Below are 70097 nucleotides of genomic sequence, written 5' to 3' on the forward strand. Positions count from 1 at the left end.
CTCTGCCGGAGCAGAAAATGCATCCTCTCTCCTCTGAAGCACGGAGAGAATCACACTGTGAGAACAGTGAAAAACAGGAAACCAGTGTACGTCACATCCAGTTTCCCTTTCCCGTGGGAAAACACAACAGCAATGCTGTCTGTGGAATGTAAACATTGTCTTGTGACAAGCACTTCGCTGCACAGTGAAGAGAGCAGAAACCAACACAAATATCATTTGATATTTATTCAAGTGAATGAGGGAGAAATGAGGATATGATTCTTCCTCTTTTGTGGGAGGATATTTTTTCCTCATTGTAACAATCCTGAAGTAAAAAGAAAAACTCTGATCCAAAGTTTTACTCAGTCTAATTTATTAAAATCATTCATTTCTATAAACCTTTTAAGAACTGTATTACACTCTGCAAACATTTCTGTGTGCTCGGATATTCAAGGATCCGCCCATAACCAGCAATGCTCATTATTCCGTGGAATCCATCTTGAACATGATACCATGTCACTGGCACACCATTGTCCTCTAACCGCTTCTTGTACAACAGCCCATCATCCCGGAGAACATCATATTCACAGGTTAGAATGAAAGCCTCTGGGAGCTGGTGGATTATGTCATCCTCTGCTAAAAGGGGGGCAAACATTGTCTCACCAGCTCTTTTAACTTGTTCATAAAGTTCTTCTGAAAATGGAGCAGGTTCTACAGGAACATAGCCCCTAGCTTTAAATTCTTCTGGAATGTTATCAGCATTGATCCATTTTTGGTATTTCTCTCTCAAATCAGGAGGGACATGGGCGCCTTTCAGAACTCCATCTACATTCATTGTCTTCCCAGTGAGATATTTCAAACCAAGTACGACAGCTCTTTTCCGGAACAAGGGAGAAATTGAATGGTTTTGCTGATAGGATGGCAAATTGAAGTCAATTCCTTGGAGGAATGGGTAAATGAGGACCTGAGCTCGCACTCTTGGGAGGTCCTCTCTGGTCACCAGTTCTTGGCAAATGGCTGCAGTAAAAGTGCCTCCACTACTCTCCCCTGCAATGGCAATGCGGCTGGGGTCCACTCCGTATTCCTCTGCATTCTTCAGAAAGTGTATTGCAGCAGTACAGCAGTCCTGTACTGCGGTTGGAAATGGATACTCAGGACCTAAACAAAATCTAAAGAGAAAGCAAGATATCTTCAATATTCAGCAACACAAACAAGGAATATTTTCCTGCATGACATATTGCAAGGGTTGGGAATCTTTCTCACCCTGAGGGCCACTTTCCATTCTATGTAACCTTCCAGGGGGCAACATGCCAACTGTGGATGGGACAAGAGGCAAAAATGGAAAGCAAATGTGAACTTTCCCATTTGAGAAGTGGGCTGGTTCCCTATCCTCCACCCATTCCCGATCCTCCACCCAAGCAAGCAAGGCAGGCAGATGCCACTCAAGGATGGTGCAAAAGAGGGGCAATGGTGTGTGGCGGGGGGTTGGGGTGAGTTCACTGGGAGAAATGGAGAGGCCTGGAGTGCAGCATCCAGCCAATGTGCCTGAGGTTCTGAACCCAGATAAAATGCTAGTTGAGCATCCCGTTCTCAGTGGCCACTGGTCAATCATTGGAGAAACTCACAATCAGGACATGAGTACAGTGGTACTTTCCCCTCCCGCAGTTTACAGCAACTGTTCTTCAGAAGGACACTGCCTACAACTGCAGAGGCAGACTATCGCCATCATGGCTAGTAGCCACTCGTAGCCTTATACTGTGTGCATTTGTTTAACCCTCTTTTAAAGCCATACTTTCTTTTATCTGAATTTTCCAGCATTCAGCTTCATTGAATGTCCACATGTTCTAGAGTTAAGAGAGAGGGATAAAAACTTTCCCCTGGCCGCTTTCTCCGTGCCATTAAAACGCTTCTCTATTTTGGATGCTTCCTTGATTTCATTTTCCATCTCAGGATCTCCCTGAGCGTTTTGATCAGGAGTGTGGCGTTTGCCTCCTAGGTGGATCATAAGGAAAGGGTTAAATGTGTGTGAAGTGATTGGCCAGTGGGAACCCGAGGGGAGGAGTAAAAGTTAGAGTCGGAGGTGTGTGGAAGTCAGTTGGTTGTTGAGAGTTGGGAGTTGGAGAAGGAAGAGGGAGGATAAGTCTATGGGTTGGTCGAGTTGTGTTGTGAGAGAGTGAGAGGAACTGTTAGGTGGAGTCAGATAGTGGGATAATCAGTTTGAAGTTGTTAGTTGTTCATGCCTATAAAATAAACTCAATTATTTGTTAATGTTAACAACTGTCTGGACTCCGTGTGTACCCGAGAGAAACGGGTTGGTGGCAGCAAAGAGGCAATCACAGTGGTGGCACAAGGATCAATAGACCGTCAAACGTCCGGGGACCCTGTGTGATCACCATAAGGAGGATGGGAACACAACCCCAGTACGAAATCCCTCTTGGGACCCAGTATGACCACCCACAATGATTATGTGGAGAAGTCTGCCTCTTCTGGGATTTCTTGCTTCCTGGACTCAATGCCCTTTTTTCACATACAGGGTGACACCATCTCCAGAATGTCCCACCTTGCCTTCCTGAGATAACTATGTGCCGCTGGTTTTCTCCGTTCCACCAGGCTTCTCTTTCTGCCCACCGTATCCCTTATGGCCTCTAAAACCAATAAGTCGAGTTCGCCCATCTTGACCAGGAGGCTTCAGATCATGCACCAACGGTGCATTAAGGCAGCAAGGGCAGAGAGATGGTGGCCATTACTGTGGGGAAGGCTTGTGTTGTTAAGGGCTCTGAAGTTCTGGCAAATGACACTTCTCCCAATTTACCACTGCTGTCTTGGGAAGGTAAGTGTGTCTGATGTGCTGGTTTCTGCAAATGAAGTTTAATGTTTGTTGTGTGCTGCCTTGGAAGGAGTTGTGTCCTGAAAGGCAGGATATAGAGAATTGTGATAGATAAAATTGTGATGGATTTAGAAGCAATACCATCCTCTCATGGAGGATAAGGTTTTCCAAGGGTACTGCAACACTACAGAGCTGCCGGAACACACCAAAAAGGTGCCAGAACGCAACAAAGAAGTGAGTTCTGGTGAGTTCCGGCTGAAAACATCCCCCTGTTAGTCACAAGGGGGGGTGCTCCCTCCACTATCACAGGCAGTAATGCTTCTGAATACCAGTTGATGTAAATTGCAACTGGGGGTGGTGGTCTAGTGCTCGGGTCCTGTTTGTGGGCTTCTCATTGGCCACCTGGCTAGCCATCATGACAATCGCATGTTGAGCCCTTTGGGCCTGCTCCAGCAAAGATGCTCAAAGCCAGAGGGATTGGTATGAAAATCTAAATGCAAAGGTATTATAACTGTTGGTTTCTATTTCCCTCACTGAGCAGCAACTGCAGTCACAATACGTTGTTTTGCATTCCACAGTCCAAGTTACTGTTGGATTCCCACGGGAAATGGGAGACTGGATGTGACGTACACTGGTTTCCTGTTTTTCAGTGTTCTCTCGGTTTCTTTGTTAGAGAGACAGTTGCTTCTCTGCTCTCACAGAGGCAAGATGCATGTTTGTATTCTCTCAGCATAGAGTGGAAATAAAGTTAAGAATGTGGCACATACTGCTTATCCTTCTGCTGTGTGGACTACTCTGCTTGGGCTCAAGATAAGACGAGCCTGTATCAGCTTCAGATGGGCCGAAGCTGGTCAAAATCTCACAATAACGGTTGGCAAAATCACTATGTTAAAACTTTATCAGGCTTTCTCTGAGCTCAGGTGTTAGGAAGAGTTAGAAGCTGAGGAGAATTACTCTTTTTTTCTGCTACAACAAGAGTGAAGATACTTACTCAGGACACATAACCACTGAGTCAGTTTGGTGGGCGATGGCACGGCAGATCCTTTCAGTGGTTCCTGGGAAAAAGAACAAACACACACAGAGACACTATCAGAGATTATTTGATAGGCTCCATTACAAAACCTCTTAGCCATAGGTAGGCAAACTAAGGCCCAGGGGCTGGATCTGGCCCAATCACTTTCTAAATCCGGCCCGCAGATGGTTTGGGAATCAGCATGTTTTTACATGAGTAGAATGTGTGTTTTTATTTAAAATGCATCTCTGGGTTATTTGTGGGGCATAGGAATTCATTCATATTTTCCCCCAAAAATATAGTCTGGCCCCCCACAAGGTCTGAGGGACAGTGGACCGGTCCCCTGCTGAAAAGGTTTGCTGACCCATGCTCTTAGCAATTGACATTGAATTCACTATGAGTTGGATCCAGTGTTAGTCCTACTAAAAGTAAACTTGGTGAAATTAACAGCTATGATTAATTCTGGTCTGCTATTTTTTTATTAGAAAACAACAAGCACCTTTAATGGGTTTCCTCTGAGAAAAACTAAGTTAGACTGAACCATTGATAAATGGGGCATTGCCAGCTGAAAACCATTATGTGGATTTTGATCAGTAGCTCAGATCAAGCAGTGTCAATGGGTAAAAATTAGAACAGAACCAAACAGACCTCAACCCACATTCCTGAGCTTCTTTCTGCATTATTTCTGACCTTCTCTGGAAGACTTTTCATAGAAGTCCCTTGGCGCATGAAGCAAAAACGCCTTCTATGAAAATTTAAAGGTTTTTCATTGGCCACGATGCTAGGATTACCACAGAACTGGTCACCCATACAACGGGAAGCCTCAGCCTCATTTTTAATTTTTATTTTTTACAATCCCATCCTGCCAAGTTCATTGAACTTACACTACCTACTGTTCAGAAACTGCAGCTGATGCAGAATTCAGCAGCCAGCTTGCTCACGGCGGCAAGACAGCTTGAGCATATAATGAAAATGCCTGCCCAACTACATTGGCTGCCAATTTGTTTCTGGGCCCAATCCAAAGTACAGGTTTTGACCTATAAAGCCTGAAATGGCTCAGGACTACAATCGCCAACTGGCTTTGACTCCAGTGCTGCACTGTGGTGGAGAACAAGCCCTGCTGTAAGATCTGGACTCCCTCCATGTAGACTGAAGGTGTAAATATGTGAATAAGGCAGTTTCCTCCATATCTTCAGTTCTCAAAAGGAGCACTAACCCTGGGTGAGTGGACTAGGAGCCAACACCTAAGGGCTATGGTCCCTTCGGCCCCCCCAATAAAAATATTTTAGGGGAGCCAGTCCCCCCAAAATTGATGGGTATTGCCATTCCAATAGTGTGTGTGTATTGATCATGTGATCAATATGCAGGGCAGGACTTACTTGACCCCCCCGCCCGCAATATTTTATTCAAATGATACGAGGGCAGCACAAACCACCTCCACCCCTCCATAGCAAACATTTCAGGACCTTTACATTATAGTAGCGCCCCAAATTCTCCTCAAAGAACATAGTGAACCATTTCAAAAACAATTCACTGAACTTACGGATGCTTCCAAATAGTCCACAACCTCCATGAAAAAAGATGATTCCTCTCCTTTTCCCAGCAGGTGATGTTTTAGGCCAGTACACCCTCCCTGGCACTCCATCAAAATCCAGATCCTTTATGATCAGCTTTGGGTCCCTCATTACTGGAATGAACATGCACGCGGCCCTGAGTAAGGCAAATCTATGGCAGATGCCCAGTTTTTCCAGAATTCCTGCCTGATTGAACCAAAAAAATTACCATTGATAATTAGCATCAAATCTTTCTCATATATATAGAGGGGGGGAGGGGAGTATTTGATCCCCCTGCTAAATTTGCTCATTTGCCCTCTGATGAAGAAATGACCAGTCCATAATCTCTGACTTTTGTCGCCTGGGTTTCTGGGGGCTTTCCTGTTGTTATTCTGTCTCTCACAGCTACAATAAACCTACCATTAAAATTATGGACTGGTCATTTCTTCGTCAGAGGGCAAACGGGCAAATTTAGCAGGGGATCAAATACTTTCCCCCCTCACTCTCTGTGTGTGTGTGTGTGTGTGTGTGTGTGCACGCGTGCGTGTGTGTGTGTGTATGAAACATATGTCTATTACCTGTGGAATGGAATCCCCACATGTGAGGTGACTACCCTGCATACACTGCATACTGTTTTTTGTTGCATCAGTTAAGTGTTTTAAATTTGTTGTTAGCCGCCCTGAGCCCGGTTTTCTGAACAGGGAAGGGCGGGGTTTAAATAAAAATTATTATTATTATTATTATTATTATTATTATTATTATTATTATATCTTTTCCTTCCTCTTTGGATGGAGAGTGATTCTTCCTGAGCAGCACAGAAGTGAAGCCCCTGACCATTCCACTTCCTTGTATGCTTCTTCTTGATGGACACCATGAGAAACCACACTAAGTGGGTGGTGTTCGGTGCTAGTCCTCCTCAGAATAAATCCACCTAAGTGGATATGAATAGCGCCTGCTGGATTAGGGCAATGTCCTATCTAGTCCAGCATCTCACAGTGGCCAACCAGATGCCCCAATGGGAAACCCGCAAGCAGAAGCTGAACACGAGCCCTCTCCCTTTCTATGTTTTCCAGGTTCAGAGCCTAGCCATGGAGGCTAGTAGCCACCCAAAACCTTCTCTTCCATGAATTTATCTAATCCTTTTTGGAAGCTATTCAGTTTGGCAGCCATCACTGCCTCCTGTGTGAGAGAGCTCCATAGTTTGAATATGTCAGGTGTGAAGAGGTACTTCCTTCTATCTGTCCTGAATCTTCCAACATTCAACTCCAGTGGATTCTCCACAACTTCTAGTGCCAAGAGAGGGGGGGGGACTTTTCTCTATCCAATTTCTCCCTGTCTTGCATAATATTATCATGTCACCTCTTAATTGCCTATTACAATATTACAAACATTGCAGCCCTTTTTATAGGGGTGTAACTTCATCAGCGGTTGGCGCTGTGGTTTAAACCACCGTGCCTCTTGGACTTGTTAATAGGAAGGTCGGCGGTTCGAGGCCCCACGACGGGGTGAGCTCCTGTTGTTTGGTCCCAGCTCCTGCCTACCTAGCAGTTCTCAAAAGCATGTCAAAGTGCAAGTAGATAAATAGGTACCGCTCCGACGGGAAGGTAAATGGCATTTCTGTGCACTGCCCTGGCTTTGCCAGAAGCGGCTTAGTCATGCTGGCCACATGACCCAGAAAAACTGTCTGTGGACAAATGCTGGCTCCCTCGGCCTGTGAAGTGAGATGAGCGCCACAGCCCCAGAGTCCTGACAGTTAACTGACTTAACTGTTAGGGATCCCTTTACCTTTACCTAACTTCATCCCTGTGATATATGTAAAAAAAACCTTACCAGTATAAGTGCATATCCTAGAGAGAAATCGAAAAGTAGTAACTTTCCACGACAGCTGATTTCTCGAGGCAGCTGCATCCTGATAAGGCGATAATAAGCTCCCCATGCAAACAGCAAGAAATGAATGAAAATGGTCATGTATAATATCAGTGTCCACAGACTTCCACCAAATGCCATTTCTCTCAGAGGCACAGAGATCAGGACGTCGCCTTAGCTAATGCCGCTGGCTTTTATAGGACAACATTTGATGTTACGTGCAAGAGAGCATTGTCAGCCAACCCACTTAAATCCTAACTGAGAATAGTTAAGAACTGAATATCACTGGGTGTGGGTGTATATTAATTGGTGTGAATTTGCCCAACCCCTCCTTCCTGAGGGAGCTGCTTTGCTTCAAGGCAATACCTACCTGCTGTCATCCTGCATTCACAGCAGTCCAGCATCTTGTTTAAAAGATCAGAGTACAGTATTGTGCCACAGTGACTTATATAAACAAGACAAACATTTTATCATGCTTGGTGGACATGTAAAAAAGTTAATAAAAAAAATTGGATACAAATGCATGCATTGATGTGGAGTTCTGAAACCAGAACTCTTTCTGCTTGGACTTATGGATATACAATTAGAAAATAACTATTTTTTCAATATATGATTATGGCAGGAGACTATTGTATGCACAAAGATGGAATGACACATGACTGAGTCTTCTAATGGAAGAATGGTTGTTAAAATTAACAGACTTAGCCGAGATGGCAAGATTGACATGTTTAATCAGAGAGAGGTCATTGTTAACATTTACTAAAGATTGGAATACTCTCATAGAATTTTTGCACGAAAAAGAAAATGAAATAATGACATATGGATTTGGAGATTGAAGGTAATACTTGGTTATAGAACGTGGTTTTGTTGGGTGACATATTGCCATGAATGAAGTACCTATAGTTTATATACAGTATAGTGGACAGATGAAGACTTGGAAGTTTTTAAATTTCTGTATTTTATCTTTTCTGTTTTCTCTTTTAAGTTCTTTTCTATCTCTTTCTTCTTATCATTTTCTCTCATTCCCCCCCTCTTCCTTTCTTTTCTCCTCCTTTCCTTTTCCGTTTCCTATTTTTCTCTCTTTTTATTTTATTTAGGTTAATGTTGGATAAAAAAGATATTTGGTCTTAAGTTTTGTATCTCTTTTTATAAACTCTAATAAAATTTATTCTTAAAAAAGGGAGCTCTCTGCTGTCTGTGACAGAACCACTGACCAAGGGCTCAGAATGCTTGTTTCCCCTTCATCTCTCAACCACCTCCTGGTTAACATCTTGAGCATCTATGCTCCCACTATGTGCTCTGACATATGGACCAAGGACCAGTTCTGTGAGGTGCTAGACCATGCTATCAGGATGTTCCCAGCCTGCAAACACCTATTCCTGCTGGGAGATTTCAGTGCTGGAGTTTGGGGTGATCATCACACATGGGGCACTTGCATAGGTGACTTTGGTATAGGTAGCATGAATGAGAATGGACAAAAGCTGCTTGAGGTGTGCTTGCATCACAGCCCCTGCATCACAAACACCCCCCTGGACAGGACAGAATCCCAACAAAAATGTTGAAAATACGCCTCAACTCCTCTCTCATGACGCACCTCCATGGCCTTCTCTTGCAGTGTTGGGAAACAGGATCTGTGCCACAAGACATGCACAATTCCAGCATTGTGACCCTCTACAACAGTGATGGCCAAACTTGGCCCTCCAGCTGTTTTGGGACTACAGTTCCCATCACCCCTGACCACTGGTTCTGTTACCTAGGGATTATGAGAGTTGTAGTCCCCAAACTGCTGGAGGGCCAAGTTTGGCCATCACTGCTCTACAAGATCAAAGGTGACCACCTGTCAGGGACCGTGTTGAGGAGGGCTGCACGGAGGAAGAATGGTGGGAGCCACCCCCTCCCCCTGATCCTGAATCTTTCCAGGAGCAGGAGGACAGTATAGATTTGGAACAGTGGTTTGCAGAGGGACATAGTTCAGAAAGCAGAAGCTGGGAAATACTGAATGGGGAACAGCTAGGAGAAGAAACACTGGAAGATTAATAGAGATGGAGGCAGTTAACAGATTCACAGGCGTTGGACAGCATTCCTCCGCCCAGCCCAAGGTCAATAAAAGCTCAGAAAGTCTCAGAACAGAAAGCACAACAGATACAAGAGCAGATTATAAGATGTAGGAGTGACACAGAATATTACTTCCGGCTTGGTTCTATGGAAGACGGCTAGAAATTTCATCACAGCCGTACGCACAAGATATCAGGGGCTGAGATGGGAGTAATCAGCCTCCCTACTCCCCCAGGGTCGGGGGTGGCAGCCTCATCCACCGTTTGTCCAACACCCATAGTTGTCAACTTACAGATTTGAAAATAAGGGACCAGCAGCCTTGAAAATAAGGGACCAGCAGCCAAAATAAGGGACCTGCAGCCTCACCTGTTCCAGGCACTCCAGTCTTCCTGTCCTCCTGCACTCTGGTCAAACTCATGCTGGTAGCTTTGAGAACACTGCCCAACCAACTTTGTAACCAGAGGTTCAACTGAATAGAATCTGAATTACATGCACCACAAGGCCTATGCAGCCTCAACTTAAGATGGCTCCCCGGCCTGGCTTTGCACTGCAAAGTTTGCAGCAGCACGTGCAACAAAATGGTGTCCAGCATTCAAAAACCTCATCAGCTTGCATTAACTAGCCACACACAAGGCATGCAAGCTCCACCCCCCCAGTCATTCTTAGACTTCTTATTGGGTGAGCAACACAGCCAAGCAACACAGTTGGAGCCTCCCTCCTCCCTGGCCGGCAAGGAGGGAGGGAGAGGAGCTGCTTCCTTTGAAATGTAAGGGACATCATTTAAGGGACATTTAAGGGACATCCATCAATAAGGGACAGAAGCGGGACATGACGCTGGAAAAAGGGACTGTCCCTTCAAATAAGGGACACTTGACATCTATGAACACCTGGCCCCAAGTTTGGAACGAATGAGGGGGCATGGGGCACTGGATGGAAAGCACTGTGCATTTCTTGACAACTCTCCAAAGTCATCTCTTAAAATGAAAAATTGGATTTAAGTTTTGGACATGCTCTGAGTGAGGAGGGAGAAACAGTGATTCATGTGATGGTCACCTCCAGGCTTGACTACTGTAATTCGCTCTACGCGGGGCTGCCCTTCAAGCTGTCCCAGAAACTCCAGCGGGTGCAGAATGCTGCAGCAAGGCTCCTCATGGGGTCTCTGCCATGGGAGCATATTCACCCAGTGCTTTTCCAGCTGCATTGGCTCCCGGTGGAGTACAGGGTCAGATTTAAGGTGCTGCTTTTGACCTTTAAAGCCCTTCACGGCTTAGGACCCTCATACCTACGGGACCGCCTCTCCTGGTATGCCCCACAGACGACCTTAAGGTCCATAAATAGCAGCACCCTAGAGGTCCCAGGCCCTAAGGAAGTCAGATTAGCCTCAACCAGAGCCAGGGCCTTTTCAAAACTGGCTCCAGGCTGGTGGAATGCTCTGTCTCATGAGACCAGGGCCCTGCAGGATCTCATTTCTTTCCGCAGGGCCTGTAAGACAGAGTTGTTCTGCCTGGCCTTTGCCTTGGAATCAATTTGATTCCCTCCCCCTCTTTCTTTTTTCCTTTCTCCTCCTGTGATGAGGCTGCCTTTTAATCTCTTAATCTTTTAATGTTGTACTTTAATCTTGTTTTTGAAGTTGTATTTCAATCAACTTGTTTTTATTATAGGTTGTTAGTTCACTCAGGTCTGTAGATAGTTTTCACTCAGGTCCACGTCAGTTATTTTAGGCGGGAAACTCTGGGTTGTTGTTGCTACAATGTTGACAGCCGGCTGCCTATAAAAGCAGGCTGGCTGAGCTGTTTGCTGTTCAGTTCTGTCCAGCTTGCAAGTAAAGAGCTGCTCTGGAGAAATCGCTGTGTCGTCTGCTATGTTCGCCCACAACTTAACACTGGCGACGAAGGTGGGATTGATGGACATCAGAGTACAGCCAGATGCAGCCACCTCTGAGCAGAGCTGAATCACTGAGCTGAATCACTGAGCGAAATCACTGAACAGAACCAATTCAGAGCTGACTGTTCTGGCTAGTGCACGGTGTTCCATCCATCGCCCTTCACGCCAGCATCGGAATCATGGCTTCACTTGTGCCTCTACCGCCGTTTGCGCCAGCCTCTGAATCATGGGACTCCTACCTCGCTCGGTTCGACTGCTACCTCCAAGCCAACGAGCTGACACAAGTATCACAGGAGCGTTAGCGGGGCCTATTCCTCAGCCTCTGTGGGCCTGAGGTGTTCGAGACGGCCCGAGCATTGGTTGCGCCTGAAGCAGTCCAGGCAACACCGTGGGACACGATCCAAGAGAAGCTCCGCAACCACTACGCACCAAAGCCGTCCAAGATTGCTGCCCGCCATGTGTTCTACCACCGGAACCAGGCAGAGGGGGAGTCAATCAACAACTACACCACCGCCCTGCGACAGGCTGCAATGCACTGCGAGTTCCGAGACTTAGACGATGCCCTGATAGATCGAATCGTCTGCGGGGTCCGGGACATCCATCTGCAACGGTGTCTCCTCACCAAGCCAGACCTCACGCTACAGAAAGCCTTTGAGGAGGCTGTGGCCTCAGAAGCTGCTGAACGCTCCGCCCAGGAGATCCGCAAGTCCAGCAGCCCGCGTCTTGCTAGAAAGCCAGTTCCGGTGCATCATGAAGAGGCCAGCAGTGATGAGGCATCCTCCAGTGAAGACGATGACGTGCACCAGACAAAGCCGGAGCACAGGAAGTTCCAACAGAAGTTCAAGGGCCAACCGGAATGTGCTGGCTGCGGAGGCAACCATTCCCGTGCCAAGTGTCGATTCAGAGACGCCATCTGTAGGAAGTGTTCCAGAAGGGGCCACATCGCTAAGGTCTGCCGATCGGCTCCATCTGACACCCCCCTTCACCGTCTCGCAAGTCCAAGTCTTCATTCCAGTCTGCCAAGGAAAGTTGTTTCGCTCTCACCAACTGCCGCTGCCCGTCTGGAACCACGATTGGCCAAACCGACTCGCCTACGCGACACAAGCTGAACATCACAGTGCTCATTGAAGGAGCTCCATGTGACATGGAGATCGACACCGGGTCTGCCCTGTCCATCGTGTCTTGGAGCACCATCAAAGACTGGTACCCAGAGTGTCCAAAATGCAACTCGACTCTCACCGCGTACACCTGAGAGACTACCAGGGAAACGACATTCCCGTGGTAGGTGTTGGCCAGTTCCGGATCACCTTCAAGGATTTTTCGGGCCTGCTCCGGTTGGTGGTGGTCGAAGGTCAGCGGCAAAGCCTCCTAGGGCTAGACTGGTTTGATGCCCTCAGCCTGGAAGTCACCGGCATCAACTGCATCTCTAACGCAGAGACTGAGGGTCTGGTCAAAGACTTTGCCGAGGTTTTTGACGGCACCTTGGGGCAATATACAGGTACGGCCATCTCCTTTAGCCTTGATCCACAAGTCGCCCCCATCAAGCTAAAGCCACGCCGGGTTCCCTTTGCTCTCAAGGCTAAGGTGGACGAACAACTGGACAAACTGATCGCCCAAGGAGTTTTGGAGCCGGTTGACCACGCCAAGTGGGAAACCCCCATCGTCACGCCAGTCAAGCCAGACGGGTCGGTGAGAATCTGCGCTGACTACAAGTGCACGATCAACAAGGCACTTCAGCAGCACACTTATCCGGTTCCTGTTGTCCAACACCTGCTGCATTCCCTGGGTGAGGGTAAGGTCTTCGCTAAGCTGGACCTTGCCCAAGCCTATCAACAACTGCCCGTCGATGATGCCACTGCTGAAGCCCAGACGATCGTCACCCACCGAGGGGCATTCCGTTGCCACCGGTTGCAGTTCGGGGTGAGTGTGGCTCCTGGCATCTTCCAAAGCCTTATGGAGCGTCTCCTGCAAGGGCTTCCGGGCGTGGTACCATATTTTGATGATGTCTTGGTGTCCACAGACTCACACCAGCAGCTGTTTGAGCGCCTCCGTGTCATGCTGACCAGGTTCCAAGAGGCCGGGCTCAAGGTAAAGAGGGAGAAGTGCCAGATCGCCGTTCCACAGGTAGAGTTCCTGGGCTATCTTATCGACGCCTCCGGCCTTCATCCAACCACATCCAAGATCCGTGCTATCCAGCAGGCCCCCATCCCAAAGAACAAGAAAGGGTTGCAGGCGTTCCTGGGGCTGCTGAACTTTTATAACATGTTCCTGCCCCACAAAGCCACAGTGGCTGAGCCTCTTCACCGACTCCTTAGCACAAAGACGCCTTGGGTCTGGGGTCATCGGGAGACGGTGGCCTTCAACGCGGTCAAGGCTCTCCTTTCATCAGACCGTGTGCTGGTACAGTACAGTGAATCCAGGCTGCTGGTCCTTGCCTGCAACGCCTCACCTTTTGGCATCGGTGCTGTCCTTAGTCACCGTTTTCCAGACGGAAGAGAAGCACCGCTCGCCTACTTTTCCAGGACGCTATCTCCAACAGAACGGAATTACAGCCAGCTCGACAAGGAGGCACTGGCACTTGTGGCTGGAGTGAAGAGGTTCCATGAATACCTCTATGGCAGGACTTTTGACCTCATCACTGACCACAAGCCACTCCTGGGCCTCCTCGCCGGTGATCGTCCAACTCCACCGGTCCTCTCGCCACGCATGCTGCGATGGACTGTTTTCCTAGCTGCCTACCACTACCGGCTCGTCCATTGCCCGGGGAAATTGATGGGCCATGCCGATGCCCTCAGCCGTTGCCCTCTTCCAGCATTTGTGGAAGACCCGGCTCCAGCTTCATCGCTCCTCCTGATTGAGGATCTTCCGGCAGCGCCTGTATCGGCTGCCACTGTGGCCTCCGCGTCTGCCCAGGATCGCACCATCAGCCGGGTGCTCATTTGGGTGTGGAGGGGGTGGCCACAAGGGCCTTTTGCATCGGAGTTCCAGCCCTTCGCAACCAGACAACATGAACTCTCGGCTCATCGTGGCTGTCTGCTGTGGGGAGACCGCGTCGTGATTCCCCAGGGACTCCGTCAGCGCGTCCTGGAGGCTCTGCACGTTGGCCACCCGCGAATTGTCAAAATGAAGGCGTTGGCTCGGTGTTACGTCTGGTGGCTTAATATGGACGATGCCATCACTGCCTGGGTGTCCGCCTGTCAAGCGTGCCAAGAGTCGAGGCCTGCACCACCGGCAGCTAAGGGACACACCTGGGAGACACCAAAGACACCCTGGTCGAGGGTGCACATCGATCTGGCTGGCCCTTTTCACGGCCGGACCTTTATGGTAGTGGTGGACGCCTATTCCAAATGGCTGGAGGTGGCCCTGATGCCCTCCACCACTACCGAGGCCGTCATCCGGGTGCTGCGAGGCCTGTTTGCAACACATGGGTGTCCTAATGTCCTTGTCTCCGACAACGGACCGCAGTTCACGTCAGGCATGTTTGAGCGGTATCTTTTGGGACTGGGCATCCGCCATGCCCTAAGGGCACCCTTTCATCCATCCAGCAACGGGCAAGCGGAGAGAATGGTGCGTTCGGCAAAAGAGGCACTGGCGCGCCTGGACCAGGGAGATTGGCACGAGTGGGTTGCCGAATACTTGTTCGTGCAACACATCACCCCTCATGCGGCCACAGGGCGGAGTCCTGCTGAACTGCTTATGGGCCGCCGCCTCAGGTCACCGCTCGAACGGCTGCACCCGGACTTTGCCGTGGCTGAACCCCTAGGCTGTACCAATGCGCCACGGTCATCTGTCCCAGGAAACCAGGTCTTTGCCCGGAACTATGTGGGGGACATTCCTTGGGTGCCAGCCACAGTAGTGGGAGTCACTGGACCTCACTCGTACCAGGTGGCACTCGAAGACGGACGCTTGTGGCGCAGGCACATAGACCAGCTTAGGCGCAGGGTTGGGGACTTGGACACTACCGTGGTGCCCCCAACTGCGCTTGTGGCTCCAGAAGAGACACTTACAGATGGCGAGGCTCCACCTACACCTCCCTCACAAACTGCCAGCGTGGAGCCGAACCAAGCCGCTTCAGAGGGTCTGCCAGACTTACCACAGACTCAGACCACTCCACTTGCAGAGGCTCCACCCACAGCAGCGGATCCAGAGGATTTTGTTTCAACGCCACCTAGGGTCGCACCACAGCCTCAGCAAGAACTGTGTGGCCCCCCGGACTTGGCTACCAGTCCCCGGCGGTCTGGCAGAGTTTCCAAGCGCCCAACTTATTTAAAGGACTATGTTGTTGGACATGTATCACTGTTGGTCTAAGTATGGGAAATGTAACCGATATGCTTTTGTGCCTAATTGAACCATTACGCGTAGTGCTGTATATAAGGAAACCATTACGATTGTAACTAACGCCTTATCTTGGTGGGGAGGGGTGTTATGTAGTGAAGTTTTCACCCTGGGCCAGCAGGGGGATACTGTAGATAGTTTTCACTCAGGTCTGTAGATAGTTTTCACTCAGGTCCACATCAGTTATTTTAGGCGGGAAACTCTGGGTTGCTGTTGCTACAATGTTGACAGCCGGCTGCCTATAAAAGCAGGCCGGCTGAGCTGTTTGCTGTTCAGTTCTGTCCAGCTTGCAAGTAAAGAGCTGCTCTGGAGAAATCGCTGTGTCGTCTGCTATGTTCGCCCACAACTTAACAATTATTATTATTATTACTCTGCTAATTAATTCAGCCATTCGAGTGGAAGAAGGATTATCATCTGTGTGGAGCTGGTTTGTCAGAATGGAAAGGGGGGCGAGGCTTTTTTGTTTCACTTTCAAATTTTGCTTTCTATATTACTTGGTAAAATCCCCTCTGGAAAGACCAACTACCTGATTATTATGTGTTATGAAAATTACGGGGGGGGGGCACATCTTTAAAGTTAAATATTACAAATATTATGCCTGAATATATCCTTCCAACTTGACAGCTCAGGGAAGTCACCTAGCTTTAAAAAATAATATAAAATCATCTCCTTTCCCAGTTCCCCCCATTCCAAATCTATTTTCCCCTTGCAAAAGGACTCCAGGAAATTCTCAGAGGTGACAATTGCAGGGATCATTGTTAGCCAAAGGAAGCCAAATCTCATCACCTGACTCTCCTCAGGCTCCAGACATGCAAAGGAACTTCTATTGTACTTTTGGGTGGTGGGTACTTAAGACATATTTGTCTATGCTAATCTTATACCTGAGTCTTGCCCTGCCATGTCTGCTTATGCTAATCTTGTACCAAGGACTTCTCTGACATGTTTGACAAGGTTAACCCCTCCCCTTCGAACTGTATTCTGGGATGTGGTGGGAAAGTTTTAAAAGTCTTTGTCACCCCATCCTCGGGGTTCAAAATTTGCTCTTTGAACCTATTGCGCAATAAACTTTGGTCTACAGCTATTTGCTCCGGTTGGCTGGACTCCTTCCTTTATTCTGCAGGGACCCACGGGCTCTGCCCGACGAGCTGGGTGACTGAGCAGCCTCACACCCAGATTTTTCCTTAACATTATGTAAGCAAATGAGACTGGGAAAGTTTGGCATTTGTCGATATAATATGGTTCTAATAATTATTAACTGTGTGGAAATGGTTTTACAATGAAAATTAAGACTTCTGGCTTGCTTGGAAGAGGATGAAATATTCCTCGGTTTGATTTACTTATCACCACAGAAGCAACATCTCATTAACAACTAGAGAGACGCCAAAGAATGCTGGATGTTTGCCCAGGACTTATGGCTGAGAGATGCGACGCAGTTCTAAATCAGCAAGCGGCCACAAACAGAAGTTGGGTCTGACCAGCTTGTTAAATCAAATTATATAGCCATAGGGGAAGGTAAGACTTTAATATTCTATTTCTTGATATTTGTACTTCCAGGTTTACCTGGCGATACCTTCCCTGGAAAGGCTAAATGTTTGAATGACAGCTGGTCTGGGAAAAGTGCTGGGCAGAAGCCTTGATTTGATTTTATCTGGACTGAGTGGATTTGGCAGCTGCCTGTAGTGGGAAGATTTTAGGACTGACTTGGCAGAAACACCAGTTTGTGAAGAGATGCTCCTTATTGTCCTTAGGAAGACTTCCAGTACTGATATGAATAATAGTGGTGATAATGGACACCCCTGTCTTGTACCTTTTGTAATCTCAATATTTTCTGTTATTATATTATTTACTATAAGTTTTGCTCTTCAAAGTATATTGCTTTTATTCCTTTAAAAAAAAAATTGTCCAATGTCCATTAACTCCAAATTCTTTAACATAAATTCCCAAGATATATTATCAAAGGCCTTTTCTGTGTCCACAAAAATTAACATCGCCTGTTTTTCATTTCTGGCAGTCAGATACTAAATTATATTTACGAGAATCCATATATTGTCTTTCATCTGTCTGCCATGTAGAAAACCTGCTTGATCCTTATGAATTATTTCATTCAATATTTTATTCAATCTATTTGCCAATATACTTGCAAACAATTTGTAATCATTGTTTAATAGTGAAATCAGCCTATAATTCTTTACTTGTGTTAAGCCCAAATCCTGTTTTGGTATTAATGTAATATATGCTTCTTTCAATGTTTCTGGTAGTTCTCCTTTTCTTAATATATTATTCATCACTTTTTTCAACTGTACAAGTAGGGTGTACTTCATTTCTTTATAATATTGTGATGGCCTGGGAATCGGATTCAGAGGCTGAACATGAGGAATCCCAGCCTGCACAGGAGTCCCCGCCTCCAGGACCAGCTGATCCGGGGCTGGGGCTTGAACCTGAAGGGCCCTCACCTGTGCCGGATCCCCAGGAGCAGACACCAGCTGAATCTGATATGGCTCCGGAGGTGATCGAGGACCCATTGCCTACAGGTGCTCCACTCTCAGCCCTGTCAGGGGATGGTGAGGTTGCCTCTGGGTCCAGTAATCCTTCAGCCTCTCCTGAGCTGCAGAGGCTCAGGGCAGAGAGGCGGAGGGAACTAAGTTCTCGCAGGAGGAGTGCTCGCCACCAGGCCAGGAGAGGCGAGTCACCTGTGGACCGGGACTGCCCTATGCCTCGGGGCAGATAAAAGCTGGCCAGCCCCAGTCCCAGGTTGTGGGAGCAACGTTGTTGCTAGCCTGTTCCTGCCTGCACCCTGTCCTGCTTTTCTGCCAGAGTTCCTGACCACACCCGACTCCTTGCCTTGGACCCCGCTTCAGCCTTGACGGACAGCCTCCATACCACACCCTCGACCTCGGACTGGACTCGGACCACGCCGCATGGTAACCCCCTGGGACCAGCACAAATATTTTGCTGTAAATCCATCCGGTCCTGGTGCCTTTCAACTTTTCAATTCTTTTATTGCAGCTTTAATTTCTTCTGTTTCATTTAGGTCATTCAGTCGGTCTTTCTTTTCTGTCGGTATTTGTTGCACCCCTTTTCGTCTCAAGAAATCTTCTATCTTCTTTACACCATCTTTTCCAGCTTTCTTATATAATTGTCTATAAAAATTCACAAATCCTTTCCTAATTTATTCGGATTATCTATTTCTTTTCCTTCTACGATAATTTTGTTAATAGTGTTCTGTTCTAACAAATTAAACAGTAAAACTTTGGATTTTAACAAATTAGACAGTAAAACTTTGGAACTAAGTTTTTCTTTTCACTTTAGGATTGGCACAATGAGGAACAAAATATCCCTCCACAGAAGTGGAAGACTGCCATTGGAAGACAAAGAAGGTCATTCATTTCTATAAACATTTTAAGAACTCTACTACATGCTGCATACATTTCTGTGTGCTCGGGAATTCAAGTGGCCCCCAACCAACAAGGCCCAATATTCCATGTAATCCATCTGGAAGATGGTGATATGTCACTGGCACACCGTTGTCCTCTAGGCCAGTGTTTCCCAACCTTGTGCCTCCAGCTGTTTTTGGACTACAATTCCCATCATCCCTTGCCACTGGTCTTGCTAGTCAGGGATGATGGGAGTTGTAGTTCAAAAACAGCTGGAGGCACAAGGTTGGGAAACACTGCTCTAGGCGCTTCTTATACAACAGCCCATCATCCCAGAGAACATCATATTCACAGGTTAGAGTGAAAGCCTCTGGGAGCTGGCAGATTATGTCATCCTCTGCTACAAGGGGGCAAAACATTGTCTCAGTACCTCTTTTAACTTGTTCATAAAGTTCTTCTGAAAATGGAGCAGGTTCTACAGGAACATAGGCCCTAGCTTTAAATTCTTCTGGAATGTAATCAGCACTTATCCATTTTTGGTATTTCTCTCTCAAATCAGGAGGGACATGGGCGCCTTTCAGAATTCCATCTACATTCATTGTCTTCCCAGTGAGATATGTCAAACCAAGTATGACAGCTCTTTTCCGGAACAAGGGAGGAACTGAATGGTTTTGTTGATAGGATGGCAAATTGAAGTCCATTCCTTGGAGGAATGGGTAAATGAGGACCTGAGCTTGCACTCTTGGGAGGTCCTCTCTGGTCACCAGTTCTTGACAAATGGCTGCAGCATATGTGCCTCCACTACTCTCCCCAACAATGGCAATGCGGCTGGCGTCCATTCCATATTCCTTTGCATTCTTCAGAAAGTGTATTACAGCAGTTAAACAGTCCAGTCCAGTACAGGGACTGGATATGGATGCTCAGGAGCTAAACGAAACCTAAAGAGAAAATAAGATATCATCAACATTCGACATTTTCCTGGATCGCATTTGGCATTTCCCCTTGAATTGGAAATCCTTTTCACCTCTAGGGCCACATTCCTTTCTGTGAAACATTCTGGGGCCCAGAGACCAAAATGGAAAGCAAATGCAAACTTTCCCATTGGACAAGTAGGCTGGCTCCTGCACACAGCCACACATTCCAGCCAGGCAGATGCCACTCAAGGAGGGTGCAAAAGAGGGTCAATGGTGGGGGGGTCTGGGGTGAGTTCAGAGAAGGAAATGGAGAGGCCTGGAGTGCAGCATTCAGCCTCTGTGCCTGAAGTTTTCCACCTGAATATGCTAGTTCAGCATCCCATTCTCAGTGGCCAGGGGTCAATCATTGGAGAAACTCCCCAAGCAGGACATGAGTACAAGAGCCCTCTTCCCTCCTGCAATTTCCAGCAAGTCTTATTCTGACCATATGGACAGACTATAGCCATCATGGCTAGAAGCCACTGGTAGCCTTAAACTCTTAAATTTGCTTAAACCTTTCTGAAAGTCATCCAGGTGGGAGGTTATCCCTGCCTCCTGTAAGAGTGAGTTCTATAGCTTAACTTTGAACTCTCTGAAGAAGTACTTTCTTTTATCTGAAACTTCCAGCTTTCCAGCTTTCCACATGTTCCAGTGTTATGAGAGAGGAATAAAAAAACTTTGCCCTAGCCCAGCCATAGGCAAACTCGGCCCTCCAGATGTTTTGGGACTACAATTCCCATCATCCCTGACCACTGGTCCTGCTAGCTAGGGATCATGGGAGTTGTAGTCCCAAAACATCTGGAGGGCTGAGTTTCCCTATGCCTGCCCTAGCCACTTCTTCCATGCCATTATAAACTTCTATCTTCTGAATGCTTCCTTGATTTCATTTTTCATCTCAGGATCTCCCTGAGTGTCTTGGTCAGGGGGATGAGAAATCGGGTCCATTTCCTGGTGGGGACAGGTTGTGGTCTAGCTGCCTAGCCACTCACCTCAGCGTTGGGGCGGGACAACATCCCGCATCCCGCTGGGGGAGACCCCGGCCACGTCAGGTTGCCAGGCGGCCAATCAGGTCGCTTGGGGGCGTGGCCGGGGACGATTTAAGCCATGGCGTGATTCGGTGGCTTCCTCTTTCAGCCTCGCGCCTTTCTTCTAGGCTTCACATCAGGGCATCTGGTTGGCCACTGTGAGAACAGGATGCTGGGCCAGCAGCAGAGCACTCATGCTCAGAGAGAGTGGGCCCCAAGGCATAAAAATCTAAATACGAAAATGAACACCCATTCCACAGGTTGTCAAAAATCACTATGTTTAAAGCTTTGTCAGGTTTTCTCTGGGCTCATGTGTGAGGAAGGGTTGCAAACTATGGGGAATTGCTCTTTTTTCCTGATAGAACAAGCATGAAGATACTTACTCAACACTTACAACCACTGAAGCAGATTGTTTGGCAAAGGAACAGCAGGCCCTTTCAGAGACTTCTGGAAAAAAGCACACATCACACACGGCCTGCTGTGAGCAATTATTTGTTACACTGCATTACAAAATTCCTTGGTCATTGTAATGGGGTTTGGGGTTGCTTGTGCGTAAAGCGCAAACTGCTCCGAGCTGAGTAGTTTGGACAAAACTTTCCCCCCCAGGCTGGACAGTCAGTACACCATGACTGTCTCAATCACTGGAAGAATCCGTCAGTGGGCGTTTCCTGAATTTCTTCCAACATAAGAGTTCTTTCACACCCAATCGTCGTCTCCCTTCTCTGCGCGAAAGCTGTCTGCGCAGAGTGGGCGTCCCCAGAGGAGGTCCTGTGCTCTCCCCGCTGGTTCCACTGGAAGAGTCCTGGAGCCTTCTCTCCGCAGCTCCCTCGGACTCCCCTTTCTCCCTGGTGTCACCTCTATCTCCTTCCCCAGCGGAAGCGTCCTCTCTCCCTTTGCTGGTTCCCTCTCCAGCATCATCATTAGGGAGCCTCAGCGCCACCCTTGGCTCCGATGGCAGTTCCCTGACAGTCATTCACATTGAAATCACTGTGAGTTGAATCCAATATTATTTACTTATTAAAGTAAACCTGCTGAAATTAACAGATATGATTAATTCTGGCACGGTAATTAATTTTTTACGTCACAAAATGTATATAACACTTGGTTATGTACTGAAGTTCTCACTCTGGGCCAGCAGGGGGATACTGGAGATAGTTATGCAAATGAAGGATCGAAAGTGACGTTCAGTGATTGGATAGTTTGTATGCAAATGAAGGATTGAAAGTGATGTTCAGTGATTGGATAGTTTTAGAATGTTGCTACAGTTACGTTGTTCTGGAGCTCTATATAAGCAGGCTGACTGAGCTCTTCAGTTCAGTTCTGTTCTGGCCTCTGAATAAACAAGAGCTGTTTGAAGAATTGCTGTGTCGTCTGATATATTCGCCCACAACTTAACACACTTGATTGTGGATCTCCGCTGGAAAATCTACATTAGATTGAACCCTTTATAAATGGGGCGTCACTAGCTGAAAACAAGTATGTGGATTTTGTTCTCCCCTGTTATTTCTAATAATCTCTGGAAGTCCTTTCATAGAAGTCCCTTGGGGCATAGAGAAACCCCTTTGACATTTTAAGGATTTATCACTGACCGAGATGAGAAGAATTACAACAGAACTCAGTGTCATTTCCTGCAATCCTATCTTGCCATGTTAATTGAACTTAAATTGCCTACAGTTTGGAAACTGCAGCTGCTGGAGAATTCAGCAGCCCATTTGCTCAAGGCCACAAGACGGGTTGAGAATATAACGCCAATCCTGGCCCGACTGCATTGGCTGCCAATTGGTTTCCAGGCCCAATCCAAAGTGCTGCTTTTGACCTATAAAGATTTAAAGGGCTCAATACCTCAAGGACCACCTCACCCCATATGAACCAGTCTTGACCCTGCAATCATCATCTGAGGCCCTTCTTCATGTGCCTCCTCTGTGAGAGGCCCAGAGGGCAGCAACATGAGAAGGGGCTTTTTCTGTGGTGGCTCCCCATTTGTGGAATGTTGTCCCCAGGGAGACTCATTTGGCACTTTTATTACATATGTTTAGGTGCCAGGCAAAAGCATTCCTCTTCTCTCAAACCTTGGGCTAATTAAACAATCTACATCCTTTTAAACTGTCTGTTGGGAATGGTTTGTTATTGTTTCTTATTATGGCATGCAAGGCAGTATAGAAAAAGAAATATAATCAGTGCTTTTTTCTGGGGGTACACAGGGGTACCCATATCCCTAAACATTTTTGTGAATCTTTGTACTTTTATCCATTTGCTGTCTTTATTTTCCCCGCTTTGAACTATAAAATGGTGATTTTCTTGAGCCAAAATGAGAGTACTCCTAACCATTTTTTTCAGAAAAAAGCACTAATGATGATGATGATGATGATGATGATGATGATAACCATCCTCCACCCCTCCATAGCAAACATTTCAGGAACTTTACATTGCAGCAGCACCCCAGATTCTCCTCAAAGAACACCACGAACCATTTCAAAAAAAATTTACAGAACTTACAGACGCTTCCAAATAGTCCAACACCTGGATGAATGAAGACGATTCCTTTCCTGTTCCCAGCAAGTGTCCTGGGCCAGAACACCCTCACCGGCACCTCATCGAAAACCAGGTCTTTTATTATAAAGTTTGAGTCCTTCATTAATGGTGTTAACCGGCCCATGGACCTCATAATGGAATATCTATGGCAGATGCCCAGTTTTTCCACAAGTCTGACCTGTTTAATCCAAAACATTTAGCATTTATAATCAGCATTACATAATTTCCATCTCTCTCTCTTTCTCTCTGGCATATGTCTGTTGCCTGTGGGATGGGACCCAGGCATATGAGGCGACTAAACTGTATATCCTTTTCTTCCTCTTTGGATGGAAAATGGTTCACCCTGAGCAGCACAGAAGTGAAGTCCCTGCCCACTCCCCTTTCCTTGTATGCTTCTTGTTGTTGTAGTCCTTAAGAATCACACGGAATGGGTGGTATACAGTGCGAGTACTACTCAGAATAAGTACAATGGAGTGGATAAGAACCTAAGCAGAGCCCGGTGGATTAGGACAATGGCCAATCTAGTCCAGCATCTCACAGTGGCCAACCAGGTGCCCCAATGGAAAATCCACAAACATGACCCAAGCACAGGAGCACAGGAGCCTTCTCCCTTTCTATGTTTTCCAGGAACTTGTGTTCAGAAGCATTGCTATCTCCATCTCTAGAGCCAGAACATAGTGATGACCAGCCATGGTCTAATCCTCTTTGGAAGCTATTCAACTTGGCAGCCATCATTGCCTCTTGCATAAATTCAATATGTTCATGAGAGTGTCATGAGGGAAGGAGGAAAACTTTTCTCTATCCACGTCCTCCATGTTAGGTATAATTTTATAAACTTCTATCATGTCGCCTCTTACTCGCCTTTCCTCTAAACTAAAATATTTCAAACGTTGCAGCCCTTTTTAGAGAGGTGTCCCTTCATCCCCGTGATATATGTAAAATAAACTTACCAGTATCATGACATATCCCAGTGAGAAATCACAGAGTAGTACTAATGCACGGCAGGTGGGTCCTAGTAAGACGATAATAAGCTCCCCATGCAAACAGCAAGGAGTGAATGAAAATGGTCATATATAATATCAGCATCCACAGAGTTTCACCGAACGACAGTTCCCTTAAACTCAGAGGCACAGAGACAAGGACTTCGCCTTAGCCAATGCTGGTGGGTTCTATAAGAGAACCACCTATACCATGTGGGGGAAAAACATCCTAGGCCAACCCACATAGTTCTCAGTTGAGAAGGAAACAAATAGTTTAGTAATTTAGTAAAACATTGCAGCTCTCCTGGATTCCTGGAAGACACTGTTTTTCCTCACACAGGGTGTGGGTACACGTTGGTGGGTGTGTATTTGCCTATTTTCTCCTCCCAAGGGAAGTTGTGAATAGGAGTTCGCCTGCCCTCCCACACAAAATTATTGTGCCTCTTCCCTCCCTGAGGAGTTTATCAGGGATAATTAAAGGGGGCGGCACAACGATGCAGGAGGGGCGGGCTGGCACGACACTGCAATGGCATCCTCCCAACAGGAGGGTCACTGCAACTTTCCAGAACAGTGTGATGAGGAAAGAGGTTTGGCGCTGTGCAGGCTGACCAATGGGAGCCAATCCCACCCAGTCTATAGCTCTTGCAGAAATCAGTTTGCTGCTCATACAGCTCCACTTTCCATTTACCGTATTTTTCGTCCTATAGGGCGCACCGGCCCATAGGACGCACCTCGGTTTTTTTTGGGGGGGGGGGAATGAATAAAAAAAAATATATTTCCCTCACCAGCCGCGGCTGCCGCCCCAAGCCTTGCGCACACCTGCCCGAAGCACGGGGCTCCACGTGCTTCGGGCTGCAGGCTCCTGCCCCAAGCCTCGCGTGCCCGGTGGGACCTCCCGCCAGGCGCGCAAGGCTTGCGGACACTCGCCGGGGCTGCAGGCTGCTGCCCGCAAGCCTTGTGAGCCCGCGGAACTCCCGCCAGGCTTGTAAGGCTTGCGGATAGCTTCCTGAAGCCTGGAGAGCGAGAGGGGTCGGTGCGCACCGATGTCTCTCGCTCTCCAGGCTTCAGCAAAAGCCTGCATTCGCCCCATAGGACACACACACATTTCCCCTTCATTTTTGGAGGGGAAAAAGTGCGTCCTATGGGGCGAAAAATACGGTATATAGTTTGTTTGTTTGTTTGTTTGTTTGTTTGTTTGTTTGTTTGTTTGTTCCTCTGCTTATACAGTTTATGGACCTGTTAGCCATGCCCATTCTCATCTGAACTGGATACAGCTCAATGGATGTGGAACACATTCTCAGGTTCTCTCTCTCTCTCTCTCTCTCTCTCTCTCTCTCTCTCTCTCTCTCTCTTTCTCTGTCCCAACAGTTGTTATTGGTACTAACTGAAGATTCCAGACCATTTCCAAATTCAACTCCATGCATAACATGTTGCAGTAATCCTTTCCCTCCAGGCAGACGTTGCTGCATGATATCTGCTTGAGTTTGAATATTTAGCAATGAGGAGCATGTGTGCAATAAGCTAAACCAAGCCCTTTAGATTTCCATAAACAATTACATTTGACAGAATGGGATCTACTGAAGAGGTTGGGACATGGATTAGATATTGTTATGTTGTCAAGTGCCAATCTATGTCCCAACAGTCATTGCTGGCACTAATTGACCTTTCCAGACCATTTCCAAATTCAACTCCATGCATAACATGTTGCAGTAATCCAAATGGAAGGTTGCAAGTATTGATTTGTCCTCAAGATAATGCTGCAGGCCACCACCTAATGCCATGACACCATAGGGTGGAGGTGATGAGCGCAAGGAAGGAAAGCCAACATTGCTGTGGGGGAAAGGGCACAGAAGAAGAGCTCCCTTGTGATAGGCCTTGCTTGAATCAGAGGGGATTGTTTTACTAGCACTCTTCAATTTCAGTGTTTGCAGGGAGGAGAACTTTTGGCCCCTCGGTGTTCTTTGGGTCTCAACCTTGGGTCCCTAGATGTTTTTGAACTACAACTCCCATCATCCTTGAGCACTGGCCATGCTGGGTAGCCATGATCTCCTTCTCATACGTCTCCTGGATGGTGCCAACTCTTTCCCTTATGGGCTTTCTGTGAAGAGGAAATCCCCCTTCTGTCTTTACTATGAGGGAAGGAGTCTCTTGCCTCTTTGTAAACCCATGAGAAGAAGGGAAAACTCAGTTGACACAGAAAGGAACATTACTCATCCACGTGTAGCATGTGGGTGAATGAGAAGTCCCTGCCTCAGAACACTGGGCCCTGTCAGAGAAGAAGTCTGACCTGTCTCCTCCTGGGTGGCCATCTTGTTCTGGGGTGGCGGAAGCAACAGGCAAAGCCATCACAGCTATGACACACCTCAGAAGGCAGAAGGGATACCTAAGCATGGTTGAGGAGCCCCACTCGTGACACTTGGGGAAGGCAATATGGATTGTTTGCTGGGTCTGGACACTTCCAATAGCGAGCCCTCAGAATCCTGCCCCTCATGGTTTGCTGTATCTTGAAGAGCTAAAAATAGGACAGCTCGAGCTGCTGCCAACCCGAGCCAGGGAAAGAGGTGTGCGGGCGCACAGGGCTGCCGCCATTGCCCCTGTGCGCCTCATTGCCCAGCTCAGGCTGGCATCAGCCACGGCGTACACAGCAGCCGGAGCCAGAACCGCCCGAATCCAAAAACCCCAGACATCTCCTTTAAAATATAAAAATATGCTTGGATGGGTATGTTGGCCCTGAAAAAGAGATGTCTGGGTTTTCTTGGACATATGGCAACCCTTACCACAGTAGTGGTGGCAGGGAGCATCACTTAAAGACTGCTCAGTGGCCATGACACCAATGTGCCTTCCCTTGCCTTAAAATCACTCACTAGTAGTAAAAGAAGAAACAAGCGGGAAGAGAAATATAAATCTTCATTTGAACAAATGAAATGAAACAGAAGCAGCAGACAGCCTAAGTGTGTGTGTGGGGGGGGCGGTTTGGGGAAACCAGACTGAAGGTCCCTATCTTCCCACCATTCTCTAAGGCTCCTGTCCTGGGTCCTTATCTGTCCCTCATTCCCTCTACAGCATGTGCCTTTACAGCCTTCTTGACTGTTGAACCCACTATTGGTCTCGTCCACTCACTCTGCCAGAGGGGTTGAGACCCATTGGCTAACCTCACCTGGTTTAGCCTTTTCCCAGGGAGTGGTTGCTGTCACATGCTGACAACTTCTAGAAAACATTGCTGTGCAGGGTAGAGACCTAAAGTGGATAAACTACCCCAGAAGGAGCATCACATGTCCCCACCAGAGGTGTTAACCTTCCCCTAACACCCCATACACCAAATCTTTAGTACTTTATGCATATTTCAAACCAATACAGTGGTGCCTCGCAAGACGAAATTAATCCGTTCCGCGATTCTCTTTGTCTAGCGGTTTATTCGTCTTGCGAAGCAAGCCCATTGACAGCTTAGCGGATTAGCGCTATTAGCGGTCTAGCGGCTTTTAGCGATCAGCTGTTAAGCGGCTTATCAGCGGAACAGCTGATAAGCGGCTTAGCGGCTTAGGAAAGGGGGGGGAGCGAAAATAACCTGCGGGAACTCGCAAGATTTTTTCGTCTTGCGAAGCAACCCCATAGAGAAATTCGTTTAGCGAAGCGCCTCTGTAGTAAAGTTAGTCTTATTTAGAAAATTATTCTTTGGTCAAGTAAGAGGAGTGAGGCCTTGTGGGAGTTTCATCAGCCACAGGGACCCTGGGAAAGAGGTTGTGTATCTTTAAACTCTAGACTAGATGGCTCCTTAGCTGAAAGCTTTATTGGAACCAAGGAAGCCTTGATTTAATGAAAAGATCTAACACCTGAGCTTGAGGGTGTAAACATCCCCCCCCCCCAGTGATGCTATCTGTCCTTGAATTGCTTGGGGATGTGTCTCTGGCTAATTTCCACGGAAGGGAGGAACCCCTTTGATTTAAAGTTTGGATTTCAAATTGGCCCAGCTGTCAAGAAGTACATTGATTGACCAGCAAGCCGATCATTGGTGTATTCAAAAATAATTTGAGTCTTATGATTGGCTTGAAAGTTATGACGCCAAGTGCGAACTGTGAATAAAAGATCAGGGAATTGTCTTGATCTTTGCTCTTTGCTTTCGGTCTATGCCATTGCTCTGCAATTCGCAAAGATGCCCGGCTCTATTGTTCCATCCTAATAGCCGTCGTTTCATCCTTTGAAATGGAGATCTTCAAAAGCCTTCAACTTGCAGAGTCCTAAAGATTTCAGCTATCCTATTGTGTGTTAGAACTTGTGAGTATGTATAGCTAGTTATACTATGTACCTTTGTTATTTTCTTATCTGTAACGTTCAAAAGAGTGCCTGCTATTCTAGCATGTTTTTATGTTATTTTTAAAATAAACCTTTTAAGAATGAAACTGTTTTAGTTTGTGTGCCTTTCCGGAGGGAATAGCTAAGTCCTAGCCTTACGCTTGGTTACACTCTACCGTAGAACTTCTGCCTGCAAGTCTGTGGATGCAGCTTGCGGAATAGGGGGACGGCCAGGTTAAACGGGTCACAGCCTTCTCCCTGGGTTGTGATTCTGGGTCCCCTGGACAAGAGGGAGTGGTGGCAGCCCTACCGGGTCGTGTTTGTTCTGTTTTGGGAAAAGTAATTCGCCTGCCAACCTTGCCCTGGGCATCCTAGTCTGGCCGGAGAGCAGAGACAGGAGACGGGAGGGGCAAGCGGGTGGGGGCGAACATTACTACAGCCTCCAAAACGGAAAACCCTTTCGTCTAGCGGGTTTTCCGTCTTGCGAGGCGTTCGTCTTGCGGGGCACCACTGTAAATAAATGACACCCACCAAAGGCCAAAGGAAAAAGCCCAAAGTCTTCCAGGAATCCCACTCCCCAACCCATATTTGAAGTTTCTGTTCCTCAATGTATTTATTTTGCAAGAATAAAATTTTAAAAATTGGTGGCTCTGTTGTTGATTAGACTATGTTATGCCTTGGAATTTCATCAAATTCACAGATTTATTTCATTTTGATTTCAGAGCCACCATGGGCATTTCTGGCTCCCAGTCATAGCTGTCAACTTCTCTCTTTTCTTGCAAGGAATCCTATTCAGAATAAGGGAATTTCCCTTAAAAAGGGGGGAAAGTTGACAGTTATGCTCCCAGTTGCCATGGAAAGAATATGGCATGTCTTCCTGTGGAGATGAAATGCAAAATGTGAGGAGGCCCCAGATTCATCCTGCAAAGTGCTGTACACAATCTCTGACACCTCCAGTTACAGATCTCCTCACTACACCCTATGTCACATAATGCAACTCCTTACGTTGAAGCAACTTCAATGATTTGTCACCCTCCCCTCAAACAAAACAGATCTTAAGACACGTGAAGAGACTACAGCCCACTTGTTCAGCACCTGTAATCTCCTCCTCCACATGCTTAGTTAATCCTCCTTTTGGCAACAAAATATTTCCTTTTCATGCCCTGAATACTTGGCCTGCGGTACAAGTTGCAAGGGAATCCTTCCCACAAATCCGATCACAGCAACATGGTGGGCCCTCCATGCTGTGCCACTGAGCTACTTCCCAGCTCATCTTGACATTCCATAAGCACAAATGGCAAAAGCAGAAAGGCAAAACTATTCAGGTTTGAGAGGCTGGAGTCGCTGTGCAAAGGGACCACTCCTTTTTTCTATCTACTGGCATTTTCAATGTAAGCTGATAAGGAACAAGTGTCCTGCCCAAACCCCTCAACTGCAACCCCTGTTGTTGTGCACCCATGGCTTCCAGCAGCACTAAAGTGACTTCCCGGGAGCGCAAGTCTAGGCAGTGTGTGTGGAGGTAATGGGCTGCCCTGAAAACAAGATCCACTTCTCAGCCTTGCTCATATGGTCCAAAGAAAAGCAGAGCAATATGTGTGTGTTGTTTTTTAAAAAAATAATATTTATTACTTTTAAAAGGAAAAAAGACAGAAGAGAAAAAACAAAAGAGAAAATAAGAAGAAGAAAAAAGACAATACAATACAATATATAAACAATACAAAACACAACCTAAACCCATTAAACTAAACACATTAAACTAAACTAAACCAAACCCACTCCCTAACCCCAACCCTAAATAAAGCAAAACAAAAACTGTTTTTTTTTAAAAAAAAAACACATCCCCCCTTTTCGATACTTTTTCTTTCATTCCCTTGTTTCCTCGACCTCCTCTCACCTCCCTTTTTGTATTCCACTTCTACTAGTTATTTCAGCAAATCCTTTCCATCTTTCTCTATTTTCTATCATATTATAAATAACATATTTTTTTAACCTTATTTTAAAATTAAAACTAAAATACTTATATATGCTTAGCTCCTTATAACATTTCTGCTAAATCTATAAAATATCAATCCACCATTTTTCTATCACTCATTAATTTTGCGATATTTCTATATATAAACTTTAAATTTTCCAATCTTCTTCCATCAACTCCTCTCCCTGGTTTCTGATTCTGCCAGTCCATTCTGTCAATTCCATATAGTCCATCAACCTGGAGATCTTATGTCCGAGGCTCTTAATTCTTTTCCAGGTCCCTTCTGCAGATCTTCTTCATATTCTTTAATGCTAGAGAGCAAATCTTGAGAGAACTCCATCCTAACAATACTTTTATTCCTTCTGGACAGTTCAGCCAAATTTCCATAGTTGAAGCTAGGGTCTATACAGTGTTTCAGGATGTATTTCAAGATTCCTCCAAATCCAAAGGCCCCCAAAACTTCAATCTCCTCCAAATCCAAGTCCATGTCCCAAAAGTCAATTAATCCCTGGATAGAGGGATCTTTCCAACTTTCCTTCTTCAATCCAAGCCGGGATCCAATCCTCAAAATCTGGCTTTTTCTAGATTCAATCATAAAAGGCCTCAATTTATAGTCCTCAATTTGCTTCTGTAGAACTAAGGATCCCGCTTGTGTTATTTTAGGTTCAAAAACAACGACTTTCTCCTTTTCCTCCACCATTTGTTCTGCCAAAGTAGGTTCCTGTGCCACGTCCTGGATTATTTCTGTGTTGGTGCTCGCTTTTTGTCTCAAATTAGTCACTTTCTGTTCCAAATTATCAATTTTAAAAGTCATGTCATCCGTCTTTTTATGAAGCTCTTCCAGCAAATAGTTTATCTTACATAATGCAGTCACAATAACTTCTCCTATCAACATTTTGAATGGTCCAAGGTCAATCTCTGATTCTCAGAATACTTATCTTGCAGCTGGAGACCTCCCAGTTACACTCCTATAACAATTTCAAAGGCTCCCTCTAGAGGGAAACAGTCTCCACTTGTATCAGTTCTTTCAAGCACAACTCAAGCAATAAACATAGTTTCAATTTTCAGTTACTTTTTCCTCCATTTTAAATGCAGAAGAGGACAATGGAAACAGTATCTTACTCTTATTTTAGCTAGCTGTCAAATCCGTTCTGTCAATAAACTTTCCCCAAACGTCATCTGGCAGCCCGTTGACAGGTTCAGAGCTGTGGTAATTTGATTTCCCCCTCACTCCTGCAGGTTTACTAAGTTCAAAAATTTTCCCCTCTTCACCTGCTTCCAAGGGGGGTTTTGTATTTTTAACCATGAAGATTTAATCCTTTGTCAAAAGCTTTCAAAGACTTTAGCTTGTAATGTCTTTGCTTCAGTCTATTTACAAAAGCGGAAGGCGGACTTCCTGTTTATGACCTTCCCGCTTCGGCGCCAAATTAAAGTACTTAAAGATCCAATTTTCCGTTCTACTCACGGGTAGTTGTTTAAAATCCAATTGTCCACAGGAAAAAGTCAGCGCTCTCCAGCAACAGCAATGCGGCTTCACTCCATGAAAGAAGCAGTCGATTCAAAGCACTGCGCCACTCACCCCACGTCACTCCGGATCCCCAAAACAGGGTTTCCCCGCGAGTAGGGGAGGTGCAAAAGGTGCCAGCCGAATCCCAGGTTCACAAGCTTCTACCGCTTGTGATTTCAATGGGTCTCCGCCTTTGCCGTGGTGGTCAGACCCTGTTTTTCACGGAGTAAGTTCCTCCTGATCGGAGGAGCTCAGCCATTGCCAGAGGCGCCAACCCGGAAGTCCCGAAGCAAAGCAATATGTTTGGCACCAGCATAGCAGCAGGAGTGGCTGGAAGGAGGCATACACACAGCTGTCAAGTGTCCCTTATTTGGCGGGACAGTCCCTCATCCCAGCGCCATGTCCTGCTGCTGTCCCAGATTGATAATCTCCTTTAATTTTCCTGAGTTTCAAAAGAAGCAGGGAGGGAGGGAGGCTCCAACTGTGTTGGGGCGTGCGCCCATGCGCACTCCGGGAGCTTGGTGGCAGTGTGACACGTCAGAGAGAGACCTTCTGCCGCCCCCTCTCTTTTGCAAGAGGTGAGCGCGGCTCCCCGCCACGTGACCTCGCCTCTGCCCAGACAGGGTCTCTCTCTTCTCTGCTTCTCTTTCTTTAAAATGAAATGAGAGCAGGCTTCCCCACAAAGGATTAAACCTGCCGCTTTCCCTCCACGCACAAAGTGCAACTTTGGCAACGAGGAGTAGCAGAACTGTTGCTATTAGCTGAGCTCTTTACTTTGGGACCTGTGATCCCTTATTTTGGCTGCTGATCCCTTAGTTTCGAGGCTGCTGGTCCCTTATATTCAAATCTGTAAGTTGACAGCTATGGGCATGCAAGATGTACAAAACACTGCAACCTGCTTTGCATTATTGCTGTAACCTCTCTCTAGCACCAGCAAGGCTGGAAGGAAATGTTCCTGACTCTGCTGCCAACCTAGGATTAGCTTTGTCATATCGTATATGACAGATCCTGCCAACCTAGCAGTTCAAAAGCATGTCAAAGTGCAAGTAGATAAATAGGTACCACTCCAGCGGGAAGGTAAATGGCGTTTCCGTGCGCTGCTCTGGTTTCGCCAGAAGCGGCTTAGTCATGCTGGCCACATGACCCGGAAGCTGTACGCCGGCTCCCTCGGCCAATAAAGCGAGATAAGCGCCGCAACCCCAGTGTTGGCCACGACTAGACCTAATGGTCAGGGGTCCCTTTACCTTTATATGACAGATCACATTCGAACGTAATTTGCTTCAGCACATGCTGCAGAGGGAAGTGAGGGGCCCATGGGGCTCATCAAACTTGGAAGGTAGCCCATCTCGGAGATGGAAAACACTGATCTCTCTCCCTTGGCAGGTGCAGAGTCCAGATCCCAGCAGCAGCTTGAGCAGCTCAATGCTTCATCAACTGTGAGGTGAACCTTCAGGTGCTCATTGCCACTGAGGAAGACATTTTTGGTGAATTTTTTACCTCATGTCATCTGATTTTCTTGAAATTTTGTACACTTGTTGAACCATCAGAACTACATTTAAACCTTAAAAAGTTACCTTTTTTAAATCCCATCGCATTTTTTTTTAGTTTATGAGGGTTTGAAATTGATAATTTGCACTTTGCCAGACTACACAAAACGTCAAAAGCTCAGCAAGCTACCAGTCTGCTTTGGAACACATTTGTAAAAGAAAAGCCTAACTAGTTTTTCAGATACCTTTTAAATGAATAACTTTTTAAAGAAATGCCTGAAGTGGCTTGAAGTCTTGTTTATTCTGTTATATTTTACTCCAGGAAGACCCATTTATCCTAAACAGAACCCAATAAGGCCGACATGTATGTACAATATCTAGATATAGATATAGATATATAGATATAGGTAGATAGATATAGATATAGATATAGATATAGATATAGATATAGATATATTTAATGTGATCCCATTGGGATGGGATGAAATTTTGCAAGAAGCTCTTAGAAATATGAAATAATCAATAAATAAAAATGGAAATTTTAAAATTATCTTAATTTCTTTAAATCACTTCTAAAAATGTTAAATTATGTAACTTAACTTTTAAATTTGGACCAAGTCCATCATGTGCCATGTCATATTAATGCCCATGAACTTCTGAAGAGATTGGTATTTTTAGTTTTGAAATATCTCAATTCTGGGCTGAGCTTTTAAGGTTTTTGTGTAGTCTGGCAAGGACAAAACTGTCAGTTTTTTTAACTTCAAACCCTCGTAACTCACAAAACGAGCTGAGATTTAAAATAAAAAAAGATATCTGGGACCTTCTCTTATTCTACTTTTAGGAAACTGAAACTGAAAGCAATGTAAAAGGGTAAGGTAAAAGTCTCTGGATCACTGGCCATGGAATGACCCAACTGCATATCCCTGCATTGCAGGGGGTTGGGCTAAATGACCCTCAGGATCCCTTCCAATTCTACAATCCATGATCTTATGCTCAAGATCTCCCAGTGTGCAGTGGTGGAGCAAGCCAATCAGGCGCCTGGGGTAGCACACATGCCTTGCGCCCAGGAGCAGCTGCCCGTGGGGCAGGGTGGGGCGAGCCGGGGCAGGACGCTCTGTGGGGCCTCCGAGGAGTCTGCCTGCCTCCTCCCACTCAGCCGCCCTACAGCTGAGAGGGAGGTGGCGGGTGGAGCATTACGGGCAGAGCGTAGCCTGCGGGCGCCCAAGCCACCGCATCACTCCCAGGAGAGACGTGTGGCTCAGGCGCACTGCAGCCCAGCCACCCTCAGTGGTGACACCCGGGGCGGCCCGCCCCGACCTCACCCCCTTTCCTCCGCCCCTGGCAGGGTGTCTGTCAGAACCCTGAAACAGACCCCCTTTCCTCCCAAAAGACAGAGCAGACCCCAGGCCGCCTGGGTTGTGAGGAGAGCCAGCGACACCAAGGCATCATTGTAGGTGAGAATTGAGTGCCAGCAGTGGGCAGGGTGGGGAGAGGGGATGGGAAGGGAAGGGAGGCTGCAGGCTGGGGAGGTGCCCGTCCACCCCTTGCCTTTGACACGTGACAGGGTTGGTTTTGGGGGGATTCTGGGGGAGGCGGCGCTGTGGCTCCTCAATGTGGGGTGTGGGAAGCGGGTAGACCAAGTGAAGTGGGTCTGTGATGAGGAGGCTTTTTTATTAGGGATAATAGGGGAGGAGGTGAAAAAGGAGGATTGCAAACTATTTCAATATGCCATGGCTGCAGCCAGGATTTGTGGCTCAAAAATGGAAATCACAGGAGATCCCAACGGCAATGGAGTGGCAGACCAAAGTTTTTGAGTATACAGAATTGGCTAAAATGACTTATAAAATTCAAGACCAAAAAGGGACAAAGTTTGAAGAAGAGTGGAGTAAATTTGTTGCATACATAAGAATTAACTGTAGAAGTTTAAAAACTTTAGCAGGGTTACCATAAATCCTGTGATGTGTATAGAGGGTAAATAAGAATCTGCAAGAGAAGATATAAATTAAGAAAACCGAAGCAGGGAAGGAAGGAAGTCTGGGCGTGAACTTACAAAGTGTAAATAAGACGACACAAAATGTTGATTGTAAAAAATTAAGTTTTATTTGTTTGTGAAAAAAATCAATAAAAAGCATTTGAAAAAAGGGAATATTCATCCAAGCTACCCTTTAACAGAACTTTGTGTGGGGGGGTTAACCTCTGAAATTGTTTGTCTGACCCATCTTTTAGCTCATAGGAGCAACTCTCGGGAATCAGGTTTGTTAGTAGTTTGTATGAGATCTTCTTGCAGTAAAGTAAGTTGCCGGACCCACCACTTAAAACACTCTTGGGAGATACATGAGCGGCCTGGTTAATAATAATAATAATAATGCGGTGCCCTGCTAGGTTGGAGAATGGATAGTTCCATGGAGTGTCATCAATGCTTTTCTTCAAGAAAAAAATGTGCAGGTAATGTGTACACCCTTAAGTACTCCCAGGAAAAAAGCACTGATTGTCATGAAGTAACTTTGCACAGATAGATATGGTGTTCTGTTTTGACATCAGTCTGTTATTTTGTGTGTTTTTAAAATATAGTGGTACCACAGGTTATATACGCTTCAGGTTACATACGCTTCAGGTTACACACTTCGCTAACCCAGAAATAGTGCTTCAGGATAAGAACAGAAATCAGGCTCCGGCGGCGCAGCAGCAGCAGCAGCAGGAGGCCCCATTAGCTAAAGTGGTGCTTCAGGTTAAGAACAGTTTCAGGTTAAGAACGGACCTCCGGAACGAATTAAGTATTTAACCTGAGGTACCACTGTATAAGATAAATTAGATGTCACAAGCATGATGTCTCCTCAGTCTCTAAAATGTTCCAATTATTTTGGCACTACAGTTATTCATTGGAATTAGCAAACACAACAGGCAATGTTGGTGACCCATTTGGACGGTTTTAACGGAGGATTGGGCCAATTCATAGAGGAGGCCATGGGCATGTTTCCCCTCCACTACTGCATGCAGTATTAATGCTATTTGCTAGGAATTACAAGCAGGGAAACTTCTCTTGTACCCAGGTCCTGTTTGTGGGCATCTCAGGAGGCACCTGCTTGATCTGTGAGAGTAGGATTATGGACAAAGTGGGGCAATGGCCTGGTCCAACAGAGCTTTGCTTATGTGCTTACAAACACAATGGTGATTTTAATAAATTAGCCTGACAAAACCTTGGACCTGAGTTTTTCTTTTAACTTAAGGATTGGCACAATGAGGAACAAAATTTCCCTCCACAGAAGCAGAAGACAGCCATTGGAAGACAAAGAAGGTCATTCATTTCTATAAATCTTTTAAGAACTGTATTGCACTCTGCAAACATTTCTGTGTGCTCGGGAATTCAAGTGGCCCCCAACCAGCCAAGCCCATTATTCCATGGAATCCATCTTGAACATGATACCATGTCACTGGCACACCATTGTCCTCTAACCGCTTCTTGTACAACAGCCCATCGTCCCGGAATCCATCATATTCACAGGTTAGAATGAAAGTCTCTGGGAGCTGGCGGATTATGTCATCCTCTGCTAGAAGGGGGGCAAACATTGTCTCAGTACCTCTTTTAACTTGTTCATAAAGTTCTTCTGAAAATGGAGCAGGTTTTACAGGAACATAGCCCCTAGCTTTAAATTCTTCTGGAATGTTATCAGCACTGATCCATTTTTTGCATTTCTCTCTCAAATCAGGAGGGACATGGGCGCCTTTCAGAACTCCATCTACATTCATTGTCTTCCCAGTGAGATATGTCAAACCAACTTTGACAGTTCTTTTCCGGAACATAGGAGGAACTGAATGGTTTTGCTGATAGGATGGCAAATTGAAGTCCATTCCTTGGAGGAATGGGTAAATGAGGACCTGAGCTCGCACTCTTGGGAGGTCCTCTCTGGTCACCAGTTCTTGGCAAATGGCTGCAGTAAAAGTGCCTCCAATACTCTCCCCAGCAATGGCAATGCAGCTGGCGTCCACTCCATATTCCTTTGCATTTTTCATAAAGTATATTGCAGCAGTTAAACAGTCCAGTACAGGGACTGGATACGGATGCTCAGGAGCTAAACGAAACCTAAAGAGAAGGCAAGATGTCATCAGCATTCATCATACACTTTGCAGCATTTTCCTGCAATGGCATATATATCAAGGGTGGCCCCCCTAGGGCCACATTCCTTTCTATGCAACCTTCCTGGGGGCCACATGTCAGCTGTGGGTGGAACCAGAGAGCAAAATGGAAAGCAAATGCGAACTTTCCCACTGGACAAGTAGGTTGGTTCCTACACACAGCCACACACCTTTCTCTACCCTCCAACCAAGCAAGCAAGACACATTCACACCAGTCAGATGCCATTCAAGGATGGTGCAAAAGAGGGGCAATGGTGCAGGGGTGGGGTCTGGGGTCAGAGGGGAAATGAAGTGGCCCAGAGGGCAACATTCAGCCCCTGTGGCTGATGCTCTGCACCCAAATATAATGCTAGTTCAGCATCCCATTCTCAGTGGCTGATGGTCAAATCTGATTCCGACCATAGAGGCAGACTATAGCCAGCATAGCTAGGAGCCACTGGTAGCCTTATACTCTGCCCAGTTATTTAATCCCTTTTCAAAGCCATCCACATTGGAAGCTATCTCTGCTTTCTGTGGGAATTAGTTCCATAGTTTAACTTTGCACTGTATGGATAAGTACTTTCTTTTATCTGAATCTTCTAGCATTCAGCTTCATTGAATGTCCACATGTTCTAGAGTTCAGAGAGAGCGACAAACACATTTCCCCAGGCCACTTTCCACATGACATGCCTAATATAACCAACTTCTATATTTTGAATGTTTTCTTGATTTCCTTTTCCATCTCAGGAAAACAACCCCAGTTCTGAATCACCTCCAGTATGTCCCACCATGCCTTCCTGAGATCATTGCTTCCCACTCTTTCTGCCCACTTTAAACCATATGGCCTTAAAGCCAAGAACTCCTGTTCACCCACCTTGGCCAGGAGGCTTCAGATCATGCACCAAAGGTGCACTAAGGCAGTGAGGGCAGCCATTGGGAGAGATGATGTTCATTACTGTCGGGAAGGCTTGCCTTGTAAAGGGCTCTGAAGCCCTGGCAAATGACACTTCTCCCATTGCCCAATGTACCACTGCTCTCATTGGGTGGTAAGTGTGGCTGACGGGACAGTTGGGAACAGCTTGAGCTTATTTGCCAAAGAGAAGTTCACCTTAACTCCAGCTGCACTTTCCCTTTCAACCACAGGCCCTTTTGCCTTAGGAGATGAATCCTAATGGCTTTTTATGGGTTGATGTGGTGGTTTTCTGTAAAAGTAATTTAATGGCCTGATCCAGCAGAGCTCTTCTTATCATTAAAGCCAGAGGGATTGGGTCCAAAGGCATAAAAATCAAAATACAAAGATGAACACCCATTCTAAAGGTTGGCAAATTCACTATGTTGGCAAAATCAGCTTTTTTCTGGGCTCATGGGGAAGGGTTAGAAACTGAGGGGAAATACCGTATTTTTCGCCCTATAGGACGCACTTTTCCCCCTCCAAAAATGAAGGGGAAATCTGTGTGTGTCCTATGGGACGAATGCAGGCTTTCGCTGAAGCTTGGAGAGCGACAGGGGTCGGTGCGCACCGACCCCTCTCGCTCTCCAGGCTTCAGGAAGCTATCAGCAAGGCTGGGGAGCCCGCGGGATTTCCCGCAGGGCTCCCTAGGCTGCGGATAGCAGCCTGCTGCCCGGAGCGCGGGGTGCACTGAAGCCGCGGCTGGGGCGGGATAATTTTTTTTCTTTATTCCCCCCCTCCCCAAAACTTTTCTGCTACAACAAGTATGAAGATACTTACTCAGCACACATAACCACTGAGTCAGTTTGGTGGGCAATGGAACGGCAGATCATTTCAGAGGTTCCTAGGGGGAAGGAAACACATCACGCACTGCCTGCTGTGAGCAATTATTTGTTACGCTCCATTTCCTTGGTCTTTCACATTGAAATCACTGTGAGTTGAATCCACTGTGAGTTAGTCCTACTGAAAGTAAACCTGTTGAAATTAACAGATATGACCAATGCTTTCCCCCCCCCCCAGGGGGTACACAAGGGTATGCAGTACCGGCACCTCTTTGTTGTTGTTGTTTAAAAGTGTGGCACTTACCTTAACAATTTCATGGTGAGTACTGCCACCTCTCTTTCTAGAAAAAAGGACTGATATGACTAATATTGCTGTGTCATAAATGTCTGTTTTTAATGTCCATGGAGGCACAGGTCAATTTTGCGTCCAGGGCAACTGTTTACCAGCTCCATCTGGAATGCAGGCTGAGACCCTACCTGCCCGCAGACTGTCTCGCCAGAGTGGTGCATGCTCTAGTTATCTCCTGCTTGGACTACTGCAATGCGCTCTACATGGGGCTACCTTTCAAGGTGACCCGGAAACTACAACTAACTAATCCAGAATGCGGCAGCTAGACTGGTGACTGGGAGTGGCCGCCAAGACCACATAACACCGGTCTTGAAAGATCTACATTGGCTCCCAGTACATTTCTGAGCACAATTCAAAGTGTTGGTGTTGACCTTTAAAGCCCTTAACGGCCTCCGTCCAGTATACCTGAAGGAGCGTCTCCACCTCCATCGTTCTGCCTGGACACTGAGGTCCAGCGCCGAGGTCCTTCTTGCAGTTCCCTCACTGCAAGAAGTGAAGTTACAGGGAACCAGGCAGAGGGCCTTCTCTGTAGTAGTGCCCACCCTGTGGAATGCCCTTCCACCAGATGTCAAAGGAAAAAAACCACCTACCATATTTTTTGGAGGCATCTGAAGGCAGCCCAGTTTAGGGAAGCTTTTAATATCTGAAGGACTATTGTATTTTAATATTTTATTGGAAGCCGCCCAGAGTAGCTAAGGAAACCCAGCCAGATGGGCGGGGTATAAATATATTATTATTATTATTATTATTATTATTATTATTTCACAATATATATATGCCACTTGATTGTAGAAAACAACAACAACAACCATGTATAGGCTGCACAAATCACCCCACCCCACCCCTGTCCACGGCAAACATTTCAGGATCTTTACATTAAATTACAATGACAAATTCTCTTCTAACAATACAGTGGAACCTCTCCTCGCGACCACAGTCCGTTCCGGAGGCCCGTCCTTATGGCGAAACGGGTCGCTGGGAGAGGCGCCATTGTGCGCAGGCACGGGCAACAGTTGCCCGCTTCTGTGCAGGCGCGAACAGCAGCAAACCCGCCCATTACTTCCAGGTTTGTCGTGGTCGCAACTTAGAACGTCCGCGAGTGGTGGCGGTTGTAAATAGAGGTTCTACTGTACAGTTAACCATTTCAAACACATTTCACAGAACTTACGGATGCTTCCAAACACCCCAGCACCTCCATGAAGGAAGATGATTCCTTTCCTGTTCCCAGCAGGTGATGTCTTGGGCCAGTACAGCCTCACAGGCACCCCATCAAAAACCAGGTCCTTTATGATCAGTTTGGAGTCCTTCATTATCGGAATGAATAGGCACATGGCCCTGATTATGGAATATCTATGGCAGATGCCCATTTTTTCCAGAATTCCTACCTGTTTAAAACAAAACATTTAGCATGCATAATTAGCATTAGATATTTTTCCACTTGCAACTTTTTAATACTTAAAAAAGTATTTTGGGACCGTCTAATCCAGCCTATAGAAATGATCATGACCCTTCCGGTAGAGCGCGCGCCCGAAGCAGGCGAGGGATTTTCCCGGGAGGGAAATCCTAGCTATTTCGGCCTAAAAAGGGGTTTTTTGGGGCGAAAAAACCCTTCGTTAAAACCTCTGGTGGGTGTCCAGAGATCCAGGTTCCCGGCGGTGCCGACAAACAGCCCGTCCGGCCGCCAGGTAGCCTCTGAAAAAGAGGTGAAGAGTGCGGTGGAACGGGACTGCTGGCTATCGGGAAGCCATTGCTGCGGCTGAATAGCGAAGCCCCGAGCCTGGGGGGAACAGCGCTCCGCTCTCAAAACTAAGAAATTTGGACTTATAATATATAATTTGGTTGAATTCGGCTGGAAAATAAAAAGGGAAGTCTCGAATTAATAAGGAAAAAATTACGAGTTCAGCGATCGTTTGGAGTCAACAAAGACGCAGGACTTCATGCAGAGCAAGAAAGTGAAAGTGAGTTGCCGCTAGCGGCTATTGTTTCCGTTTCTCCCTAACTATTTGAAACTGTTTCAAGCAGTTAAAGTTAAAGTATAAAAATAATTTAACTACAAGAAGGAAAGAAGGGAATTTTTAAGGGCGAACAGAGGGAGTTGGTGATACAAAACGAAAGTCTTAGATGTAATGGAGGACATTGTAACTTTGATTTAATTTCCCATTTTTTTTTCCTGTGAATAAACTGTCACGTCAACGAAGAGCTACCGGCGCCATTTTATTTGACTATACAGGGGATTTTGGCAGAGAAAGAAGAAGTTATTTCAGTGTCTTTTTGGAGGTTCTGGATACAATTCTTTTTTCCTCTTTTTTGTTTTTGGACTCAGAGAACTGGAAAAAGTGAAAGCTGAAAAGAGAGGTCTGTGCGATAATTTTTTATAAACTTTACGTGAAGATTTGTTCCCCCTAGTGGACGGATTGAAACACTACAAGTTGTTTTTCAGAATTTTCCATTGTTGACGATATAAGTTAGGATTTGAAGAACTTGCTTCCAGTGACCTCCTCTCCTGGGCATTCTGCGGTTTCCCCATTTCCAAGGGGTTTGGGGTTAAAGTCTCTTTTTAAATTGTAATTTGGAGTTTATTTGGTTTTTCTACATCTCCTCGCAGATTACAACTGAGACCCTAAATTGGATTACAACTGAATCTCCTACTTGGTCTGTTGTGGATTAGCCCGAGTGGGGGCAAGAAGATAACTATTTTATAGATAATTGGATACTTTATAATTTTCTGCTGGGGAAGCATCTCTGGTTACAAAGCTGGTTCTTTCATCAAATTTATATTATTGCTCTAAAAATTTTGGGTTTATATTCTGGAACTGTATTGGGTGTTCATTTTGTATTTGTTAATTAATAATTGGTTTTTGCAGATATTGTATGTTATTGTGATATTTAAAAAATGTCACATTTGCTGAAAAAAGGGGCAGAGGGGGGGACACCAACAGACAGGAGAGCTTCAAAACGGGAAACGGAGTTTAGAACCGAAATTTTAAAAATGTTTGCAGAAATAAAACAAAGTGAGAAAAATCTGGAGACAAAATTAGAACAAGTTGATAATAAAATTGGAAAAATGGATAAAAAGATTGATGAGACAGTTAGTGAACTGAAAGGACAGATCAAGGAGGTATCAAAAAGAGTAGATGAGGGGTTAAAAAGGACAAAGCAAGAAATGAAGGAGATGAAACGGGAAGAGGAAAAGATGAAGAGTGAGATGGTAGATTTAAATAAAGCTCAAGAAGAAATAAAAGACTATTGCTATGAATGAATTGAGACAGAGGGAAGTAAATTTGAGACTGAGACAAGTTCCGGAGATACAAAATGAAAATATAAGAGAGAAGCTAATAAAGGAAATCGCACAGTGGCTGGAGCTAGCAGAAGAAGTAGTCGCAAAAACAGTACAAAACACATTCAGAATGAAAATAAGGACAAGTAAAACAAAGAAATTTCCGGGTGATTGATCACATTTAAAGATAGAGAGATGAGAAATTTGATTCTACAAAGAAATAGAGAGAAAAGACTATACATAGATGGAAATTACATAATCATTTTTAAAGATATACCAATAAGGCTGTTGAAACGAAGAGAAGCCTATAAACCACTGGTGCAAATTCTTAAGAAGAACAAGATCGATTTCAGATGGGAATACCCTGAAAGAGTCTCGTTTTTCTACAAATGTGTGAAAAGAAGACTGACAAGCCCCGAGGAAATAGGGAAATTTACGAGAAGATATAAAGAATTACAGGCGGGTGAGGAAGAGAGCAAGGGAGCAGAGGGAGGAGTGTCAGAATCAGGAGAAGAAGAGGAACAAAATGGAAAAAAATCGGAAGAAGAAGAAGAGGAAGAGGAAGAAGAGGTAGACAGATTGTAAAGTAATAAATTAAACTTATTTAATTTGGAAGAAGAATGGCGTTAAAATTATGGAATTGGAACATCAATGGGATGAATGATAAGAAGAAAAGAAATAAAATTGAACAATTTTTGAAAAAGAAAAAATTAGACATCATATGTTTACAGGAAACTCATGTGGCAAAGAGACACAGGAAAATTCTGATTAACAAAAGATTAGGGAACAAATTCATATCTTCGGATAAAGAGAAAAAAAAGAGGTGTTGTTTTATATATTAAAAACAAAATTGAATCCCATCAACTTTTCAGAGATGAAGAAGGGAGAATCATTGCTGTCCAAATCAGTTGGCAAGGTGAAAAATTGATAATTGTCGGATCTATGCACCAAATGGAAATAAGACTGATTTTTATAGATCATTGGAGGAAAAATTATTTGAATACATGGATCAAAAAATCATAATAATGGGAGACATGAATGGAGTTGTTTCACTGGAAATGGATAGGTTAAGAGAAGTAAAAAACAAAGAAGGGAAATTGCCTAAGACATTTTTTACGATGACGAAAAATTGTAATTTGATAGACATCTGGAGACTCAGACACCCATTGGAGAAGCAATTCACACATTACTCAGAACTGAATCAGTCAATGTCAAGAATAGATCAAATATGGTTATCGAATGAATTGACTCCAAGAATCCAAAAAATTGAAATTCAAGCGAAAGTGATTTCGGATCACAATCCGATAGAAATGGAATTAAAAGGATTCGAAGAAAGAACTTTTAGATGGAGATTGAATGATAATTTGTGGGATGATCAGAAGATAGTCGAAAAATCACAAAAGAAATTATCTGAATATTTTATGGACAACGTCAACAAAGGTACGAAAACGAGTATTGTTTGGGACGCAAGCAAAGCAGTAATGAGAGGCTTTCTTATTCAGCAAAATTCATTGAAGAAAAATAATAAGGAAAAAAAGACAAAAGAGATCTTACGACAGATTATGGACAATGAACAAAAACTGATTAAAAAACCTAAGAATGTGAAGATAAAGCAGGAAATAAAGATCCTCCAAACACAGTTTGCAATGATAATAAATAAAGAAGTGGAGTGGAACATCAAAAGACTAAGACAAAAAAACTTTGAGTTTGCAAATAAATCAGGAAAATGGCTTGCGTGGCAACTTAAAAAGAGAAAGGAACAGAGCACAATTAACAAAATTAAAATAAACGGAGAAGAGACAGTTGATCCAAAAGAAATAAGGAAAGGATTCTTGGACTTTTATAAGCAACTATATAAAAACAAGGAAAGGAACAATAAGAAGAAAATAGAAAGATATCTAAGAGACAAAATGGTGCGGAAGATCCCGACAGACCAAAAAGCCCAACTAAATGCCCCAATAGAAAAAGAAGAAGTAAAAGAAGTGATAAGGGAGCTGAAGAGAGGGAAAGCCCCGGGTCCAGATGGGTTTACATCTAGCTACTATAAAGAGATGAAAGATGTGCTGATGACCCCGCTGATTGAAGTCATGAACAATATTTTGAAAGGAAGAGACATCCCAGAAACATGGAAAGAAGCATATATTACACTAATCCCAAAACAAGACTCTGATTTAACCCAAGTGAAAAACTACAGGCCTATTTCATTATTGAATACGGACTATAAGATTTTTGCTGGAATTTTAGCGAAGAGATTGAAAAAGATACTAACAAGAATTATACATAAAGATCAAGCAGGCTTCCTACCAGGCAGACAAATGAGAGATAATATAAGAAATATAATCAATGTTATAGAATATCTGTCTGATAGGTGCGATAAACAAGCAATTTTAATGTTTGTGGATGCAGGAAAGGCCTTTGATAATGTGATTTGGGAGTTTATGTTGAAAAATCTAGAATATATGGAGGTGGGACAAGAAATTTTCAATGGCATAAAGGCAATCTATACTGAGCAGAGAGCAAAATTGATAGTAAACAATGTGATTACCGAAGATATAAAAATATCTAAAGGAACAAGACAAGGCTGCCCATTATCGCCATTGTTATTTATAACGGTTCTGGAAGTCTTACTAAATGCAATTAGACTTAACAAGCAAATAAAAGGGGTAACAGTAGGGCTAAATGAGTATAAAGTTAAAGCCTTTGTCGATGATTTGGTAATGACTATGGAAGAGCCAACAGAAAGTATAAAGGAAGTGTTGGAAGAGATGGAACAATTTGGAAAGGTGGCAGGATTCAGACTGAATAAGCAAAAGACGAAAATGATTGTAAAAAATATGGAACAAAATATGATTGAATTAATGCAGCAACAAACCGAGATAGAGGTGGTAAAAAAGGTTAAATATTTGGGAATTTGGTTATCACCTAAGAATATAGATTTGTAACAAAATAACTATGCCCCGGTTTGGAAGGGAATAAAGAAAGATCTGGAGGTGTGGGCCAGAATGAAATTATCATTTTGGGGAAGAATATCCACGATAAAAATGACGGTGCTACCAAAGATGTTATTTTTGTTTCAGACTATACCCATACTAAAGGGTATAGGAATTTTTAAAGAATGGCAAAAAGCGATCTCAAGGTATATCTGGCAGGGAAAGAAGCCTAGAATAAAATTTAAGTTATTGACAGATGTTAAAGAAAGAGGAGGCTTCGCCCTGCCAGATATGAAATTGTATTATGAGGCAGCATGTTTATGCTGGATAAAATAATATAATTAGTATTATTATTAGTATGCCAATATCACATTGGTAGCAAAACAAGATCATGACCCACCCAAGTCAATAATTATAGACCTTGTAGTAATGTTCACCCCCAACCGCTTGCCCCTCCCATCTCCTGTCTCTGCTCTCCGGCCAGACTAGGACGCCCAGGGCAAGGTTGGCGGGCTAATTACTTTTTCCAAAACAGAACAAATACGACCCGGTAGGGCTGCCACCACTCCCTCTTGTCCAGGGGACCCAGAATCACAACCCAGGGAGAAGGCTGTGACCCGTTTAACCTGGCTGTCCCCCTGTTCCGCAAGCTGCATCCACAGACTTGCAGGCAGAAGTTCTACGGTAGAGTGTAACCAAGCGTAAGGCTAGGACTTAGCTATTCCCTCCGGAAAGGCACACCAACTAAAACAGTTTCATTCTTAAAAGGTTTATTTTAAAAATAACATAAAAAACATGCTAGAGTAGCAGGCACTCTTTTGAACATTACAGATAAGAAAATAAGAACATTGCATAATAGAACTAGCTATACATACTCACAAGCTCTAACACACAATAGGATAGCTGAAATCTTTAGGACTCTGCAAGTTGAAGGCTTTTGATGATCTCCATTTCAAAAGGCAAAACAACAGCTGTTAAGATGGAACATCAGAGCCGGGCCTCTATGCGGATTGCAGAACAATGGCAGAGAGCGCCATTTCTCAAACAATTCCCTGATCCTTTATTCACAATTCGCACCAGGCGTCGTAACTTTCAAGCCAATCATAAGACTCAAATTATTTTTGAATACACCAATGACCGGCTTGCTGGTCAATCAATTTACCCCTTGACAGCTGGGCCAATTTGGAATTCAAACTTTAAATCAAAGGGTTTCCTCCCTTCCGTGGAAATTAGCCAGATACACATTCCCAAGCAATTCAAGGACAGATAGCATCACTGGGGGAGAGGGGATGTTTACACTCTCAAACTCAGGTGTTAGGTCTTTCATTAAATCAAGGCTTCCTTGGTTCCAATAAAGCTTTCAGCTAAGGAGCCATCTAATCTAGAGTTTAAAGATACACAACTTCTTTCCCAGGGTCCTTGTGGCGGATGAAACTCCCACAAGGCTTCACTCCTTTTACTTGACCAAAGAATAATTTTCTAAATAAGACTAACTTTACTACAGGTTTATGGCAATATTAGCAAGAAGACTCAAGCAAGTGTTAGGAAACTTAATACATGAAGACCAGACAATATTTCTGCTGATGAGGCAGTTAAAAGATAATGTTGCAATTGTATTAAATGCTACTGAATATTTTGAAAAAAGAAATGATTAGCAATTACCCATGATTTTTCTAGATGCAGAGAAAGCGTTTGATAATTCACTGGGCAACAATTTTTTACTTTTTGAATTATGTCTAGATTTCTACAACTGATTTAGTGTATTTTTGCACTGCTGAATCAGGAAATGGCATCCGTTTCTCTCCATCAGGTCAGGTTTACTGTAAACTGAATGGTGGGCATTGATAAAGGTAAGTAAACGTAAATTGCATGTTGCTTCACCATTTTTCAAACTTCAGTGCTTGAACTTCCATTTCTTGGAACTCCAGGAATGCTCAGTGGCAGGGAGGTCTCTCTTCAGAGTCCAACAGTAGTCAGCCATCATGACTGCGTCCCAGCGACACTGATACCTGGTCTACATCTTTTTCATGTCCTGATGGAATCTCTCCCCCTGCTCATCACTCACTGAACCCAGGTTCTCAGGAAACCGGTCCATATGTGAAAATAGGTAGTGCATCTTGACGCTCATGTTGCAGCCCAGGTTTCTGAAAGCAGTCAGCATGTTGTTGACAAGTTCTGCGTAGTTTCTGGCCTTATTGTTGCCAAGAAAGTTCTTAACTACCAGAACAAATGCCTTCCACGCTTCCAGTTCCACTTTGTTCATTGACTTTCCGAACTCTGAATCTCTGATGAGCTGACGGATCTGTGGACCGTCAAAGATGCCAGCTTTCAACTTCTCCATGGTCAATCCTGGAAAAGCCTGGCACAAGTAAGTGAAGCAGTCACCATCCTTGTCCAGAGCCTTGGTGAACTGCTTGATTAAGCCAAGCTTGATGTGCAGCAGTGGGAAGAGTATTCTGTCTCTGTCCACCAGAGGGTCATTGATGACGTTCCTTTCTTTGCAAGGCACCAATTCCTCCCGCACAGGCCAGTCCTTCTTTGTGTCATGCTGAGCACGGTCCCTACTATCCCACATGCACAGAAAACATGGGTACTTGGTGAAGCCAGACTGTTGTCCCAACAAAAAGTTCACCATCTTCAGGTCAACACAAATAAACCACTTATGCTGATCATAACCAATTTTCTCCAGCACATACTTCACCGCTTCATAGTTCTCCTTCAGTGTACTTGAGTGAGCCAGGGGTATAGAGGCAAACTGGTTGCCGTTGTATAGCAGAACACGTTTCAGTGATCGCTTGCTGCTGTCAGTGAACAGTCTCCAATCTTTGGGTTCGTACTGTGGCACTCCAAGCTTGAGCAGAAGTTGTGCGATATCTGCACAGTACACCATGTCCTCTTCCGAGAAAATACGGAGGTAATCTTGATGCCTGTTGCGGAAGAAGCTGATGCAAGCACTGTCAGAGAGGAGGTTTTTTTCCTTCTATCTGGATGCCAACAGTTCGGCAGAGTCCTTTACAAGCTGAGGTCGCGAACTAGATCATTCAACTCCTTTTGGGAAAATGGATGCGGAGCATCATCTTCAAGAACCACTTCTTCTTCTTCATGTCCTTCAACACTGGAGGCATCTTCGTCAATAATGTCAGGAAGTTCTCCGAAGATAGGCACTGGAATTTCATCACAATGAGCTACAGGACGACGTGCTGATTGAAGATCAGGATACTTGAGGCTGCTCCAGTTCTTTCTGTTGATCCCAGTCACATCAACAGCACACCAATTTATGGAAGATTTTGAGGTTTTATGACTTCAAACTGATCCCTTTTCGACATAATCACCCAGAACTATCGGACCTGAATACTTCTTGTCATTAAAATAATCATTTCCAATCAAAACAATTATTCGACATGGCATTTCACCCCCACCAACTTCTTCTAAAATGCTCCACACAAGCGTACATGTGAACAAAAAGGTAAAAAAATGACATGCGGCCATAGCTCAAAAACTTGACCTGATTGAGCAAAACCAATGTGATTTTTGGATTCAGCGCATCAGATTCGTCCTAAATCAACTGAAAAAACGCAGACAACAAATTTGTTGTTGACCAGTGTAATGCTTCTTGGAAGTTGGGGGCGGGAATTACTAGATAAAATGGGGTTCAGGGAGAAATTTGTGAGAGGAATAAATACATTATATACAGAGCGATTTGCAAACAGTAAACAGAATTTTATAAGAAAAATGCATTATTGGCAAGGAAACAAGAGAAGGTTGTCTACTTTCACCATTATTGTTTATTTTGGTTTTAGAAGTGTTGTGTGGGGATATTAGGGAAAATGATATACGAAATCTCCAAGTGAGTCTTCGAACTTACAAACTGAGGGCATTTGCGGATGATGTGGAAAACCTGATGGAAAACCTGATGAAAATGTGGTTAAGGTACTGGAAGCAATAAAGCAGCTTGGTGATTTTCTTTTATAAGAGAAAGAAAGTAGTGGGCAGCAGAGGGCGGGAGATAAAAAATTTTTGACCAGATATCAAAATTTACTTGAACAGAAATCACTTTTATGATTATCTCCTATTGAAGCCAATACACTAAGGAAATTAAACATTCAAGAGAATTGGGGTACTTATAGAGACATACTATGTTTTTCTGGTAATGCATGTAAAATGAAAAAGTTAGAAGAAATTCAAGAATGGGTATCAGATTGGTTTCAATATTTTCAAATTCATTAGCATTTTTAAAAAGAATTATTCTAAATTATTTTATTGACTCTAAAAGGTTGCAGCCCCTTTTATAGAGGTGTCTTCATCCCCATGATATATGTAAAATATACTTACTAGTGCCAATCCATATCCCACTAAGAAATCGTAAAGCAGTATTATTGGGCGATAGGACAGTCCTCGAGGAAGGTGGGTCCTGGTAAGACGATAAGAAACTCCCCACACTAACAGCAAGAAATGAATGAAAATAGTTGTATATAATATCAGCATCCACAGAGTTTCACCAAACGCCATTTCCCTTAAACTCAGAGGCACAGAGACAAGGACTTCGCCTTGGCCAATGCTGGTGGCTTTTATAGGAGAACAATCTATGCCATGTGGAAAAGAACATCCTAGGCCAACCCATATAATTCTCAGTTGAGAAGAAAAGAAATAGTTTTGTAATTGAGTAAAACATTGCAGCTATCCTGGATTCCTGATAGACACTGTTGTTCCTCACACAGGGAGTGGATACGCATTGGTGGGTGTGAATTTGCTTATCTTCTCCTCCCAAGGAAAGTCGTGCATAGGAGTTTGCCTGCCCTCCCACACAAAATCATTGTGCCTCTTCCCTCCCTGAGGAGTTTATCAGGGATAATTAAAAGGGGCGGCACAACGATGCAGGAGGGGCTGGCTGGCACGACACTGCAATGGCATCCTCACAACAGGAGGGTCACTGCAACTTTCCAGAACAGTGTGGTGAGGAAAGAGGTTGGCGCTGTGTAGGCTGACCAATGGGAGCCAATCCCACCCAGTCTATTGCTCATATAACTCCACTTTTCATTTATAAAGTCCATTTATTTATTTATAAAAGCTTCCTCTGCTTCCTCTACTGTTGGACCCATTGATGGCCTCTTGCTGAACTGATACAAAGAGTCAGAGGGGAGTTGAAATACAATGGGATTTAGTTCACTCATTTATTTATAAAAGCTTCCTCTGCTGTTGGACCCATTGGTCATTTGCTGCAATGATACAAAATGGAAGCATCCTGTCTTTCTTGGTTGAAGGAATGGATAATGCAATGGTTGTAAGGGGTTACTTGTGCGTAAGTTGCCTTCAGTTTTGGTTAGATCGCCTGGCCAACCATGCTTTGGCTGACAGCTCACACTCCGTGGCCGTTCAGTCACTTGCAGAATCCGTCAGTGGGCGTTTCTTGATCCTCTTCCAGCATAAGAGCTGTTTGACGCCAAGTCTCCTCCTACTCTCCCTGCGCGGAACTCGTCTGCGCAAGTAAGGGGAAGGCAGAGGCGTGTCCGCGCTCTCCCCACTAGTCTCGGGTGAAGGGTCTTGGAGACCTCTCTCCGAATCCTCCATTTCCCCCCCTTCTCTACCGGTGTTACGCTGAATTCCTTCCCCCCTGCTGGTCCCCTCTCCTGCATCGCTGTGGAGCTTTGCCTCCACCTCTCGTTCTGATGTCAGTTCCCTGACAGATAACATTAGAGAATTCACATATTCTACACTTTAGAAGGTCATGATAATATTTTTGGTTGGCACGCTTCATTATGGTATGAAAAGGTGAAAGTACATAAAGGATTTATAAATCATATAATTAGGGGGTGGAATTGTATAGAATATGGGATAAATGGAAGCATTTATTAGAGGGGAACCACTTTGGCTCTCAATGCTGGAAGTTATAGAGGTAAAGAAAAAGAATATTATTATTATTATTATTATTATTATTATTAATTGAATTTATATACCACCCTATACCCAGAGGTCTCAGGGCGGTTCACATAAAAGGATTACAATATGATAGAATGGTGGACAACTTACAAAAAATTATTAAAACAAGTGGGAGGAAAGTATAAATTTATAAAAAATAAGGAATTATCAGGAAAACTAACAACATGGATACAATATCATCATTTGAATGGAGTATTTAAGAAAGATAGGCTACAAGGGTCTGGGGAAAAAATATCACAACTGGAGAGAGACCTGTTGGAATGGAATGTAAAAGTGCTGTCTATAATGTATAAAGGACGCAGGTGGCGCTGTGGGTTAAAGCCTCAGTGCCTAGGACTTGCCGATCGAAAGGTCGGCGGTTCGAATCCCTGCGGCGGGGTGCGCTCCCGCTGCTCGGTCCCAGCGCCTGCCAACCTAGCAGTTCGAAAGCACCTCTGGGTGCAAGTAGATAAATAGGGACCGCTTACCAGCGGGAAGGTAAACGGCGTTTCTGTGTGCGGCTCTGGCTCGCCAGAGCAGCGATGTCACGCTGGCCACGTGACCCGGAAGTGTCTTCGGACAGCGCTGGCCCCTGGCCTCTTAAGTGAGATGGGCGCACAACCCCAGAGTCTGTCAAGACTGGCCCGTACGAGCAGGGGTACCTTTACCTTTACCTTTATAATGTATAAAATATTATTGGAATGGGAGACAAAGGATGAGGAAATAAAATCCCCAATGATACATTGTGCAATAGAAATTGGTCATAATATAGACATGGAAGCATGGGGATGATTGTGGAATATGGATATAAAATGTATAGCATGTTATGGTTTAAGAGAAAACAATCTATCAAAATTTACTTGAACCGAAATCACTTTTATGATTATCTCCTATTGAAGCTTAGGCGCAGGGTTGGGGTCTTGGATACTACTGTGGTTTCCCCAGCTGCGCTCATGGCTCCGGAAAGCCACTCCCGAACTAAGGGGGGGTTGCGGGCTCACGCCCCCATCCACATTGTCGTGGGGCTGGCGCCAGCCCCGTGGGATTCAGGGTTGCTCATTAGTATTCATCTTCCACAGCGCCAGCCAATCGGCTGGCGGAAGGGGCGGGCCTATCTAAGGGCACTTAAGGTCAGGGCAGCCCTGGTTCGCCCCTTTTCCTTCTTTGCAGCAGCCGCGGTTGGATCTTCGTCTTACGGCTGCTTGTTTCCTTGTTGCTTTTTCGGTCCGCGTGTTTCCTCCTTTGTTGTTTCAGGTTTCCTCGAGCGGCCACTTGGAGGGCATTTTTGAGCCGCGGAAGCCTCCCTCTTAGGGTTATACCGGCTCCTGTGTCTCAGGCGCTACGCCAGTTGCGTTTGCTTTTTCGGATTATTAAACAAGGACCCAGCTTGTTGGGAGCTAGGAGAGAAGCGGCGGAAACCCTTCGTCAGGCAGCGCCGAGCTTTCTGTACGTTTTGCGGGGCTCCCCTAGCGCCGCAGTTCCTGTTAACCGCAGTGGGCTGCACGCTTCTCCTGGGTCTCGCGCCGCTGCACCCTAGCGAGTCGGGGATTCCTAGGTCGGCTTCCAGGGTTAGCCAAGACTCACACCGCTGCACGAAAGCTGCGATGGAAAGATCTACGGTCGTGAGCTGCTACAGCGCTCGCGGAAGGTTTGCCGCTTCGGGAGTTGGGAGAACCAGGGGGGATCTCGGGGGCTGAGTGACCGGGCACATTAATAATCGGCGCCGGCGCGCATTGTGAGTGGCGGGTGTCCCCCCTTTTTTTCCTCTCACAGATAATTGTTTGAAGTGCCTGGTTTCATCACTGCAGATCGTGGGGAATCTAGTGCAGTTCGCAGCGGTATTTAATTGATCTGAACGTTCATCTTTAATTCATTGATTTACATCCCTTTGTCTACAGGCAGCAAGCAGCTGCTTCTCAGCCTTAAGGGACAGATTTACATAGCTGTCTTTTGGAGTGGGTATACTATATTGAGTTAATTTTGGGAACTTTGTTCCTGTATTTCGCTAGCTAGCTACTACTCTCAGTGACTGCTTGCTTTTCCAATTAGCCTCAATAGCAGTTTATCAGTTATTCTGTGGCTACCCGAGTCCTTTGAAACCTCTTACTCTGCCTGATACTTGAATGACACGCTGTGCCCTGGGTGTAATTAATTCAGCTCTTTGCTGAGTGTTAATACTTCATACTTGAGAAGTGGCTGTCTTTACGTTTTAAATAATTTAGGGGTTTTAATAAAAGTGTATAATTCATTGGAAGCTTGAATAATTCATTGTTGGCAGTGTGCAAGTAATTCTTTCTGCCCTCCGGATTTAATAATTCATTAACTCTTTATAAGGCGTTGCATTCGTGTTACTGCCTGCCAACCTAGCAGTTCGAAAGCACCCCCGGGTGCAAGTAGATAAATAGGGACCGCTTACCAGCGGGAAGGTAAACGGCGTTTCTGTGTGCTGCGCTGGTGCTGGCTAGTAGTCCATAAGTCTAACTTAATTTTTTTTTGTGAATAATTCATTGGAGGTTTCTGGTCAATTCATACAGGAGGTTATTGCTTCTATCCCAAGAAGTTGGCTTTTCAATTTCATTTCTTGGTTGTAAACAGATAAGAACATTGGCAGGATTATTGTTACAACCTGCAGTTTCAAAAGAGTATATATTTAAAGTAGAAGAATAAATTAAGTTAATTTGAATATGCAGAAGATATTAAAAATAAATATCCATTCCTCCCCCCCCCCTCTTTCTCAATGTGAAGTCCCAAAATTGTCACATCATAACTCCAGGCAGATGTTACTACATAATATCTGCTTGAGTTTGAAGATTTAGCAATGAGAAACATCTGTGCAAAAAGCTAAGCCAAGTCCTTTGGAGTGCAATGGGTCCATTTCATTATACCCACATTAGACAGAATTATAATCAAACCCAGATACCCGGACACACAAAAGGCAAGACATTATGCTGCTCTCTCCATATCAGGCCAACAAGCAAGAAGATGTCGTTGGAACTCACCATTCTCTGATCACTTGAATTCAAACTTTGAGCTGCCAAGGAGAACCTTGAAATGTCATCCAGGCCAATAAGTCAGTGAACAAACAGTTGCAAGCAGTATATCAAGAGCAGGTGTTAAGAAGCGGGTGGTCAGGGCAGCCCTCTGCTGCACCCTATCTGCAGGGGGCTCTCAGAGAAGGACCGACCATCCTAAGGTCCAGCTAGGAAGGGCAAGGGTTTCTATAAAAAAGGTAAAGGGACCCCTGACCATTAGGTCCAGTCGTGGCCGACTCTGGGGTTGCGGCGCTCATCTCGCTTTACTGGTCGAGGGAGCCGGAGTACAGCTTCCGGGTCATGTGGCCAGCATGGCTAAGCCGCTTCTGGCGAACCAGAGCAGCGCACGGAAACACCGTTTACCTTCCCGCCAGAGTGGTACCTAAAGCATAACTCGGGCATAGGCCAACTGGGCCCTCCAGATGTTAGCTCCACTGGTCCTGTTAGCTAGGGATGATGGGAGTTGTATTCACAAAACAGCTGGAGGGCGGAGGTTGCCTATGACAGGCATAACTATTTGCATGTGAGCTGCGACCCTTTTACCCTTACTTGTGAGTAAACTCTAAAACCAATGGGATACATTTCTGAGTAAGTGTACTGGGTAGGACAACTCGCTATTAGGATTCAACCTGCCCGGGGATTTGGAGATAGAGAGTGGGGGGAGAGGGAAAGAGGCCTCTTGAAGAAAAGATAACAAATCAAACAGCAGCATTTCAGAGCATTTTTACACTGACCTGGAAACTTACCTGTCGCTTCGGGGCAACAATTTCAGTCAGTGGTAGAGTTAGCTGCAGGGACGCCTGGAGCAGCTGCCATGCCGTGCACCTGGGGGGGGCGAGCTGGGGGGCGCGCGGTGATCTGCTGTGGGCAATGGCGGCAACTCGAGCTGCTGCACATGGGGCAGCAGGGCGAGCCCCCTGCAGTGTGCCTTTTGCCACCCCACCTCAGGGATGACACACAGGGCGGGCTGCCGCCATCGCACCCCCCTTCCTATGCCCCGGATGCCTCCTAATAATAAAAATTAAGCCTCGTGTCTGTGTTTGGGTGTTTCCACTCCCACCCCCTTTCCTTGCCTGCCGGGCGCAGGCGGACTCTTCTTCAAACTGGCTTTGCCCAAGGAAAGTTCCCCGTTTTCCCTCCCCGCCTCCTCTCAGCCTTCCCCAGGACCAATAACAAGCTGCTCTAAGGGACAGCAGCATCGCGTTTTCAGATTTGGGCCAGCCTCCCACCCTCTATAAGGGACGCGGGTGGCACTGTGGGTTAAACCACAGAGCCTAGGACTTGCCAATCAGAAGGTGGGTGGTTCGAATCCCCACGGCGGGGTGAGCTCACGTTGCTCGGTCCCTGCTCCTGCCAACCTAGCAGTTCGAAAGCACACCAAAGTGCAAGTAGATAAATAGGTACCACTCCAGCGGGAAGGTAAACAGCATTTCCGTGCGCTGCTCTGGTTTGCCAGAAGCAGCTTAGTCATGCTGACCACATGACCCGAAAGCTGTACTCCGGCTCCCTTGGCCAATAAAGTTGGATTACTATGAGGAATTATAAAATATGCATCAAGCCATTGTGTCAGCTGTGAAAGCATGGTGTTGATTGGGTTTAATTCATTGACAGTAATTTCTGATCAAATCCCACAACCCTCTGCATCTCTGGCCATTTCCTCTACTGTCCATTTCTCTCTGCTTGCGTACACAGCCCAGCTGCCAGTTGCTTTGCCAGGCATCACAGCTGTCAACTGTCCCTTATTTGGCGGGAAACTCCCTTATCCCAGTGCTGTTTCCCGCTGCTGTCCTGGATTGATGATGTCCCATAAATTTCCCAGGTTTCAAAGGAAGCAGCTCCTCTCCCTCCCTCCCTGCCAGCCAGGGAGGAGGGAGGCTCCAACTGGGTTGCTTGGCTGTGTTGCTCACCCAATAAGGAGTCTAAGAACGACTGGGGGATGGAGCTTGCATGCCTTGTGCCGATCAAATCGGCCGCGTTGCCTGGGGACTCGCCTTTGCTCGGTGCTTCCCAGTGAAGAGGTGACGGTGTGGTAATATTGAGGCTTGGAAGTGAGCAATAGCCCTGGCGGAGCTGGTCTGGGGAAAGGAGAAAGGTCTGCTTATGGAAAGTAACTGCAGCACTTACCAAGCAACGGTCAGGGGGGCGGAATGAGAAGCAAAGGTTATGTTGGGATCCACCTCTGAATTACCTGATGCGATTTGCCAGGAAGGCCACTGGGTGGCAGCACATTACAAGACACCAAAGCAAAATGACTGAAACATGAAAAGAGGGTGCCACGATTGTCTGCAAGGGCAAAAGCCCACCTACAGATTAGCTGAGCTCTTTACTTTGGGACCTGTGATCCCTTATTTTGGCTGCTGATCCCTTATTTTCAAATCTGAAAGTTGACAGCTATGCCAGGCATGCATCTTGGGCTGTGAAAGATAGTGGGCAGGTTCTTTTGATGTAGCTTTTCTGATATGTTAATCTTAGGATGTTAATCTTAGGGCCGGGAAATAGATCTCACATGAAGGTGATAGTGATCCCTGTCCTCCTGGCCTCCTTCTTATCATGTATATTGCTTGTTTGTGACTTCCAGGGTTGCTGGATGCACTCCTTTGTAGTTCTGTTTTGTTTACCCCAGAAGTGCATGCTTAATTAGTTTTTGTAGGTTAACTTTGTCCCCACGTGGGGTTTGTTGAAATGCTCAGAGGAAATCTGATTGGTTCTTGTTCTTACGAACACGGTGACAAAAGTTCTTTTGTGAATAAAACGACCTGGGCTGGAGGGTGGACAGGAATTATTATTATAAGAAACCAGTCTTGCTGGTTCAAGGGACGCAGGTGGCGCTGTGGGTTAAAGCCTCAGCGCCTAGGACTTGCCGATCGAAAGGTCGGCGGTTCGAATCCCTGCGGCAGGGTGCGCTCCCGCTGCTCGGTCCCAGCGCCTGCCAACCTAGCAGTTCGAAAGCACCTCCGGGTGCAAGTAGATAAATAGGGACCGCTTACCAGCGGGAAGGTAAACGGTGTTTCCGTGTGCGGCTCTGGCTCGCCAGATGCAGCTTTGTCACGCTGGCCACGTGACCCGGAAGTGTCTCCGGACAGCGCTGGCCCCTGGCCTCTTAAGTGAGATGGGCGCACAACCCCAGAGTCTGTCAAGACTGGCCCGTACGGGCAGGGGTACCTTTACCTTTACCTTGCTGGTTCAAGCCTCTGTGTGTATTTTCATAATCAGAGTTCAATCCGTCCTTTACTTTGGGAATGCCTCAAAGCAGAGTCTGCTGGATTAGGACAATGGCCCATCTAGTCCAGCATCTCGCAGCTGTCAACCAGGTGCCCCAATGGGAAACCCACAAACCCGGACCCAAGCACAGGAGCCCTCTCCCCTCCTGTGTTTTCCAGCAACTGGTGTTCAGAAGCATTGCTGCCTCCATCTCTAGAGCCAGAGCTAGTTAATAAGCATCCATAGCTATTGCCTCCATGAATTTCTCTATTTCTCGTTGGAAGCTATTCAACTTGGCAGCCATCACTGCCTCTTGTGAGAGTGACTTCCATGGACTGAATATATTATGTGTGAAGAAGTCCTTTCTTCTATCTGTCCTGAATCTTCCAACATTCAGCTTCATTGGGTTGTCTACAAGTTCTAGTGTTGTGAGAGACGGAGGAAAACCTTTCTCTCTCTATTTTCTCCATAATCTTAAACATTTCTATCACGTCGCCTCTTACTTGCCTTTTCTCTAAACTAAAATATTTCAAATGTTGCAGCCCTTTTTAATAGGTGTCGCTTCATCCCTGTAATATATGTAAAATAAACTTACCAGTACAAATCCATATCCCACTAAGAGATTTAAAAGTATCAATGGTGCAGGACGGCTCATTCTTCGAGGCACGTGGGTCCTGGCAAGAGTATAAGAAACTCCCCACACTAACAGCAAGAAATGAATGAAAATAGTTGTATATAATATCAGCATCCACAGAGTTCCACCAAATGCCATTTCCCTTCAACTCAGAGGCACAGAGACAAGGACTTCGCCTTAGCCAATGCTGGTGGCTTTTATACAAGAACAGTCTGTCACCTGTAAGAGAACATCCTCGGCCAACCCACTTAACCTCTCAGCTGAGAAGAAAACAAATGGTTTAGGAATGTGGTAATATGGTGCAGGTGGCGCTGTGGGTTAAACCACAGAGCCTAGGGCTTGCCAATCAGAAGGTTGGCGGTTCGAATCCCTGTGACGGGGTGAGCTCCCGTTGTTCGGTCCCTGCTCCTGCCAACCTAGCAGTTCGAAAGCACGTCAAAGTGCAAGTAGATAAATAGGTACCGCTCCTGTGGGAAGGTAAACGGCGTTTCTGTGCGCTGCTCTGGTTCGCCAGAAGCGGCTTAGTCATGTTGGCCACATGACCCAGAAGCTGTCTGCGGACAAACGCCGGCTCCCTCGGCCTATAGAGCGAAATGAGCGCGCAACCCCAGAGTCGGTCACGACTGGACCTAATGGTCAGGGGTCCCTTTCACAAAAAAGCTTTTTACAGAGTTTTCCTAAGAACCAATCAGATTTCTTCTGAGCATTTTCACAAACCTATGTGGGGACAAAGTTAAAAAGGTAAAGGTACCCCTGCCCGTACGGGCCAGTCTTGACAGACTCTGGGGTTGTGCGCCCATCTCACTCAAGAGGCCGGGGGCCAGCGCTGTCCGGAGACACTTCCGGGTCACGTGGCCAGCGTGACATCGCTGCTCTGGCCAGAGCCAGAGCCAGAGCCGCACACGGAAACGCCGTTTACCTTCCCGCTGGTAAGCGGTCCCTATTTATCTACTTGCACCCGGAGGTGCTTTCGAACTGCTAGGTTGGCAGGCGCTGGGACCGAGCAGCGGGAGCGCACCCCGCCGCAGGGATTCGGGACAAAGTTAGATCAAAAGAAATTCTTTTAACTAAAAAGACTACTATGGAATGGAACAGGGATGCAGGGGTGTAGATTGATCAAGAATCATTTCAAAATAGTTTAAACCCAGTCAACGCAATGCTTTCATTGCTGACGCAGATGGCTTACTCTATATCTGTTATAATTCCTCATAGCAATCCCACCTAATCACTACATCTCTGGATATTTGCACTCCTACACTGTGGGGGAAAGGGCACAGAAGAGCAGCTCACTTGTGATGGGCCTTGCTTGAATCAGAGAGGATTGTTTTACTAGCACTCTTCAATTTCAGTGTTTGCAGGGAGGAGAACTTTTGGCCCCTCGGTGTTCTTTGGGTCTCAACCTTGGGTCCCTAGATGTTTCTGAACTACAACTCCCATCATCCTTGAGCACTGGCCATGCTGGGTAGTCATGATCTCCTTCTCGTACGTCTCCTGGATGGTACCAACTCTTTCCCTTATGGGCTTTCTGTGAATAGGAAATCCCCCTTCTGTCTTTACTATGAGGGAAGGAGTCCCTTACCTCTTTGTAAATGCTCGATTTACCCATGAGAAGAAGGAAAAACTCAGTTGACACAGAAAGGAGCATTACTTATCCACATGTAGCATAAGTGGGTGAATGAGACGTCCCTGCCTCAAAACACTGGGTCCAGTCAGAGAAGAAGCCATTGGGGTCTGACCTGTCTCCTCCTGGGCGGCCATCTTGTTCTGGGGTGGCGGAAGCAACAGGCAAAGCCATCACAGCTATGACACACCTCAGAAGGCAGAAGGGATACCTAAGCATGGTTGAGGAGCCCCACTCATGACACTTGGGGAAGGCAATATGGATTGTTTGCTGGGTCTGGGGACTTCCAAAAGAGAAACCTCACAATCCTGCCCCTCACCCATAAGTAGTGGTGGTGGGGGAGTTCACTTAAAGACTACTCGGCGGCCATGATACCCAAGTGCCTTCCCTTGCCTTAAAACCACTCACTAAAAAGAAGAGATGGAAAAGAAAAATATATCTCCATTCACAGAGCAAAGGCAAGGAACATGTCTTTTTACCACAAGGGTTTGTTATTTGGTGAGTAGAAAATACAGTACAGTTGGTGAGGATGCAGAGTATCACTTATGGGGGCCAAGGCCGACCAGTTAATCCACTATCCACCCACCCACCCCCTCTCATGCAGGCACGGCAGCTCCCCCCAAAAGCGGGGGTTGGGGGAAACCACCCAAAAAATACAGCCTTGAAGATTGCCTGCTAATGTCCATGCTCCGCTGTAGGAGTGCAAATATCCAGAGATGTAGTGATCAGGTGGGATTGCTATGAGGAATTATAACAAATATAGAGTAAGCCATCTGCGTCAGCAATGAAAGCATTGCGTTGACTGGGTTTAAACTATTTTGATATGATTTTTGATCAATCCACACCTCTGCATCCCTGTTCCATTTCTCTTTCTTGAAAAGTCACGTACGCAGCCCAGTTGCCAGTTGCTTCACCAGGCAGGCGTCCTGGCACATAAAAGATAGTGGGCAGCTTCTTTGATATAGCCTTTCTCATATGTCAATCTTAGGGCCAGGGAACAGATTTTCACATGAAGGTGATAAAGATCCCTCTCCTCCTTGCCAGCCTTATTATCATGTATATTGCTTGTTTGTGACCTCAGAGGTTGCTGGATGTGCTCCTTTGTAATTCTGTTTTATTTGCATGCTTAATTAGCTTTTGTAATGTAACTTTGTCCCCACATGGTGTTTGTTGAAGAGTCTCTCGATGGCGGCGTTGATGTCTCCCCCAGTGGCAATGAGCGCCTGAAGCCTCACGGTTGATGAAGCCCATTGCATTGAGCTGCTCAAGCTGCTGCTGGAACCGGACCTCTGGACTCTGCGCCTGCCATGGGGCGGGGGGGGGGAGGGGAGAGAGAGAGAGAGAGAGAAGAGGTGAACTGTACAGCAAGCATCGCTCAAGGCAGGTAATCTGGCACAGACCAAGCGGCCTACCCAAACCCCTCAACTGCAACCCCTGTCCTCATGCACCCATGGCTTCCAGCAGCCCTTTCACACCCAGATCACTGTAGTCTGTGAGATACTCTCTTCTGCGACTAAGACAGTATGGTCATTCCTGGATTGCGATAGCTTGACCAGTGGTCCATGCATTGGTAACCTCATGGTTGGATTACTGCAACATGCTCTATGGAGGGGCTTCCCTTGGGGTTTATCCAGAGGCTGCAGCTGTTGTAAACTCAGCAACTTGGTTGCATGTGGGGACCAACTAACACCAGCAAATAACACCTCACTTGTGGGCTTTGCCCTGGCTGCCCATTTGCTACCAGGCTAAGTTCAAGGTGCTGGTACTAACATGCAAGTCCCTATACAGCTTGGGACCACGGCCCTTGAGATGGCACTTTGTTTTTTATACACCCAGTAGCAGAGTTGAGAAAGGCTGTGCCAGACAGGAGTAGAAAGTGCTGGGCTGTGCGATGAAACATCAGATTCATATGTCTGCCTGAGACTGAACTACACCCAACCAAAAGGGGTCAATGGAAGAAAGGACAAAGACTCAGGACAGAAATGCGCCACTACCTACTTGAGAATTTGCACCGGCCAGTAGCTGGATCATGTGCTGCATGAGCTGCTGGTGGGGGTTGCTGTCCCCAGCTGGAGAGGCACTAGCAGGTGTTGAAGCGGAGGAGATGGGGGTCTCGGGGATTGTGCTTCCTCCGGCAGAGGGTGGAGGGACGCGAGGGGCTCCAAAAGTCCCAAGGCTGCAAGATGAGACAGGGCGAAAGCTACTTAGCGCAAGGCAGCAAATCCCTGAGGGAAGGCGGCCGACTTTAGGGACCTGAAGCAAGCCTTCTGCAGAGGTTGGCCACAATAAAAATCACAGAGTGTTGCAGCTACTGGAACAGGGGAGATATGGTTAAGTCTGCCACAGATTCTTGGTTGTAGCCAGTGTTAAAGAGTTGACCCATTAATGTTAACTGATGTGACTAATTTGGGCCTATTAATTTCTGGAGTCTACTCAAAAAAGAATTGAAACCTTGGAAATCTACAAAGGCAGGAATTGTTGTTTCCAGTTTGCAACACTGGTTGCATTTCAGTCTCTGCTTAAAAAAAGTATCGATTGATTCTTTCAGGCCTTTGCTGGACACTGATACCAACTGAGTTATTACAATGCCTGTTTTGACTTAACCCTGGTTACTTTTGCATTCCGTAAGCTAAGCTTAAATGCAATTTCCCCTTTTCTACACAGCCTTGTGATGTTAACATGAAAGGCAGTGTAGAAAGTCTTAATAAGTAACGTAACAAAAAGCCAGAAACAGTATTGTCTTTACCCCGCTGTATTGTAGCACCCTGCTTGTGGTTAACGCTTAGCTGGAATGAAATATTCAACGCAGCAATAGAGAAATTAAAATAATAATTTATTTGCCAGACAAATAAATGATAGGCACAGTGGTATATGATTACCAAAGCTCTGTGCCTTCCAGCCCTGAGGGCCAGCACTTATATTTCCTCAGCCCAGCCCCCTTGTTCCTCCTTTGGCTGCCTCTGTCCAATCAGCCTGGTTGAAATTCCTATTGGCTGTTTGCTAGAACCAGTCATAAAAGATACACCCATTTCCTATTACCTTTTATGGGAAACAAAGAGCTATATTTCCTTCTATCCATAAATGGCAGACAAGTAGCCATATATCTTACATTTGCCTCGACAAGGCACCTTAATTACCAGATCTCCTTTTGCCCCTGTTGCCCCTACATTCTAAAACAAATGGCTAAAACAAATGGCTTGTGGTATTAAATTCTATCTATGCAGAGATCTTGGGTTCACATTCTCACATACCATCAATGAAATAAGAATCTAACATAAGAATCTAACATTTCTTACTTTCTAAATCCTTTGCCTAATTACATTAAGCCAACAAATCTCATACATAACATAGATAGCTTTTTAGAAGAAAAGGCCTTTGCAAAGTAAAAAGGAACTCAGTAAAAAACAGCTTCAAAAGAAGCCTCTTCAGTTTACGCCCCCCTTTCCCAGCCAGCTGCTTTTCCCATTAGCTCTTCCCAAAATTTATTGCCCTTTAACTCTCTCAGTATACCTTAAACCTTAGGAAAATATGGCTAGAGTCTGATGAGAGGCACATGGTATTATTTTCTGTTAAACAATAAATCTTACTGTTTACCAACTCTTAATTAGTGTTTTTGCAGCTTGATTGTGAATATGTAGGGCCAGTGTAACATTTGCTCCCACCCTGTAATTCCCTTTTACAACATTGAGAATCTTGTCTCCTGCTACTGCTATAAATCAGGGGGGCCCTTTTTCAGGAGAGCAGGAAGATAAACAGCTGCCAAAGTACTTAGCTGGTTTCTACCTGCCATGAAACATACAAACATTTGCAAATATATCTTTAAGCTCATTTTAAAATACAGGCCTTGATCAGATGCCTCAGTATTACATCACACACAGAATTTCCAGGAACAGGCTTGCCACATATATTGTTGATGCAAACATTATGCATTGTGTTGTTCCCAGGACGCCCACAGAAAGGACATCTATGTTGATCTTAGTAGTTGAAAGCAGGAGGAGCAAGAACCTCCTGCTGCTTTGCTGCCCTTCTTCAGAAGCTGAACCCTGCAATAGTGCCCCCAAGGCCTGAGTCAGCTCCTACGTTAACTGGAAATCAGTCCCGGGGCCTCCGTTTGCAGCGTTTGGAGCCCCTGCTGGATCTGCAGCAGGGCCTGCATGGCACGAGGGTTGTAGCAGACGACACAGCGATTTCTCCAAAGCAGCTCTTTATTTTGTAAGCTGGAATAGAACTGACTAGCAAACAGCTCAGCCGGCCTGCTTTTATAGGCAGCCGGCTGTCAACATTGTAGCAACAACAACTCAGAGTTTCCCGCCTGAAATAACTGACGTGGACCTGAGTGAAAACTATCTACAGACCTGAGTGAAAACTATCTACAGTATCCCCCTGCTGGCCCAGGGTGAAACTTCAATACATAACACCCCTCCCCACCGAGATAAGGCGTTAGTTACAATCGTAATGGTTTCCTTATATACAGCACTACGCGTAATGGTTCAATTAGGCACAAAAGCATATCGGTTACATTTCCCATACTTAGACCAACAGTGATACATGTCCAACAACATAGTCCTTTAAATAAGTTGGGCGCTTGGAAACTCTGCCAGACCGCCGGGGACTGGTAGCCAAGTCCGGAGGGCCACACAGTTCTTGCTGAGGCTGTGGTGCGACCCTAGGTGGCGTTGAAACAAAATCCCCTGGATCCGCTGCTGTGGGTGGAGCCTCCGCAAGAGGAGTGGTCTGAGTCTGTGGTAAGTCTGGCAGACCCTCTGAAGTGGCTTGGTTCGGCTCCACGCTGGCAGTTTGCGAGGGAGGTGTAGGTGGAGCCTCACCCTCTGTAAGTGTGGAGGGTGCCACAGGCGCAGTTGGGGGCACCACGGTAGTGTCCAAGTCCCCAACCCTGCGCCTAAGCTGGTCTATGTGCCGGCGCCACAAGCGTCCGTCTTCGAGTGCCACCTGGTACGAGCGAGGTCCAGTGACCCCCACTACTGTGGCTGGCACCCAAGGAATGTCCCCCATATAGTTCTGGGCAAAGACCTGGTTTCCTGGGACAAATGACCGTGGCGCGTTGGCACAGCCTGGGGGTTCGGCCACGGCAAAGTCCGGGTGCAGCCGGTCGAGCGGTGACCTGAGGCGGCGGCCCATAAGCAGTTCAGCAGGACTCCGCCCTGTGGCCGCATGAGGGGTGATGTGTTGCATGAACAAGTATTCGGCGACCCACTCGTGCCAGTCTCCCCGGTCCAGGCGCACCAGTGCCTCTTTTGCCGAGCGCACCATTCTCTCCGCTTGCCCGTTGCTGGATGGATGAAAGGGTGCCGTTAGGGCATGGCGGATGCCCAGTCAAATGTGCCTGACGTGAACTGCGGTCCGTTGTCGGAGACAAGGACATCAGGACACCTATGCGTTGCAAACAGGCCTCGCAGCACCCGGATGACGGCCTTGGTAGTGGTGGAGGGCATCAGGGCCACCTCCAGCCATTTGGAATAGGCGTCCACCACTACCATAAAGGTCCGGCCATGAAAGGGGCCAGCCAGATCGATGTGCACCCTCGACCAGGGTGTCTTTGGCGTCTCCCAGGTGTGTCCCTTACTTGCCGGTGGTGCAGGCCTCGACTCTTGGCACGCTTGACAGGCGGACACCCAGGCAGTGATGGCATCGTCCATATTAGGCCACCAGACGTAACACCGAGCCAACGCCTTCATTTTGACAATTCCCGGGTGGCCAACGTGCAGAGCCTCCAGGACACGCTGACGGAGTCCCTGGGGAATCACGACGCAGTCTCCCCAAAGCAGACAGCCGCGATGAGCTGAGAGTTCATGTTGTCTGGTTGCGAAGGGCTGGAACTCTGATGCAAAAGGCCCTTGTGGCCACCCCCTCCACACCCAGTTGAGCACCCGGCTGATGGTGTGATCCTGGGCAGACGCGGAGGCCACAGTGGCAGCCGATACAGGCGCTGCCGGAAGATCCTCAATCAGGAGGAGCGATGAAGCTGGAGCCGGGTCTTCCACAAATGCTGGAAGAGGGCAACGGCTGAGGGCGTTGGCATGGCCCATCAATTTCCCCGGGGCAATGGATGAGCCGGTAGTGGTAGGCAGCCAGGAAAACAGTCCATCGCAGCATGCGTGGCGAGAGGACCGGTGGAGTTGGACGATCACCAGCGAGGAGGCCCAGGAGTGGCTTGTGGTCAGTGATGAGGTCAAAAGTCCTGCCATAGAGGTATTCATGGAACCTCTTCACTCCAGCCACAAGTGCCAGTGCCTCCTTGTCGAGCTGGCTGTAATTCTGTTCCGTCGGAGATAGCGTCCTGGAAAAGTAGGCGAGCGGTGCTTCTCTTCCGTCTGGAAAACGGTGACTAAGGACAGCGCCGATGCCAAAAGGTGAGGCATCGCAGGCAAGGACCAGCGGCCTGGATTCACTGTACTGTACCAGCACACGGTCCGATGAAAGGAGAGCCTTGACCGCGTTGAAGGCCGCCGTCTCCCGATGACCCCAGGCCCAAGGCGTCTTTGTGCTAAGGAGTCGGTGAAGAGGCTCAGCCACTGTGGCTTTGTGGGGCAGGAACATGTTATAAAAGTTCAGCAGCCCCAGGAACGCCTGCAACTCCGTCTTGTTCTTTGGGATGGGGGCCTGCTGGATAGCGCGGATCTTGGATGTGGTCGGGTGAAGGCCGGAGGCATCGATAAGATAGCCCAGGAACTCTACCTGTGGAACGGCCATCTGGCACTTCTCCCTCTTTACCTTGAGCCCGGCCTCTTGGAACCTGGTCAGCACGACACAGAGGCGCTCGAACAGCTGCTGGTGTGAGTCTGCGGACACCAAGATGTCATCAAAATATGGTACCACGCCCAGAAGCCCTTGCAGGAGACGCTCCATAAGGCTTTGGAAGATGCCAGGAGCCACACTCACCCCAAACTGCAACCGGTGGCAACGGAATGCCCCTCGGTGGGTGACGATCGTCTGGGCTTCAGCAGTGGCATCATCGACGGGCAGTTGTTGATAGGCTTGGGCAAGGTCCAGCTTAGCGAAGACCTTACCCTCACCCAGGGAATGCAGCAGGTGTTGGACAACAGGAACCGGATAAGCGTGCTGCTGAAGTGCCTTGTTGATCGTGCACTTGTAGTCAGCGCAGATTCTCACCGACCCGTCTGGCTTGACAGGCGTGACGATGGGGGTTTCCCACTTGGCGTGGTCAACCGGCTCCAAAACTCCTTGGGCGATCAGTTTGTCCAGTTGTTCGTCCACCTTATCTATGAGAGCAAAGGGAACCCGGCGTGGCTTTAGCTTGATGGGGGCGACTTGTGGATCAAGGCTAAAGGAGATGGGCGTACCTGTATATTGCCCCAAGGTGCCGTCAAAAACCTCGGCAAAGTCTTTGACCAGACCCTCAGTCTCTGCGTTAGAGATGCAGTTGATGCCGGTGACTTCCAGGCTGAGGGCATCAAACCAGTCTAGCCCTAGGAGGCTTGGCCGCTGACCTTCGACCACCACCAACCGGAGCAGGCCTGAAAAATCCTTGAAGGCGATCCGGAACCGGCCAACGCCTACCACGGGAATGTCAGGTGTACGCGGGACTCTCAGGTGTACGCGGTGAGAGTTGAGTTGCCTTTTGGACACTCTGGGTACCAGTCTTTTGATGGTGCTCCAAGACACGATGGACAGGGCAGACCCGGTGTCGATCTCCATGTCACATGGAGCTCCTTCAATGAGCACCGTGACGTTCAGCTTGCGTCGCGTAGGCGAGTCGGTTTGGCCAATCGTGGTTCCAGACGGGCAGCGGCAGTTGGTGAGAGCGAAACAACTTTCCTTGGCAGACTGGAGTGAAGACTTGGACTTGCGAGTCGGTGAAGGGTGGGTGTTAGACGGAGCCAATCGGCAGACCTTAGCGATGTGGCCCCTTCTGGAACACTTCCTACAGATGGCGTCTCTGAATCGACACTTGGCACGGGAATGGTTGCCTCCGCAGCCGGCACATTCTGGTTGGCCCTTGGACTTCTGTTGGAACTTCCTGTGCTCCGGCTTTGTCTGGTGCACGTCATCGTCTTCACTGGAGGATGCCTCATCACTGCTGGCCTCTTCATGATGCACCAGAACTGGCTTCCTAGCAAGACGCGGGCTGCTGGACTTGCGGATCTCCTGGGCGGAGCGTTCAGCAGCTTCTGAGGCCACAGCCTCCTCAATGGCTTTCTGTAGCGTGAGGTTTGGCTTGGCGAGGAGACGCCGTTGCAGATGGATGTCCCGGACCCCGCAGACGATTCGATCCATCAGGGCATCGTCTAAGTCTCGGAACTCGCAGTGCATTGCAGCCTGTCGCAGGGCGGTGGTGTAGTTGTTGATTGACTCCCCCTCTGCCTGGTTCCGGTGGTAGAACGCATGGCGGGCAGCAATCTTGGACGGCTTTGGTGTGTAGTGGTTGCGGAGCTTCTCTTGGATCGTGTCCCACGGTGTTGCCTGGACTGCTTCAGGCGCAACCAATGCTTGGGCCGTCTCAAACACCTCAGACCCACAGAGGCTGAGGAATAGGCCCCGCTTCCGCTCCTTTGATACTTCTGTCAGCTCGTTGGCTTGGAGGTAGCAGTCGAACCGAGCGAGGTAGGAGTCCCATGATTCAGAGGCTGGCGCAAACGGCGGTAGAGGCACAAGTGAAGCCATGGTTCCGATGCCGGCGTGAAGGGCGATGGATGGAACACAGTGCTCTTAGCCAGAACAGTCAGCTCTGAATTGGTTCTGTCCAGTGATTTCGCTCAGTGATTTCGCTCTGTGATTTCGCTCTGTGATTCAGCTCAGTGATTCAGCTCAGTTCAGAGGCTGGCCACATCTGGCTGTGCTCTGATGTCCATCAATCCCACCTTCGTCGCCAGCGTTAAGTTGTGGGTTGACATAGCAGACGACACAGCGATTTCTCCAAAGGAGCTCTTTATTTTGTAAGCTGGAATAGAACTGACTAGCAAACAGCTCAGCCGGCCTGCTTTTATAGGCAGCTGGCTGTCAACATTGTAGCAACAACAACCCAGAATTTCCCGCCTAAAATAACTGACGTGGACCTGAGTGAAAACTATCTACAGACCTGAGTGAAAACTATCTACAGTATCCCCCTGCTGGCTCAGGGTGAAACTTCAATACATAACACCCAGGATCGAGAGAGAATCAGGGTTCTGCATCTGGGGTGGGGGCGACAAAAATCACAAGTGAGCCACCGGTTTCAAGGGAACTGTGGATTGCTTCTCTTCAATGTCTTCTACTCTGGTCCTTTAGTCATAAAGAAAGCTTAAGATTTGGGATACAATTCAATCACATCTTTAACGCATTTAACTAGTGCAATTCCAACCTTGCACGGTTGAAGGCCAGCTGGTTGAAACTGCACAAATGAAATGCACATCAGTTTTTTCTGGTGCGAAAAACCTCTCTGCCTTGTACACCAGGCAAGAAGGTCCTCTTGGCACACCAGCTCAGAAAGCCTGGAAATGATCGCATGAGATCTCTGATAGGCCTGTGCTATCTTGCATCCCAGAGCCGGCGTGCTGAGCAGGCCTTGCTCAGTAAGCAAAGCAGAGAGCTCAAACGTTCTATGCTTTTGCTTACAGCTCAAGGCCTACTCAGCTCACTGACTCCTGAAGGCGAGGGATGCTTCTGTGGGGGACGTTGCAAGGGTTTGAGTAGATGCATTTTAC

At 46.4% G+C, this 70097-nt stretch overlaps 2 protein-coding genes, 1 long non-coding RNA gene and 1 pseudogene across 6 annotated transcripts in view; all 4 read right to left on the bottom strand.

The window, feature by feature from the left end:
• Positions 1-335: 335 nt before the first annotated feature.
• Positions 336-59009, bottom strand: LOC307204859 (arylacetamide deacetylase-like 4). Of its 3 annotated transcripts, none has more exons than XM_079956927.1 (4): positions 58776-59009; positions 5362-5578; positions 3798-3861; positions 336-1148 (listed from the first exon to the last, which is right to left on the bottom strand). In XM_079956927.1, exons 1-4 carry the CDS (start codon positions 58950-58952, stop codon positions 371-373), a joined length of 1236 nt encoding a protein of 411 aa, XP_079813053.1. In that variant the 5' UTR covers positions 58953-59009; the 3' UTR covers positions 336-370. The 3 variants fall into 3 exon arrangements, with proteins under 3 accessions (XP_079813053.1, XP_079813052.1, XP_079813051.1); XM_079956926.1 differs by lacking the exon at positions 58776-59009 and adding an exon at positions 50364-50683; XM_079956925.1 differs by lacking the exon at positions 58776-59009 and adding an exon at positions 7202-7680.
• LOC307205199 (arylacetamide deacetylase-like 4 pseudogene) lies at positions 19125-26684 on the bottom strand (annotated as a pseudogene). Its single transcript, XR_013843939.1, has 3 exons — positions 26663-26684; positions 21247-21310; positions 19125-19823 (listed from the first exon to the last, which is right to left on the bottom strand). The product of XR_013843939.1 is annotated as an arylacetamide deacetylase-like 4 pseudogene (transcript).
• On the bottom strand, positions 36911-48921 carry LOC307205200 (arylacetamide deacetylase-like 4; the record flags this gene model as incomplete). Its single annotated transcript, XM_079957402.1, has 4 exons — positions 36911-37712; positions 39474-39537; positions 40993-41209; positions 48253-48921. The coding sequence occupies 4 exons, from the start codon at positions 48919-48921 to the stop codon at positions 36938-36940; spliced, it is 1725 nt and encodes a 574-aa protein (XP_079813528.1). The 3' UTR covers positions 36911-36937.
• A 10548-nt stretch (positions 59010-69557) lies between the features above and the next one.
• Positions 69558-70097, bottom strand: part of LOC307205077 — a 2934-nt gene continuing 2394 nt past the window's right edge. Inside the window, exon 3 of the long non-coding RNA XR_013833835.1 lies at positions 69558-69587. This is a non-coding gene — a long non-coding RNA (uncharacterized lncRNA). The remainder of the gene's footprint in view (positions 69588-70097) is intronic.

This window comes from Podarcis cretensis (genome assembly GCF_951804945.1).
Source record: "Podarcis cretensis genome assembly, chromosome: 16".
Lineage (NCBI taxonomy): Eukaryota > Metazoa > Chordata > Lepidosauria > Squamata > Lacertidae > Podarcis > Podarcis cretensis.

Bases quoted from the DNA above. Each gene is read 5' to 3' on its own strand.
- LOC307204859 (XM_079956927.1), bottom strand. From the start codon at position 58,952: ATGGCATTTGGTGGAACTCTGTGGATGCTGATATTATATACAACTATT. The intron at 5,579-58,775 runs GTAAGTTTATTT...TGGTTCAATCAG, and splicing joins TGGGATATGGATTTGTACTG to GCAGGAATTCTGGAAAAACT. The intron at 3,862-5,361 runs GTAAGTTCAGTG...TCTTTTTCCCAG, and splicing joins TGGACTATTTGGAAGCATCC to GAACCACTGAAAGGATCTGC.